The 72,089-nt window shown below is 36.7% G+C and overlaps 3 protein-coding genes and 1 non-coding gene across 4 annotated transcripts; 2 read left to right on the forward strand and 2 right to left on the reverse strand.

Moving 5' to 3' along the window:
• Positions 1–16,275: 16,275 nt before the first annotated feature.
• On the forward strand, positions 16,276–16,348 carry Trnaa-agc. The gene has a single exon. It is a non-coding gene; the product is annotated as a tRNA-Ala (tRNA).
• Positions 16,349–20,709: 4,361 nt separating this feature from the next.
• On the forward strand, positions 20,710–34,556 carry LOC108669167 (ATP-dependent RNA helicase HAS1). The gene is made up of 10 exons (XM_018156466.2): positions 20,710–21,307; positions 28,493–28,714; positions 28,967–29,116; positions 29,330–29,503; positions 29,932–30,129; positions 30,314–30,474; positions 31,019–31,170; positions 32,679–32,856; positions 33,413–33,544; positions 34,011–34,556. Exons 1-10 carry the CDS (start codon positions 21,076–21,078, stop codon positions 34,530–34,532), a joined length of 2,121 nt encoding a protein of 706 aa, XP_018011955.1. The 5' UTR covers positions 20,710–21,075; the 3' UTR covers positions 34,533–34,556.
• A 512-nt stretch (positions 34,557–35,068) lies between these two features.
• On the reverse strand, positions 35,069–39,052 carry LOC108669162. The gene is made up of 2 exons (XM_018156461.2): positions 37,741–39,052; positions 35,069–37,335 (listed from the first exon to the last, which is right to left on the reverse strand). Exons 1-2 carry the CDS (start codon positions 38,657–38,659, stop codon positions 35,108–35,110), a joined length of 3,147 nt encoding a protein of 1,048 aa, XP_018011950.1. The 5' UTR covers positions 38,660–39,052; the 3' UTR covers positions 35,069–35,107.
• Positions 39,053–40,547: 1,495 nt separating this feature from the next.
• On the reverse strand, positions 40,548–48,338 carry LOC108669164 (histone acetyltransferase type B catalytic subunit). Its single transcript, XM_018156462.2, has 9 exons — positions 48,236–48,338; positions 47,305–47,377; positions 46,668–46,791; positions 46,236–46,383; positions 45,697–45,847; positions 44,016–44,230; positions 42,674–42,828; positions 41,902–42,018; positions 40,548–41,213 (listed from the first exon to the last, which is right to left on the reverse strand). Exons 1-9 carry the CDS (start codon positions 48,318–48,320, stop codon positions 41,013–41,015), a joined length of 1,269 nt encoding a protein of 422 aa, XP_018011951.1. The 5' UTR covers positions 48,321–48,338; the 3' UTR covers positions 40,548–41,012.
• Between the last annotated feature and the right edge of the window lie 23,751 nt (positions 48,339–72,089).

Below are 72,089 nucleotides of genomic sequence, written 5' to 3' on the forward strand. Positions count from 1 at the left end.
TCTTGGTCTGCGTTATGAACTGAACGGACCTGATTGAAGCTCGGAATCTTCTTTGATGAGAGCAAACTTGCCATAGACGAACTATCTAAGAGAAATAAAACTACTTCAAAGAGACCGCATATGTGATATGTGTTGATATATTATATGTATGATTATTTTTCTGATATTGCTCACAAGTTTTTGACTGAATATGCCTCTATGCTCATTTCCAAACATGATATTTGAAAAATTAATTCGAAGCAACGTCTAATATCATTATATTCTCAAATAATGATGCTAACAAATCAATACCTGTGCAGGCATATTTTGGATGTTGTTAAATCGAATTTTCTTCAACTATTTCATTAATGTGCAAATCCTTCAGACGGCCACAATAAAGAGTTACTGAAATGTTTGGAGTACGTCCCGTGGAGTTACATAATGGTTGTGGTGGTGGTGGGAGTAAAAACCCATAGATCAACAACGCTCTTTGCATTAATTTAGTGTTTCGAGAGAATTAAAGATTTTAGTTACAGGCATTATAGATTACAAAAAATAAATTTCGTTATTGCTGTCAGAAATGGATCTTAATATTCCCCAACAAAGTGCATAGTTTCTGGCGCTAAAGCAAAAAAAAATCTGGATTTCTGGTGAAATTTGGAGTAGAAATTATTTAAAGTTTCATAAAAACTGCGGAATGGAACGCTCAGCTGGTATTCGCTCGGGCACTTCAAACGAGGGCTCGTCTTTGAATTCATATCTTTTTTTATTTGCATGATTTCAGAATTCCTACCTCGGTCTATAGGACTTCGTTCATTAGAACAGCAGAGCTGGAGTGTTTAGTGTTAATTAAACGCTGAAATATGTGCTTTTCAGTGCACTTGATTTTTCAGCTGAAAATGCAGCTATTCAAATGCACTCGATTTAAGCTGTGGTTGCATTTTCAGCATAGACATGCGAATCTCTTCAGAGAAAAGACAAACCAACATATCGGATTTGATGTTTAGTTTGATCGATGTTCGAAATAAACTGAAGTCATTAGAGCCATTCTAAAGCTTAGTTTAAATGGCGCTCTCGCTTATGGACCAAAACAAATTCTTTCTGCCCCTTCAGGCAGCTTGATTTGTTATGATTAATTACCACACGTTACCTAAAGTTTTCGATGACATTTCTGACCATTTTTGAACACGAGTAGTGGTAAGATGAGCATGATTAGTAATGAAATGATCTATACGTAGATGAAATGAGCAGGATGTAAGGTAGAGCAGGTTATAAGGTAAAATTAGTAGTTTTACGGTAAAATGATCCGGTTGTAAGGTAGAATGAGCAGGTTATAAGGTAAAATTAGTAGTTTTAAGGTAGAATGAGCAGGTTATAAGGTAAAATTAGTAGTTTTACGGTAAAATGATCCGGTTGTAAGGTAGAATGAGCAGGTTATAAGGTAAAATGAGTAGTTTTAAGGTAGAATGAGCAAGTTATAAGGTAAAATGAGTAGTTTTAAGGTAGAATGAGCAGGTTATAAGGTAAAATTAGTAGTTTTACGGTAAAATGATCCGGTTGTAAGGTAGAATGAGCAGTTTTAAGGTAGAATGAGCAGGTTTCAAGGCCAAATGAGTAGGTTTTATGGTAAAATGAGCACGTGTAGAGATAAAATGGGCTAAATCAGGGTAAAATAAACATAGGAAGTGTTACATAGGCAGAATTAATTTATGAGCAGAGATAGTGTTGAATAGAGCACATTTACTCGTTATATGAACTAAGGAACATAGGAAGTTGTAAATGAGCACAATTACTGGAAAATAAACATGATTGGTGGTATATCGAGCATTTGTGGAGATAATATATCATTCGACGATGTCACAAATGCAAATATTATATACTGAATTTTTCGAAAGGAAACTCGTCACTTTCGGTCAAACACTTGTAGCTATAATATTTCCGAATTAAGAGGCTTTTTAACATTTAATTAGTGAAGTGTGATCTCTCTGAAGCATCTACAAATCTATTTACGCCGAGACGTTGGCTAGCAAATCAATTATGTATCTTCTTAATGAAATGACGTGAACTATCGATAAGTCAGAAGTCTCGACAGGTAGCCCTGAGTGACATATTCTTACAGTTCGTGCAGCTATTTCCGAGTCCATACGATTCGTTTAGTTGTCTACAATTCTACACCGTTCATATAACTATAAAAAATTCCAACAACATGAATAATTGCTTTCGGAAGAAATCTGACAACTTCTGTAGAGGAGACGAAAACTGTTTTTTCCAGACGTAATGAACATCAAGCTAGTAACTCCAATAAACTTCTTGGGCTGATCAGACGCTCTTGCTAGTTCCTAGATGCAGAAACGGTGAAGCAGTTGTTTGTCGCTGTCGTGCGCCCGAACACAGAGTTTGGAAACACCGTGTGTTCAATGAGATTAGAAAAAAAAATTTAGTGGACCACGCATAAGAATTTATCAAGTCAGAATTAGATTCCACTTGATAATTCCAACCCCCCTGCTTAACTAATTAATGAGCCACATTTAGTAATAGACCTCATCATACCTTCTCTTTACTTCATTTGTTACTTCATCTCGTGAAGCAAGCATATTCATTAATAAGGAGTTTTTTAAATAAAAAGTTGTTCATTAAAAAACCCTCGTTATGGCCGGCGATTGCGGCGCTTTTAAAGAACCGAAAGAATTGCCTTCATCACAAACTTAGAGGCTTCATAAAAATGTCAAAACTCTTTCTCGGAACTTCCCCAGAAGAATAATGTCGAGTTTTCCGGAAGCCGTTTTTCTGAAGTTCAAAACCTGCTTTCATAAAAGCTTTCAAAACAGAATAATATTGATGTAATTCTGACTTTGACCGAATATAATGTAAATTTTGCAATTGATTTATAAATTAAATGTAGAACCGTTAAATAAAATTAAAAGAGTTTACACGTCGACAATTTCTCATAGCAAGAATATTTTATAATCTATTTTTTCGATTTCGCATAACAAGAATTAAAATTAAAAATGCTTAAATTGTAGAATAATAAATAATAATAATGTCAAATTTAAATTTCAAATTTAAGAAATTCAAAGAAATGAAAGTTTCAAAATAGTGCTTATAATTAATATATTTCTATTGATCAGCGGCTCTTTTCATTAATGATAAAAGTATGAATAAAAATGCAACATTCAACTGTAAAAATGTTTCGGCCATTATACAATTCACATTCAAGTGTCAATGAAATATTATTAGCATAGTTTCCTGACATGGACGGCAACGAATAATTAATTAACTTTATATAAAAAGTTCCTATTTAAGTATTTATTTATTATCAAAAACACGCAAGTGAGGAAGGAGGAACATTGAACAAAATTAAAACGGAAAAGATTCCGGTAACACTGATTTTCAAAGCGAATATTCTTTATTTGTTTCTGAAATCAAGTGTGCTTTATTTCAATGGATTAATCGAAAATGCAAGCCGTTTCAGCAACGATAAAGAAACAAGAAACTGATGAACGAAATCCAAATTATCAAACGAGCAAAAATTTGTAAGTAATAGTACGAAGATGATTGAATATAAAATGTTATCATGTAAGCCTCATCTAGGAAAGAATAATTTGTAAAATAATGCACTGAAATGTTCAAGTAGTGCAAATGAGCAGACCTCAGATGAAAATAAGAATAAGAAAATTACAAATCCATCTGGGAGTGGGAGGCAAAACTTTAATCAACTTTGCACTCTCACTTGATAATACAGAGCAAGTAATGCTCGCCCTGAAGATCCTTTCATTCCAAAATATCTTTTTTTTTCACTTCTTGCAAGTCTATCGTGTCTCTGAAAACAATTATGTAGAGTGAGCTGAGGAGGTAGGTGTTCAGTTCAACCCTAGGGATCTAACCTCATCCCTCTAACACCTTCAAGGGACCAATGTGAGTGCCAGGCTATAACTTCTGCCGCACACACACCGCTGTGAGAGAAACCGTGCGACGATCGCTGTGCATTTGCCATTATTGCGGGAGAAAAATTAAAGTATTAAATGAGCCGTCGGTGCGTCGTTACTAGGTATTTCAACAGGAATGCCTCGTCAGCTTGTCGCTAATGGAAATTAGAACTAGAAAGCGAATACTTTTCTAATGTCGATGCATCATTAGTGTGCAACTCAAGAGAAACTTCCCCTTAGTAGTCTTTAATATAAATTATAAAATAATTAAACTGAAGGTAATGAGTCACCACTGCTCAGCTAAACTTGAATGCACCGTCATTAGATCAAATCATAAATGAAACTAGAAACCAAAACTGTAATTTTTGCAATTCTAATGAATACAATGCGGTAAAACTGAACGAGAGTTCACCACATTGAATCCAGGGAGTGGCATTCAATAAACTTATTTACTCGTGATTAACGAATGTAATATTTCATATTTATTATTTAGCTTCATAAATCATGCCGAAACGGAAGACGCATTGTTAGAGGACGCGGTGCAATTGTGTTTTATTACGGTTAGGTATTCTGATTTTTGGTTTTAAGTCACCTAGGACGTGACCTCGTCCAGATAAACACTGAAAATTATTCATTGCTGTGTGATCCACCACGAAGGTACGCGCTACTTCATCATTTGATCTGGTTATTATTTTGACAATTTTATGTTTCAATTCAGTGGTGGTGTTTATAGGGGTTCATGATTATGATTTTCAGTCTATTATTGATTTATCTTGTTTACGTTCTATTCTGCTTTTGTTGCTCAAATATTGCTAGTTCTAAATTCTTGTTTATTTCTTAATTTCGGAAAGGCTCCGAATCTTGAGTCCAAAGTATGAACTAAAGCAAAGAGCAAAGAGAAGACAGGATTAAATTCTTGACTTTATTTGTATTTGCCTATTGTTTATTATAGTTTTCATTTAACATTTTTATTCATCCTTTGTTTACCACTATACCCACGACATTATTGCTGCGCACCGCTCTACAAATACAGTGAGCGGATAACCACACATTGTTATGTATAAAAAATTACACAGATGGACCAAAAAGCGATTGGGTAGCACAAACGAAAAATTGATATGGTAAAAATGTTTGTTGAAGCTCTGAGCGATACAAAGGAATGTGAAAGAAAAAATGTGAAATCGGCGGAAAGACCGAAAAGGCAATTAAGTAATGGGAACCTGCCACAAAACTACTCGCTACCGTTAACAAATCAAATTCACCCAGATGAAAATTTTCAAGCGGAGACTTTTCTGCACAGAAAAAATAAAATCGATAGAAGAATGATGAAGCAAAATCTTGATCAGACGATGTCGCTTAAAATTGTAGGTCGTAGCACCTGTGTCCACCTCAACGTTCAATTGAATTTACTATCAATGGAATCAAGAAAGAATCACAAGGTCTTTCCTTAAATATTAGTCATACAATTTTACTATAGTTTTATTGCATTCTTACTGGCATTAGTAGTTTTAAAATTGTTTCTAATTATCCCGCTGGTAGTCTTTTTTTCGTTGATTGTTAGACACAGTATGATTGTTAGACTCAACATAAGTATGATATTTTGTTAAACACCAAACGCTTAGAATGCGTTACATATATAGTGCAAACAATATTTCAAACACCATGTGAACAAACTACACCCACTCCCCCCACCGTCAAACCAAAGGAAACCATTACATTATATTTCCAGAATCTATTGAGTAAATGAGTAAAAGCAACTCAGGGCGTTTGTATTCATATTCAATCCATTATATATCCGGCATTCATTGAGTAAATGAGTAATAGCGTCTCATGGAGTTTGTATTCATATTCAATCCATTATATATCCGGCATCCATTGAGTAAATAAATCAAGCAACTCATGGCGTTTGTATTCATATTCAATCCATTATATATCCGGCATCTATTGAGTAAATAAGTCAGAGCAACTCATGGCGTTTGTATTCATATTCAATCCATTATATATCCTGCATCCATTGAGTAAATGGACGCGAAATGAGCGCTTCCTTCATCTTCATCAGCAGGAGAGGCTCGCGCTGGTGCCAGCTGAGCGCTGCACCAAAACAATCCTTGAATCTTCCAAATGACTGAACAGTTTGTCGTTACCATCAGGCGGAGTTATGGCTACTGATGAAACTAAATGTGTTGCCTGAAGAAAACATGTCTTTTTCTCAACATTTATTGCAAAATTCATCACCAAAATGCATGTAATGATTACTTTACTCATGAGGGAGTCGCAAGGACGTATGTGCTGGAGGATATCAACACAAGACAGGAGCTGAGCACGGCCAAAAGTCCTACCGTCAGAAATTGGCAAAATTGGCCAACAGGAAATTTTTCATCTTCATTCCTGAGATGCGTATGACTCACTTGAACCTGGTCGCATGCAGCAAATTGCGAGTGAATTCTAAGTGAATAAGGCGGACTCCATCTGTCGGATCAAAGACTGTTCATTTGCAGGAAAAAGGCTGATCCCAACTGCCGGATCAAAGACTGTTTATTTGCAGGAAAAAGGCTGATCCCAACTGTCGGTTCAATGATGTGTTCAACAGATAGGAATAATGCTGACCGAAACTGTTGGATCAAAAACGTGTTCAACAATATCCCCAAGTATATTAAGGAGGAAATCAGCACCAAATTTCGTCGTAGCCGTCATTGACGCCTACGTCAATCTTCCATTATACAGTTACGCGCATATTTATTGGCAACACGCTTAAAAATATTTAATTTGAGAAATAACATAATTTGAAGCATTTATTGCAATTTCTGCATTTATTTTCAGTTAAATTGTTCAAAGAACATTTAATTACTGTGCATAACGGATAGTAAAACGTTAGATCTTTGTTGTATTTATAGTATTAGAAAAACACCAGAAGCAAAAGTAATGGCAGCATTTTGAAAAAAAAGCATATAAATTGTTGGCAACTCTGAATTAATACTTTGTGTGACCTCCCTTGTCAGCAATGATAGTAGACAGACGTTTCCTGTATGTTTCTACGAGGTGGTGGCATGTTTTAGTAGGAATCTTGCGCCACTCTTCCATGGCAAAAGTCTTCAATTCTTCGATGTTGCTGGGTCTTCTTTTATGAACACGCCTCGTGAGTTCCCTCCATACATTTCCAATTGGATTTAAATCTGGGCTTTGGAAGGCCATTCCAACACTCTCAGTTTCTGTGCAGCAAAATATTTCTGTGTAGATTTGCTTGTGTGCTTAAGGTCGTTATCCTGTTGAAAGACAAATGCCTGTCCAAGATGCAGTTTTCTAGCCGATTGCTTAACGTTATCAGTTAAAATATCTTGATATCCTTCAGAATTCATGATGCCCTCTATCACAGAAATATTCCCAGTACCTGCAGCAGCAAAGCATCCCCACAACATGATGGACCCACCACCATGCTTCACAGTAGGTAGAGTGTTCTTTTCCTGCAGAGCATCACCAGATTTCCTCCATACAAAGCGGTTGTCATTCACACCAAAAAGTTCAAGCTTTGTCTCGTCCGACCACAATATATTATTGAGCTCTGCTTGAGTAGCATCGATGTGCTTCCTAGCGAACTCCAAACGCTTCTCCTTGTGAATTGGCTTCAACAGTGGCTTCATCCTTGGTACACGCCCGTGAAGGCCCTCACGGTTCAGGTAGCGTCGCACTGTTGACACATCCACAGTTTTTCCAGTACTAGCCAGATGTGATTGCAATTCCTTGGAAGTGATCTTTGGGTCTTTATTTACTATTTTCATGCAGGAACGCACATCTCTTTCAGTTAATTTTCGATTAAGACCGGTTCGTGCTCGATTAGCAGTGGTCCCATCTTTCCTGAACTTGACAATAATAATCCTTACGGATGAAATTGGAACATTCAGAGTTGATGATATTTTTCGATATCCATTTCCTTTGTTGTGTAGTTCAACTACACACTTCCTTATGTCCTGTGAGTATTCAGAAGTCTACGCCATAATTGAATTCAGAAAATCTTGGAGATGTGTTTATGCGACAGCTTCCAACGACTAAATGAGCAAGCGCAAACTTAGCGTATCGGTTTATAGTATAGGCACATAGTGTTTTGCAAGGTTATGATATGTTGTAGAGTCATCCTCAGATCAACCTAGAATTTTCTTGATCAACAATGATGAGTTATGTAAAGGTCGCCATTAATTTTGCACGAGGAAAATAATAATCGATTTACAAAATAAGATATACTTGAATATATTAAATGAATAATATATTTTTAAGGTAATAAATTAGTTTACACGACCACAAGCTAGCATTTTAATACAAACACACTAATATTTCATCAGTATCTTGGACATACGTAGGTGCAATATTTAAATTTAGAGTTGAAAGTTGCCAATAAATATGCGCGTAACTGTATATAATATAATTATCTCCTATTATATGTAATATAATTATCTTCCATTATATATATATATATAATATAATGAAAGATCAGAAGCGCACAAAAATAGTTAAGATCTAATTTTATCCAATACAACCTAAACTAATATTAGATATTTAAACGCATGTGAAGAGAATGAGCTCCAATTTATGTATTTTACATAGGGTTTAATTTTTTATACGACGAAACTTTCACATCAGCGAACGTATTCTTACCAAATTCAAACCGTCCGTATTCAATGCACGCTTCTAAATGGAAAATCAACCAAACTCCAAATCGATTTTCAACATGCAAGAAACAGAAAAATTTGAAATTTATAAAGTAAATTATTATCATCATCATTATTATCTTTTTAATGATAATCATTATCATCTTTTTTATGTTAATTTTAAATTCAATCTTAATTAACAATATTATTCAATTGTGTCAGGATATCATACATTTTTGGCAGCCGAATAACTCATCTTATTTTTATTCAAAGTTTTTCATACCACCCCTTCATTTCTTAAAAAATTTACTCTGTGAGTCAAATTTTAAACGATTCTCCCCAAATCTTTATCACCTCACTAAAAATCCCGACATTCTCATCCTATTTCCTGTGGACCGGAGGAGAGTCGTGAGAAGCCTTCTCAGGTCCGGCGTTCCGGAGCAGATCAGACGGTATAAATTCCTGCGGTCTGCGGGCTAGGAATTTCTGCGGCCTGCGGGCAAAGGAATCCACCTATACTTTGATTTGATGGCAGACAATTCAAGGATTTAACTTTACCTTTGACTTATAGACCCGCGATGCATAGGCGAGCAAGGTGAGGATTTACGCAGCGTCTAATTTACGTCGAACAGGGAACAATATAAATATTTGTTCCTGCTTATTAAGTGAATAATATGAAGCAATTTGAAAACTAAAATATACATCACTTTCACATTATAAATAACTTTTTAATTATGACACTTTTTGGACACTCTTTTTAGCGCATTTTCTCATTTATGGAAAAAATGCACTATTGTGCTCGCCATGTCCGTCTGTCTGTCCGTCTGTCCGTCCGTGACTTCACGTTTTCGTCGACGAGAAAATGCGCTCTCTGTCACTACCTGCTGTGAGTACTGAGTTATATTTTTTTGTTGTGGCTTTAGAACTGCCACAAGCATTCAGAGAATATAATGATATAGCCTGAAATTTATCATCTATTATAGAACGGTAATTAAAACTTAAAATAATACGTGAGAGCTGTTATTTTGTGAGCAAACGTTCAAACTTTAATACTTTTACAAGCTTCTCATCTGAGGAAGTGACCGCGTTTTAAACTTTGCGGATAACTTAGCCAGGTGACGGTGACACCAAACTTTGGTCGAAGTTTAGCGAGAGCGTCTCAGGCTGAACGGACCAGCTTTTCACTCAAGAATTGAGAATAGATTAGTTTTTACACGCACGAGGATGATATGTCAAAAAACTTACGAAGACACTAAAAATATCATCCCTACGAAAGTGTTCATTCAACATTCATTCAACATTATTTAATGTGCAATCACGAAACATTTCTACTGCCAATGAAAATATATGTCTCTATACAAAACAATGTGTCTCTGTTTATCTTTATCTTTCTGACCATCCATTTTCTAGGCGTTGTCACTTTCTGATTCCATGGGGCAATCAAAAAAGATTTTCTCCCTGAATCAATCCCAAGCTCGGGATCAAACACTCAACGGACAGGATTGTTGGAGATATGGAGGACGAAAAAGTGTGAGTGGAGCGACATATTAAATCTCTAGTGGCTTTGCCACGATGCCATTCAACGTTTATAAAATAATTCTGACGATCACGACGTGCGGGATGAGTGATGCGAGATTATTTTTACTGAAGATATAGCTTAACGTAGGATATAGCAATTCAAGGCAAATGAAAGCATCCTGCTGATTGCAAGGCTAAGGTTTTAAGTGGTACGAAATAATGTTTTTTTTTTGTTTTCCAGTGATGGAATTGAAACTGTACGAACCCTTTATGAGAGCAAGTTATTAGTGTAATTGGTATGCATTATAAACAGTTTATTTAAGCTGATTTTACCGCGTCATTAGTGTATAAGTAAATTATTTAGCTGCTCTAAGGTACTAAAATAATAATTAATATGATTATAATTTACAAATGAAACCATATATGTTGAATTTTTGTACATATAATTTCTGAACAAATATATTTCTAAATCAACAAATGACTAACAATGGATCTTGACGCTTCAATTTCAATCTCAGAATTTTCAGTGGATAAGATTACAGTTCGCCATTTGTATTAATCATTCTAAGTTTTTTATTTGCTGTGCAGAAATTCATATATACTTTAAGATTACATTTAAATTTTTCTACGTTATTTTGCTCATCGTGTGAGCATGGTAAGTCGAGCCTTATATATCATTTAATACGTGGTGAATTATACCATTATGCGTTAAAATGCTTTAATTAAATAAAATTCTATATTAGTCTATAAATAAATAGATAATATCAGTCATTTTTGGGCCTAATGTAGGAACATATGATTTAGATAGTCAGAAATATTAATAATAAAAATATTTTTACCAGTCCCAAAAATATTTTTGGCATTACAAAGCTTCAATCTAACTTTTAATATCAAAGCAGTTCTGTAAAATATTGAAACGCGGCATCAACAGACATGATCAGCAATGCAGCAGCTGCATTAAATTGGGTAACATGGAATTTAAATGTAAAGAATAGAAGGAATAAGAAATTAAATATGCGATTTATTAGATTGAGCGATCTTAGTGACTGTTTAACCTTCTTTTTTAGCCCTGAATATAAATTAATTATTAAACGCCGTCACCATTAAGGGCAGTGGCAGTGATCTCAGAACCTTCATGAGCAACACTGCAATAGTTCGAGAACATTTTGCCCTCTCATGAGAACCTGTCGAGATCGAACAGACTCCATGGCGTTCGCGCATCTTCACGAATTAAAATGCTTGTTTTAAACTACTATCTCAATCGTCTTTCTATACAATGTCTTTCTTTCTAAATGATTCCAATATCATTTTTACCAGAATATTTTGTTTTAAGTCTACCCAACTACTTGCATAATGTTACTTCCCATTGTATGGAATTGAACGCAGCTAATTATTCGTGGAATAAGTTACAGGGGACAAGGTCTGCTCTAGAAAAAATTCACTGTTCCAGAGAAAAGCTATGGTCTGAAAAACTTTCACTTTTCCAAAGAACACTTATGGTCTAGAAAAATTTGCTGTTCCAGAGAACACTTATGGTTTAGAAAACATTCACTGTTCCAGAGAACACTCATGGTCCAGACAACACTAAATGTTCCAGAGAACATTTATGGTCTAAAAAAAACTTGCTATTCCAGAGAACACTCGTGGTACAGGGCACACTCAATGTTCCAGAGAACATTTATGGCCTAGAAAACACTTGCTGTTCCAGAGAACACTCGTGGTACAGAGCACACTCACTGTACCAGAGAACATTTATGGTCTTGAAAAAACTTGCTGTTCCAGAGAACACTCGTGGTACAGGGCACACTTAATGTTCCAGAGAACATTTATGGTCTAGAAAAAACTTGCTGTTCCAGAGAACACTCGTGGTACAAGCACACTCTATGTTCCAGAGAACATTTATGGCCTAGAAAACACTTGCTATTCCAGAGAACACTCATGGTCCAGAGTACACTCACTGTACCAGAGAACATCCAACTCCTAATAGTACTCATTGATCCAGAAAGCACTCGTGTTCCGAGCCGAGAAGCGGCCGTTGTGTTCATCAAGAAGTTCTGCTCGAGATCTCTGCCTCAGGTCGACTTAATTCATAACTGAAGAGCTTCATTGAGTAAGAGATGTTTTAAGAGCCTTTGAAACTGAAGAACAGAAGATGTTCTCGGTGCCAGGGATGCTATGTAGAACTGGAGACGTTCTTCACGGCAGGATTCTTTGGTAAAATATTCACTGTTCCTTGTACAACTAGCGACTGGTTAAACTTTTTAAAAACCTGATACACTTACCACTCGTAAAACAACTTGACTTAGTTTCGCATATGTGATTCAGATGAAATTTCAAACAATGTATATCTTCTCTCTAAAAAGTTATGATGACAAAAATGTCTGCCAATGATGTTATTCAGAAACATTTGAGTTTCCGTTGAGTTACTCACAGTTTGGGAATATTATATTCATTGTAATAAAGAAAAAAAATTAGTTTTAGATAGAATAATTTGAGGAATCAAAGTTATAAAATGTTTAACAGAGCAGCGCTGATCTTGGGACTCGAAGCTTCATAAAAAATAAACATTGAAAATTTCTCATTTAATTAAATCATGTTTCAAAAAAAGTGCCTTCCTTCTCTAGAAATGGATCGCATTCAACGCTCACTAATGAGTTACTTTCGTAAATACACTTCTCTTTACCGGTCGGGCTCGTGGTACCAACAAACAACAAAACTTTTACAGACTGCTTTCTCTTCACTTCGTAAGAAAGTTTGCACAAAGAAGCTTTGAGGCCTTAGATTCGAAAGAAATAACTTTCCTTTTACTACTTTCTATTGAAGTTCAAAGCCGCTTCAGGTAATGACAGAATTTGGTCACGCGGATATCTATTCGGAAATCCATTCGGCAATCGCTCTCATCGAATGTTTTATATTAACATTGTGTGAGATTTTCATGTTGCTATTAGACACTAACTTTGGCCTTTACTGTTTAGATAAACAGTCATTATATTTTTTGCCCATTTTCATTGCACATTTACCTGTTTGTTATCATTATAGCTCGGGTAAATAACTTGAGTCTTTTGTAAGCAAAGTTATTTCATGTAAATCAGTAAATACTAAATTTTCTTGTCTAACTACGAAACAGTTACACTGTTGAATGAAATGATATTTTGAAGTTAATTAAGTACTTATTGACGAACTACCATCTATCCTCCATAAATCACAAAAGAAAATTTTAGAACAACATGAAAAATTTCTCTGAATCATTTAGCTATATTTTAGATAACTTTATAAATATGTTATACTATTTTATCAAACTACACCACAGTATTTACCTGGAACACCAAAAATTAGAGCAAACAATGAATTATCTTAAGCTTGCATGATTCAACTCAAAATTTAAAAATTATTCATAAGTTTTATAAGCAAATACCTTTACCTAAATTCTATTTTAATTGAATTTTGGTGAATTATACACATTTAATTAACTTTTTACTTGATTAAAACATCCTAATCACGATTATGTATATGTTTAAAAAATCAAAACTTCCAACTTAGAATAAATGTTAATCTTTTTAAGATCAATGACAAACTCAGCCCTTAAAAGAAAACTTTAAGACTACGAAATCTTTTTAAAATAATTCACAGAATAATTATCTTTTATCTTATTATATATTAATATAATAAGATATATTATTATATTATATATTAATATAATAAGAATAATTATAATAATTATAATTATAAGAATAATTATCTTTTATCTTAATAATTATCACAGAAATCTTTTAGAATAATTCACAGAATTATTAGAATAATTTTCACAGATAAATATCAACAAATCTGTAATATACAGTCAAATAATGCAACATTTTTATTGGTAGAAACAGACCAAATAAATAAATTTAACCTTCATGATAAATTGTATGGTATATAAATCACAAAGCCAACATATATATATCAAGTATTACAACAATACAGCACGTGCAACGCCAGTCTAAGCAGGGAGACACGGCATATATAGTACGCGGAATTTTATACTTTTATATATAGCCAATAATACCTTATTGAATAAATCCAATAATACCTTATTGAATAAATCCCTCTCTAAAGAATACAGTAAAGTTTTGCCCGGCAAAATGTTGTCGTAGTTGGCCAGTCTTCTGAAGCCCGCAAATTGCACAGCCTAATCAGAAGCTGAGGTCCTATAACTTGTAAGGATACCCTTACTAAATAACAAGACCTTTCAGTACATGAATAAAAATTGTTCGAAAAAACTTACTTCTAGGATGTGCACCGAAAAAAATTTCGAAATGCTTAAAAAATATTTAATGAAGCACTATTGCTCTTTGTAATGTAGCCACCATGAAGAACTTCGATCTCATCAAACTTTTCTTCTGTGAAACAATTAGGCTACTTATATTATGAAAATTTCAGGCCAATAGATAAAATATTCACACACAATGGCTGTTAAGAAACTTAAAATTCTTTAAAATATTGTCTCCTCGCAACAACAGAAATAAGATCACGATCAACTTTCCTGCAGCAAAATCCCTGTCAAGCATCACACGTGCAATTCAAAAGTGTAACATTCTTTAACTTCCAAGTTCCTTAAATAAATGTTTTGAAATCGCAATTTAAAACAGCACTCACAGAACCTTTTTTCCAATGGGTCGTGAATTTCACAGAAACTGGCGTAAATAGACTCAAAAATAACTTATTAAAAGTTTTGAACCTAAGAAGTGCAGTTGTTGCTAATAATTGCAGTAATTAAGGTATATATTGAAATATATTTAATCAATAATCGAGCGGAATTATTAAGAATAAATTAATCACACAGTATTAATCAACATTAAGTCCTCGCAGAATATTAGTTTAAACTACAGTATTGCTGCAGTTTATTTATACGATACAATGAATAATATAGAATTAATATCAAGAGTAGTCCACATTCATCGAAACATCCACAACATTTTTCATCGCAACCTTCATTGATGCATCAAAGTATCTAACATCCTTCATCAAAATTTATTTTTTCAAGAACATGAACAAATATTCTAAAATCTACACCAAACGACAAGCCTCTTACATCAAGGCCTGAAGCCGCCGTAATAAAATCTACCTAATGAGATCAGCATTTTTTACCCCGCTTCATAAAACTGTCTTCAAAACGCAGCCGGAATGTTTCGAGAGCCTGACGTCTTTATAACCTGTTGTGTACAGAAACATTAACCGTCTTCAATGCTATTCGTACCCAGTGACCTGGTAATAGCAGTTACGGTCAGGTTAAGAACACATTATAAGCTGGTCATTAATGAGGTATTAGGCTGCTCACTCCAGGGCTTTTGATGCACAGAAAGATCAAGAGTTGCGCCACCGCGCATCTAATGAGAAGAGAGGCAGGAGTGGTGGCTAGTCCTGCGGATCTGTGAGCTCTATAACAGAGAAATAAAGCAAAACCTCACTCAGAGAATGGACTGGGACTTTGTCTCAATAGCAGTGCACGTTTTGCCCAGCACTTTCGCCACAAGACGCACCTATATGTGTGAGGGGACGTTCACAGTATACATGTAGGAGAGACGGAACGTAACTGTAATGGTGACATCAGCACTCTAATAACTAATTAATATGTGATTATCAATGTATTTAGTCATATTTTTGTCGATAATTGAAGCCTATATCGATTATGGCTATTAAAGACTATATATGGCGCATATATATTTAAAGCTTGTATATTTGTCCTCTTTCGATCTTCATGCATTGCTCAGTGATTTACTGACAATCAAAAAGAATTTAGTTCTAAGGTCATTGTGAATGAAAGATTCTACTTTAAACGGCTATACTTATTTGCGTCAATTTTGTTAGTTATTCTCATATCATTGATGTACATTTTATATCTCCTGTTCAGCTGCTTTTGGCATTGTAGGAGTGACGAACACAATAAATAACTCCTCTTAAATCTATTACGTCTTCATTTCTACTTGTATTGTTTGAGTTAGATAAAAGATTAATTCGAAGATTATTATTAGATACGACTATACATTATCGTTTTTAAATCACATTGTACTTGATATTTTCTGTGAAAATGAATCAAATTTCTAGGATAAAAATTCCGGTGATCAGCTCGGCTAATTATTTGAGTAAAAGCAATATACTAAACATGTCCATTAAAACTAATCACGCCACAATTAACTTTTTCATATAAAATATCGAATTACATATCAATAGATGGGGCTGTAGCTCAAATGGTAGAGCGCTCGCTTAGCATGCGAGAAGTACGGGGATCGATACCCCGCAGCTCCAGTCGAAAGTTTTTCTTACAATAAAATTTCGCTTCGTGTGCGCGAGAGAGGCATTTATTATGTAAACGCTTGCAGAAACTGTGAGGAAATTGTTGCGCATCAATATATAATAAGGCTGCCTTGCTACTATACACACACATTGAGCATTCTTTTCGATTATCTTGAGTGTCAGACGATTAAAGTAACCTTCAATTGAATGTTAGCGCGAAATATTACAGGATCATCAATCGAGGCACCATACTGAGAGGTCTAGTACTAGAGCTATCATTAGAGCTATTTAGTATTAGAGAGCTATCATAAGAGCTATTTAGTATTAAAGAGCTATCATTAGAGCTATTTTTTAGTATCATTAGAGCTATTGTTGATACTAAACATACTGCTGCTCTTTAGTGTGCAATACTCTGGTATGGGTACAAAAAATTCAAGGATCTCTTCACTGTTCTAGTACTAAGAGATTATTTATATCCAAATATTAATCTTCACTAATTCATAGGAACTCATTTCCGCACAAAGCAACGGTGTATTCGACGGGATGACATCTCGCAATTGCCCTACATATACGTAATAGCTGAGCATAAGGCAAAAGTTAGTTATTATCACACTGGCAATCCACTCGCCCACCCACCTCATTCAAACGTTCTTAGCCTCGCCAGACACTGCGAGGTATACGTAACCGATAAATTTTTTAGCTTATCTCACACTTGTGGGAGATTCTACTAAATTTTAATTAACTAAATTTCACAATAGTGGTGGCCCAGTGGTTAAAGTTCAGAGTACCAAGATTGGAGCAGAGAGGCGCGGGTTCGATCCCAGCTCTGTGCGCCAGTGTCTGGTCAGAATCGGCGAGGAGGCCGGGCGGTTAAGCACAGCAGAATTGGAGCAGTGAGTTGCGAGTTCGAAACCACAAAATGCTGTGAATGTTCTGCGATGTTAAGAATCGGCGACAGGCCTACGGCCTAATAACGCTGAAACCGCTATTATTATTATTATTATTAATAGAAATTATCTAGATGTCGAATTTTATTTAATGTAAAGATATCCTCCAACAATGGATGTAACCAACTCACATTGGAATAAATAAAATTAGGCCTTTATATAGATCATATTTCGCGTAAAATCTTCAATAGATTAGTTCGTAATTATTTAATTCAGTTCATCGAATTTTTTCCGTTCATGAAAATTTTAATGCCTTTCTGGTCAATTTTGCTTCTGAATTGCTCCTACCCGTGATTCTGAACTGCATACGTAAAGTGCTTTAGAAAGGTTTCTAATATATAGGCCTTAAGCGGAAATTTGTCGGTCATCTTGTGAGCTGCTAATACTTACCTATTTCTTCAATTGAATACTCAAAAACATAAACTCGACTGAAATTCGATGCTGTAACTGAAGAAATGAATGGATCATATTGTCCAAACAGCGGCACATTCACTGAACGTACCACTGATCTGAGCTAAAAAATGTATCGGTTACGTATACCTCGCAGTGTCTGGCGAGACTATGAACGTCTGAATGAGGTGGGTGGGCGAGTGGATTGTCAGTGTGCTAATAACTAACTTCTCTTACCGGGCGAAATTGGGTCAATATGATCTAATCAACGGCAAAAAGTGCACAGATCACAGAAACGACACTTAGGACAAAGTCTCACACATCTCCCTGAGTATTATAGTCGTGACTGAAGCAATGACTCCAGCCCCCCCCTCCCGTGGCACTATACCTTAAAGGTGTTTTGAGCCCTGGAGGGCTCATGATTTCCCTGGGGCATCTCAGTCTGACGTTCATCCACACCGCCGCTTGGAGCCCAAGCTCGTTCAGAAATTGCGTTCAGTTTCCTTTGAAACGACACGCTGGTGTGGGATAGAGATATTCGAGTCAACTTGTACAAATACTCGAAAATTAGACCGCAATTTTCCCTCGTAATGATTACTATTACTAAGTTAGCACGTGTAAGCGACATTGTTTTGCAGCCTTCGAACGTGGCGTTCAATCTCTTCTGAGCGCATAACTCCTCACCTTTACTTATTTGACTTATTTTTAAGTTTCTTATTTAGAATTCTAAATTAAACTGTTTTCTGTCAAGACAAATTAAATACCGCGTATTTAGCGAATGGCTGAAACTTTTGCGACTTTTTCCTTTGCCAAAATTACTGTTAGAACGAAAAACAATTTTCAGGGTTGAGTCACAAGAGGATTTATAGGATAAGCTAGATCAATGCGATAAATTTTTTGCTTTTTTTTTATTTGGCTCGGCGGAGTCCACCTAGCTCAAGATTCCGAAAACATCAGCTACTTCCCTCAGTATAACACTAATTCAGTAGAATGATTTCTATTTAAAATTGACTCCGAAATTTGAATACAAATCATATTTTATTAATCAAAGTCGCAGCTGTTCCATTTTTCGGGGAAAACTTTTACTCGCGAAAGTTCGGAAGTCTTTCGGTTCCATGAAATTGAAATTCGCAATTTAGTCGTACAACTACTAAACCATCATATTTTAACAAAATTGTTAAAATATGACATCTGAAAATCAAATAAGTGCAGTGAATTAAAACGAATACTGTTTATTTTTGTTTTATTAATAAAGTTATTGAATCACCATTGAGTCGTAGTGTGAAGTTAACATGCGGTCACTTGCAGATTCATTACAATAGTGTAGATGCAGGCAATAATGATAAATCTTGTACAGAATTTCAACAATTTGAAATTGAATAATGACGGGGCATATATTAAAAACTATCTTATCATGCCAAATTGCGTGTTACTGTAGTTGAAGAGAATGACTGTTCGGAGCCACGCCGTGACGACTATGATAAATACCACAAATGCCTGATAAAAATAAAGACTTAGGAGCAGAAATGAAGACGGGAAAATAACTAAAAAATATGGGATCTCAAATTTAGCTCCTATTTGGACCTTTATTGAACTGGGGGATAAAATGGTAAATAGATGATTAGAGAATTACTGCAAAATTGATGAACAAATATGCATTCATACAGAATAGAATCTTTCACTTAATTAACCGTACAACTAAATTGTTATGCCAAGATGGTAAATATGATCTTTAAAATCATATTGATCTTACAATAATCTTTGATGATGATAACTGATGCTCCTATTCGATCAAAAGGGTGGCCCAGTGGTTCTCTGCTACTCTCGGAGTTCAGCAGAGTAGCAAGATTGGCGCAGAGAGGTGCGGGTTGATCCCAGCTCTGTGCGACAGTTTCTGGTCAGAATCGGCGAGGAGGCCGGGCGGTTAAGCATAGCAGAATTGTAGCAGTGAGTTGTGAGTTCGAGACCGCAAAATGCAGTGAATGTTCTGCGACGTTAAGAATCGGCGACAGGCCTACTGCCTACTAAACGCTGAAACCGGCCGAACCGCTATTATTATTAAAAGTAAATCATATAGGCTATGATATGATTCGTTCGTGTCTCATGCCAACTCGCAAACGAAAGCGGAATCAAAGAATGGTCACGACCTAACCATTACTGTTAGATCCAACTGAAGTCATGTTTCATCAAGCTGCGTTCATTAGTTTGAAAGTTATCTTAGGCTCATTGAACCTTAGAGACCAGCAGGAAAACCGGCCGCAAGTCCGGCCGGAGAAGTGTCCGATATGTGTATCAAATAATAAATCGGAATAAAAAGTAGAGCAAAAATTCATTATATACGTAACTTCTATGAAACGTTTTTATTTCTTAGAAATCAAGTTTTAGCGGTATTAATTTAATATTTAAATTTCAGCATGCGGGTCTGAGATTTAGGAAATCTGCCCGTAGATAAGCGTGCATGCGCTTGGTGGGTGTTTTTGAGCGTTTGTGTAGAGTTGAAACACTCAAATAGACGAGAGAAGCTTGAACCGTTGTCGAAAGAGGGCGTTCCTGCAAACCTCTCTGTTTCCCTATTAAATTGTGATTTGTGAAAGTGACTAACGATACCTCAATGATTAATTCATCTGAGGGTCAAGATCTCATTGATCCTGGTGCTTCACCAAACGCATCAGAGTTGACAATGACCGATTCGCAACTCAGACATTTCTGTGAAAATGANTCATCGCTACACATCATGAGAAACCAACGACAACGTGGAGAGCATGCACCAATGGAAAGAGGAATTAAATTGAAAATGAAAGATGAAGAAATGTTTTAAATAATCATTGCTGAGTCCAGGTGTTACAAGCGGTCGACGCATGACTTCTTCTTCACCTCCAAACCGGCATCAATCAATCAAATTTCAGCATGCTTTGGTTTTTTGATTAACTTTTCACCGCAACAAAATCATTCTAATGGATTCAAATTTGGACTGTAACTGTCATGTTTTTTATTTATTTTACTTTATCTTGTGCTCATTTGATAAAATTGCGGATAGAGCATAGTTTATAGGTTTGAACTACGTAAAACACGTGTTAAGGATTCAAATTGTTTACATGTACCAGCAGGCTACCAGCTTCTAGAGCTCCTATTAGTCCTAACTCCTAACGTGCTAAAAGCTATAAAAATAAACGACGAACAATTCAAGTTGTTTCATATTTCGCCAGCTGAATCGAAACCCCAACATTAATCAAAGTCAAACTTACAAGTTACAACTAAAATTAATTTGTGCCGCATGAAAATTGTTCCTATCAGGCTATTGTGATTTGTGAAGTGAGCGCTCAGTCGTTTAATTCGTTATTAGCCTACATCTTAATTGTCTAAATTGTTATTCTAACCGCACCGCTCAAGATTGAAAACAACATGCCTGAACCCCAAGTTGAATGCAAAAAGAAAATTTCTAATCTGAATTTAAATAAAATCAGTAACATCACTAACATGAAGTTGAAAAAGCTCAAAAATAGTCTGAAAGCTAAAAATGAAACAAAAAATACTGCAAAAACCAAGTTGAAAACGTCCAGTAATAATCCTCAAAAAGAAAATGTAGCTAAATCCAGAAAGGATACTTCAATCAGTTCACTGGATTCTTTACAAGGTGGGTAGCCTACTGGGTCTTGTTAGTTAGCTTAATAGTTATATATCAACTTATTATCAAGGAACCTTTATTCATTGCAATGCAAAAGTGCCAAAAGACAATACCTACATCTTGACACTAACCACAGTCATAGTGGCAAAGCAGAGAGTTTTTTAGACTTTTCCTCAAGTTCATTTTTCACTCCTATAAGTAGACTAGTAAAGTATCTTGGATACCAGAATTAGCATACATAAGAAATCTGTTAAAATCTTGAGTAAATGAGGAAATTAAAAATGAACTGATTCTTAAAAATCACTGGTTTGCCACTATGACCACAGTTTTAGCCTATGTTTTACCTTATTATAACGTAAAATTGTAATTTGTACCATTGTATTATTTGTAGCTATTTGTACAAACGAGTGACTTTTTGTTGACTCTCTATTGTTCTATTATATATAATAGTATATACTCTCATCAGAAATTCAGGCATGGAATATATCTACTTGGTGAGCCGCAACTGGATTTTTTGAGACAATTTAAGATTTTAAGTCAAACAATTTAAGTGAATCACAGTGAAAATGTAAAGTCTTTGCCATATGAAATGATTTTTTGTACGTTTAGGGTAAATGCGGTATATTCCGACACATTAAGGACGCATTGAGAAATGAAAAACTATAAAAAAAACTGTATGCGTTACGTAAGTTCTGTTGCCTTCACGTTCACGTGACTCTCAAAACACTTCACTACGCGTCAGCAACGATGAAACGTCACAAAATGTTGCCATATTTATTAAAAAGCCTTTAGAATGGAAACCTACCAAAACCCTATATTCCGTCACTGTGTGTGGCAATATTCGACACGTGGTGAGTCGTATTGCGTCAGCGCTTCAAATTTAACTGATACATAATGCCGACATCAACGTATTCAAATTCCGTTTGCTGTGTGAGCTGTATTGGGATACAACACGGCTTTGAATTAGAACACTAACGAATATTGAACACTACCGTAAAATGGGGTTACTTTGACCGGCGGGGTAACTTTGACCACTTTTCGTTTTTTTAACAAAAACTCCCAAAACTCAAAAACGATTCGACATAGAAAAATTTTGTCAATGGCCATCAAAGGCCTAATACTGAGGCTACGTAACACAATAGAAAGATTTAAAAAGTTTGCATATCTAATAGGTTAAAAAATTAAAAATGTGACCCACGAAAAAGAGCTATTATTTAACGCCTGTGGGAGTACCCCCTCCAATTTTTTTATTTTTTGGTAAAATAACTCAAGGTTTTGATGCATTATAGTAGAACTCTTCTAGTTACATATGCAAAAGACAAATTTTAGAAAAGTGTCATACAGTATGGAATTCTGTATAGATAATATATTATCATGTTAATATAATAAAATGTATCGAAAACTTACCACCTTACACCTTCCACCAAAGTGACAATTGATACTCATTACACTGAGCTCGTCAGATCAGAAACTGCGGACACCCGGACAGCCGCGCTTCCTTTATCTCGCTTGCGTGTGGTTCAAAAACCGATAAAAAGTTGGCGACTCTTCCCAAATGCAAACACTAGTCGTGTATGCGTATCGAGAAATTTTTTGTAAAGAATATGTTCCAAAATAAAATAAAAATTACGTCATCTTTCGCAGAAAGTTCTCACGATTTCATCGATACCCACAAAGTTCTCGAATCCACACGAAATGATGGGATAAACTGCTAAACTTTCACGGCGTATGGCAACATTGTGTTGACCCTGTCTCTTATACACATCTAGATGTGTATAAGAGACAGGTATAGACCTGTATTTTGCATGTTTCAATTTAAGTTTAACTTATCTAGTAAAAAAATGGCATCATTTTGAAAAAAAAAGTGGTCAAAGTTACCCCAGTTTACGGTAGCATAAAGCAAATTAATAAATCATTAATAAATCATACATTTGCTAAATTTCCTGAAAAAGTGTTTAGGGGAAATTTTGGAAAAGAACCTCTGGTAAGGTCTGTAGAAAAAAATATGTATTTGCCGTATTAAAAATTTTACTTGCATAAAAGTTGCACACATGTGCTGGCTTAAAAACGTGATTGGCAGAATTTGCTTATCTCATTAAAAAAATGGCAGCCATTTCCGCATGACAGGGCAATAAGGAACAACCCCTAGCATAATAAGGGACACCCCTAAAAATGCAAAAAATGCACCCCTAAAGCAAAGGCTCCAGTTAACTAAAAAATCAATTACCAGACAACCAGTGACGCGGTGACACTGAGAGGTGTCAACAAACCACGCTTCGCAAGGCTTCATCGCTTATCCCATTTCTAGGCTTCATCTCAAGGCATTAACGCTGCGCTACCGGCTACAATCCATGGCTCAACTTGTAACCACTATCCACGATAATTTGGTACGGCATGACCTTATTCCTTTTATGATGTCACGCCAATTTTTTAGTGATGAAATTTGTTCAAGAAATACAGGAAGCAATTTCTTCTGCTTTGACTTCTCTTACACACACAGGCTTGCAGAAGGTATGTGAAACAAACCTATCGTATTTCTCTTTATAAAAATTTAATATTCATCTTACAATATTTAATTGATATTGACAGGGTTGGCAATGATTAAATCAAAATGATTAAATCATGTGATTAAATCACTTGATTTTTTTATAAAAAATCATGATTTTTTTTATTTTTTCGATTTTTTCATATATTTATAAGCAGTCTTTAATTGATATTGAGGTATTGTTATTCATGGTTTAGTATAAATGTACTATGAATGACAAATTGGTATATAAACTTGTTGCCTTTAGTGTGTATTAGGTTCCAATAAATTGAATGTTTTTGGTACAGAGGCATCAAGAGTGCAATACATTGTATGTAGCTAGCAGCTTAGCTAATTCTTATAATGCTATAAGTAGTCTAACTATTTGACTATTTGTTATATATTGATTACAATATACAATTTAAATGTGTTAGCTAGCTTATACAGGGTGGGGCAGAACTGATTGAACAGTTTTGAGGCAAAATAAGAGTATGTAATGGAGGTACATAAAGAAGAAAGTTTATTTTCCTCATGATTAGCATAACATACCATTTAAAATGCTTATGTTTTGAGAACAATATCAGGAAAATGGGGTTTGTTAGCTGCATCACACTGCTGGAGTTGTTCTTGGAAGTTTCCTACAGCACGTTCACACATATGGTGAGGTATGGCCATAACCTCTGCTGCAATAATCTGTTCCCTTAGCTGTGGTAGGGTGCGAGGGCAACTTCTGAACCCCTTTCTTTTAGATGTAAACAAAGAAAGAAATCGCAAATGCTCAAATCAGGTGACCTCGCAGGTCACTGTAAATCACCCCTCAGAGACACCAGACCTACGGGAAACATGCGTTTCAAAACATTGAGTGATATTCGAGCTGTGTAAGCTGTAGCCCCATCCTGCTGGAACCACACATCTCTCAATGCTTCATTTTCAACAATGTTTTCCATCCTGGGCTGCAAGAAATTTTGCAACATTGCAGCATAGCAATCAGAATTCACTGTCATGGTTACTCCCTTCTCCGAGAACGACTCCAAAAGTGTGTTGCAGCAAACAGCCCCCATCTTCCAGATATTGTTTTCAAAACATAAGTACCGGTATTCTAAATGGTATGTTATGCTAACCTCTAGAAAAATAAACTTTCTTCTTGATGTACCTCTATTACTCTTTTATTTTACCTCAAAACTGCTTAATCGGTTCTGCTCCACCCTGTATATTGAGAGGTTGAGATTGTATTGACCTTTTAGGCAATTAGAAAGATTGTCCACCTTAATACGAGTATTCTAATTAAAATATTTAATTTCAATCTGTAAATATGTGAATTTAAAACTAGAAACAAAACCATTACAATTATAAGATTAAATATAAAATAATTAAATGCAGTGAATGGATATAAAATATTTGAATTGTGCACATGTTTATTTCAAACAGTGTTAGCTTTTCTCATAACTTCAGTCTCGTTTCAAGTCGTATGAGGTTTGTTTGGTTATCGTTCAGTTTATGTTTATTATTGGTTTATTGGTCTGAATTAAATAGGAACAGTGCAGTCAGTCACTACTAGTCGGTGTGTATAGAAGGTAGAGTCTGGTAGATTTACAGGACATAAAACTAGTAGATCTATTGATAGTGCTGTGCACTGTGCTATCAGCTACCTATCTGTTATGTGACTCTTCCATGGTGCCAATCCATAGGTTATTCAAAAGAACCTGTTCTTATGTCATTTTGAACTGATCAACGCTTCTTTACGGATCGATCGTAAAACACACCTTCACCGGCAAAAGCTTTCACACTTCTGAAGAAAGGTGAGCTGACAGCTACACTGGCCACGGGGCGTGGGTGGACCTAATTTGAATTTGAATGCATGCATTGATTTGAAATCCTATCGACTATAATAGACATAGTATACAAGTCATAGAGCCTAAATTTTTAATATCTATAAAAAAATGTACGTTTCTGCATGTATTATAGGTAATGCTGTTAACATTAGCAAGCTTTGAATTATCTCTGATGCAAGAAATACTTGCTTAAATCATTTTATTTTCAATATAAGCGACTGGATGCAACAATCGGTTCGCAAGAACCAACATAGCCCTGACAGCAGTAATTTCGAATTTTCAATTGACGTTAATTTCTAAATTAAAATGTATTTAGCCAGTATTTCTTGCATCAGAGATACTGTCAAGTATTTCAATGCTAACAGCATCAAAATCCACACAGAAACGTAAAATTTTAATAGGCTTTACACTGAAATTTACGCTCCTACTGCAAAGAACTGAGACCAATTTCAAATCAAATTCGACTAAATTGAATCCATCGCGCTTTCTGGCATCTTCTCTCGCAGCTGATTGCAGTTACAGTGCATTTTTTTTAGCTTAAGTTGGCAATACGTATTTAATGTAGACATAGTCTTCCGTTGGTACAAAACTTACAAAATAACCTTGAATTATTGATTGCTAATTTCTTGTATTACGTAAATGTTTATGATTCAAATTAATCATAGAAGATTAGAAGTTGCATCTCCATAATTCCATGTTGAATTAAAATTATTCATAGAAGGTTCACTTACTGATGCCAGCGCTAGCAGCGGCGGGCAAATGAACTACTTTATTATTTAGTATCTTGACTAATTATATAATAATATCGTATTCTGTTTAGGCACAGTCTCTTAAAGTGTTCCAGCAACATATTTTCCATTATTAATTATTTAAATATATTAACTTGTGGTGCAGTAAGATATCAAATTGTTTGAATTCTAAACAAACATGGTATTTCTAAAGGGAGTTGTGATGAGACCATGGGAGTCGAACCGTTGAGTTTAGACCATTGCAACTTGCAACAGGGGCCCAAGGGCCAAGGGCATGGGGCCTTGCGAAGGGTTAAGACCGCGGACCGCCGCACGGCGGTGGACCGACATAAGTACCTCTCTTCATAGACTTCCACTATGGACTCTTCAATGTTTAGGGGGTCTGCATTCCTGAAGTGTTTTTGTATCTTGAAGCCAGTTAAATAGTCAATATTTAGCTCATTACCTTGCTCCATACAAACTTTACAAAGCTAATGAATAGACTTGTCAATAATTGTTTACCTAAAAATCCCTTAGTGGTAAACACCACCTTGGCCTGTTGGCAATTATTGAAGGCAATAACTTAATAAGTGCCCTTTTTAGCCATACATTATGATCCATATACTATTATTGTTAGTAGGCTAATTGCAACATAAAAAATTACACCTCAAAAAGACGTGTAATTTTTTATGTGAAAAAATATGAAAAAATAAAAAAAGTCATTGATTTTTGATTTAAAAAAAATCACCAACCCTGGATATTGATAGAGAATACGCATTACATCTATCACATATGCATGAAAATTCAAGAACAACCAGTAGTTAAAACTATTGAGAAAAATATTGCCCTATACCGGTACATAAATACCGGTAGTAAAAATGTTGAACTTAATGCCACTATTTTAGGTTAGGTTTGCAATATTTTGATTAGTTTAGCTGCTACAACATTTCTACAAAATGTAGGATGACTGTCCCGTTTTACCCCGCCCGTCCCTTATTATGTATCCCGTTTGACGGTATATCCAAGACATTTTCACAAGCTTGTTTTGCAATTTTAATTATATCAAAAGAAAGGCAACCTAAAACAATACATAAATAATAAACATATATAAATGAATTCAAGGTATATATATTTTATATTGGTATTATTTGGCCAAAGCCTTTTTTTTAAGCCTGTTCTGGTCTGGTCTTCAATTAATCAAAGTTACTTGCATAAAATTTGACATAATATATTTATAAATGCAAGCATGAATAAAAATTATCTTATATTATTAGTCTGCTAAAGCTGTAAGTTCACCAAAGACCTAAAAGCATAAAAAACAGCAGGTAAGCCCATTTATGATTAATTTTTTCATGTTCTTCTTGTTTCAAACTTTTATGATTAAATGGGAAATGATTTATCCAGCAGAAAGCTTGTGCCCAATAATTTTAGGAGAGCTCCATCCATGGCTAGAAAAATAAATACTATCCACAACTGTTTGGAATGTCTAGTATTTCTTCTAAAAAATTTTCATTTTAAACTATAATTTGATCTAACAGTGATTCATAGAGTAATGTAAATAAAAATATCCAGCTGGGTTACTTGTTCAATCCAAAAATATTGATGAAGTTGTCTGGGAGACCCAGTTTTTGGTCTTGCAATCCAATGAGTATAATGGGTGACTTTGTAGAATTCAAAATGGAAGTTATATGAACTTATTCATGTTTTAAGAGAATTCTCATATTTATATACCTATAGGTAATGTGTTCATGGTCAAAGTTTCACCTATTTTTAGTGCATTTTATCATTTATGCAAAAAATACACTGTTGTGCTCACCATGTCCATCTGTCTGTCTGTCTGTCTGTCCTTGACTTCACGTTTTTGTCTACCAGAAAATGCGCTACCTGTCACTCACTGCAGTGAATACTGAGTTATATTTTTTTTATCAATGGCATTGAATTTGGTGTACTTGTCTTTTTATGGTTTGATAATAAAAATATCAGCCAAGTCTATTGACACTTGGCAGTTATGACAGTCAATGCATATTTGCAACATGTGTTCAAAATTTCCCTTTATTCCTTGTGCTTAATTATATTCCTTGTGCTTAATTATCCCTTGATTTTGTTTCAGTTCCTGATGTTGGTGACACCTTTGAGTCCTTAAGGCCTCATGTCTCCCTCAAAACAATGGAAGGCATTGAAAGCTTTGGTTTCAAGACCATGACAAATGTTCAGAAGGAGAGCATCCCATATCTTTTGGCCAAGCAAGATGTATGGGGCACAGCAAGAGCAGGATCTGGCAAGACTCTTGCTTTCCTTATTCCTTCAGTTGAAATGGTTAAAGACTGCAAAGGTTTGTCCATGTAATATGCCTTAATGTCTGTTGTAGGTTTGCAAGATCTCTGTAGACTAAGTCAGCCCTACCAATTCATTATATTGTCTTAAATCATCTCTTTCTTTTGATATATGAAGCATAATCTTCTAGTTTAGCCACTTCATTATTTGCTGAGGTGTGGCCTTTTAATAAAATGAAGAGGCAAGCCATGAACAGGGTTTTCATTTAATATAATTGCACATTTGTGAATAATTAATAATTATTTTGTAGGTATAAGCTGTGTTATCTTATCACCAACTCGTGAGCTGATCATGCAAACAAGCTCGGTGCTAGAGAAGCTTGCCGCACCTCACGGCTTGAAACAAACTGCCTTCATTGGTGGTGTCAAAATTAGCACAGAGCGTGAAACATTAAAATCTGGTGAGAATGAACTGATTTTGTTGCAGTATAAATAATTTTCACAAAGTGAAGGTTGAAAATATGACTTTATACATAATTAACCATCTTTTACTGTATATTGCATTAATTTGATATCGATTGTGTTTATTAATAGTCCCGCTTATTTCCTATGCACCTTATCTGACAACATAATTATTTCTGTTATAAGTTCAATTTAAATGAATTTATTGCCAGGCGTAAACATAGTGCTTGCTACTCCGGGTCGGCTGGTTGATCACATCAAGCACACGAGCGACTTCTTGCTGTCATCTGTCAAAGTTCTTGTCATTGATGAAGCAGACAGAATGATGGACATCAGGTTTGAGGAGGACATGAAGACCATCATGCATCACATCAAGGGGAAAAGAAGTTTGTGCTCTTATACGTTTTACTTACTTTTTTGACAGATCATATTGATTTTTATTTTTCTTTAATGTAAAAAAATGTTTGCCTTCATTTATTCTTCATGGCCCAAGGTATATATATTCCTACTCAAGTAGGACACTGTATCGAAAATTTTTATTACAAATTGAAGTTTTTCAATTTGCTAGTAGGTAATGAGTTATACTGTGAAAGTAATACTGGCAATGCGTGATATTATCATTTTTTTGTTCAGAAATCATCAGCTCATGTTTTTAATGGGTTTTTAATTGTACAAATTTGACAAGTTTGATTGCAAATTTTGGCTTCAATTTAATTGGATACAGTTTACATGGACTAATATATTCTGTTAGGAATATCTTTATGTTAGGTAACAGTTACACATGCAAAGCTAATTTGTCAATTTTTTGTTTCAGAAACCCCTTATGTGACCATGTTGTTTTCGGCAACCAAATCTAAGAAACTGGAAGATCTGTCATCAAAAATTCTGCGAGAAAACTTCAAGATTGTTGACCTGAGCATGCAATCAAAGACGGGAGCATCTACTGGAGATAAGTCTACTTTGAAACTAGCAGCAGAAGATCACAAAACAGCGGCTGATAAGTTAACACACAGTTAGTATTTAATTAATTATTGCACTTGATATCAATTCATACTCAAGTGGTTCACTAGTTTTGATATTAACTTCTTGCTATCAATAATCATTGCATATCTATATTATTCATTCGCATTGAATCTCACACAACTCAGTTATCTCATTGGAAGAAAAACTATTTCTAACAATGTATTTATTTTCAGCTTACCTGGAATGCTGTATTTTCCAGCGCTTCATTGTTCTCTACAAACTCCTCTCAGAGAACACTGACAAGAAAACAATGGTTTTTATTAATACGTGTGATGGAGTCAATTTTTATAAACGACTTCTTGGTCTTCTGGGCATAACTGTTCTAGCCATCCAGGTATTGTTCTGATCATTTGAGTCGCATGAACATTTCTCTGTGTGTTCCTTTCATAACTTTTTCATTGTACAAATCGGATATATAGCTGCATATTTAAAATTATGGGTAGCTGCATAAATTATAATTAATATATTATTAAAATGAAATAAACTTTCTCATTTTTTCTTGGGCTCGAACATTCACTTTGCACTGATCTAAATCATAAGCTTCAAATGTACATGCAGCCTTATTATAGCCAATCATTTTTGCAGGGCACAGGCCTTGAATGTAGGTTTCAAATGTTCAACCATTATTACTACTACAGTCACACATTTCTAACGTAGTACCAGATTCTTTACCTTCAAAAGGGTAAACAATCTGGCTATTGCCTCTACATTGCCAGATCCACATTTTTTTGGAGCAACAATTTTTAAATGAACCACCAATTACGCGGCTGAAGCATAGATTCATATTCATTCAATAATCATTATCATAGTCACAATATTTTACAGATCCATATCTTCATATCCACAATAATTATTATCATAGCCACACATTTGTACAGGGCCGACAGGGGCAGCAGATCAGGTACCAGAACTACCAGGAGTTCGTGGCGGCGTCGTGCGGTGCACTGCTGTGCACGGACGTCGCGGCGCGAGGCTGGGATATTCCCGCCGTAGACTTAATTGTCCAGTTCGACCCTCCTCAGAGCATACAGTCAGTTTATTTATTTTATCTTGATGCCGTTCGACCACTTTAAACGCCAATCAGCTGAATAGTTAAGAGCAAATACTTGGCTATGAAAATTCATCCTAATTCAATCGAGACCCCTCAGGGGGGACTTCTGGCGCGTGTCTGCTCGTCAGAAGTCCTATGGGATCTCGCGCTCTTTGGGGGATTGTTCCTGAGTGCCCCACCGCTGAGCTCGCGGTGTCTGACTGCAGGTCTCACTTGTGGGGTTAAGTTAATATGTAGGTAGGATTCCTTATTAGCTCATTTTCTCATTTATGGAAAAAATGCACTATTGTGCTCGCCATGTCTGTCCGTCCATCTGTCTGTCTGTCTGTCCGTCCGTCTGTCCGTGACCTCGAGTTTTCGTCGACGAGAAAATGCGCTCTCTGTCACTCACTGCAGTAAGTACTGAGTTATATTTCATTAAGTTATTACGTAGGTAGGATTCCTCACATTAAGTTATTATGTAGGTAGGATTCCTTACATTTCCCTTCTCTGTCTCTCTCGTGCGGGCGGCCGACATCCCGTGTAAGCGACCTCTTGTTCGAGTGTCTTCGTTTCTGTTGCTTTTCACCTGTCCCTCCTTGTCACTTCGTCTCTTTGAGATGCTAACGCTGCTTCCTTCGAGCCAGCTTCAGCGGCTGGACATCTGAGAAATTCCACCCCTTCCGCCGATAGCTGAAGCGCTAGCAAACCATTATATTACTACTACTAGTTCAATCGAGAATTTTTAAAGTGAAAATGTGATTATTTTTCTTTGCATTTTCTTTGATTTTTAATAGTAAGTTTGTGTACTCAGTGGGTCATTCATACGATTTCTTTTTTTATCTTGACCTTTTGCTAACATTGCATGTCATTTATTATTAAGCAAAGTTACCCACATGTTGACCGAAATAATTACGGTGGCTAATGTCTCCCCATTCCCCAATGGTGTTGAAGTTCACACCTACTTCGTCTGAAGTAGGTGTGATTTGATGAAGTTTTTCATTAATTTGATGAAGTTTTTCAATGTGTTGATAATACTTTTTACTAATTGCACCGTAACGAGGCACGCTATGCTGGATTGTTTTTGGCGTTTATCCAATTAGGTTGTGCCACTCATTGAATTTAAATAAGTAAAATTTCACATATTAATCATTCGACTACTGAAAGCAAATTCTCTATCAGGAATTTAGATGCAGATAACATTGGAAACTGCAAATGTATCCGTAGACGAAAAGTCAGATGTTTTTAATACACTTTCAATTTCTCGTAACCACAAGGCAGCATCACTGTTGGAACTGCGATTCTATCTGTAGATGCCAGCAGAATTTAACACAAATAATGTACCCATGAACGAAAGATTAAAACAATGACTTGTCAGGGACGGAAGTGCTTGGTTTTGTCAGTGACAGCGATATGCACATTGCACATCCTACCATTAGATCCGAATGTTATTTACGACGACTAATGCATCCACAGACGATCAAGACATTAAAACGTTGACTTCTCAGGGAATACATCCACCGTGTGGGTCGTGCTGCCCGCCGTGTGGGGGAGAGAGGAGAGGCGGTGCTGTTCGTGAGGAGGGAGGAGCTCGGTATCCTTCAGGAGCTCAAGAAGGAAGGCATCGACGTCCATCAGTTCCAGGGCGTCGACATGTACGACCTCGACTACGATGTGCAGACCAAAGTCAGTTTGAAAACATGGAAGAGGGTTGGTTTATTTAGTAACCGAAATTTTAATCAGTCTTCAAGGCCTTTTTGGCGTATTTTCTCATTTATGGAAAAAAAAATGCACTATTGTGCTCGCCATGTCCGTCTGTCTGTCCGTCCGTCCGTCCGTCCGTGACCTCAAGTTTTCGTCGACCAGAAAATGCGCTCTCTGTCACTCACTGCAGTGAGTACTGAGTTATATTTTTTCATGTACCGGGTAGTTGATGTCTCTATTCCAGCAATTGTACATCATTAAGAGATTTATCATAGGGGCATAATTTCCGACTCTTAAAAATACTGTATCATAAGCTCATTCTAATATTATTATAGCTCGTCCCACTCAATAATAATGTTTCCAACAGGACTCTTGTATTCCATAGGCCTATCAAGAGCGTCATTATAGGCACAAAATTACCTTCTCTCAGTATAGCCTGTACTATATTACAAGCTCATTCGAATATTATTATTATGTATCCTACGACTCTATAATAATGTCTCCAATACGATGATTATATATCATTGGTCTGGCGCAGGTGGAAGGAATCGTGGCCGAGGACAAGGCCCTGCAGACGATGGGCACGGCCGCCTACAGGAATTACCTCACCTCCTACGTGGTCCTCAAGCCCCAGTACATATACGACCGGCACACAATTGATCTCAAGGAGGTATGTTACTTGCATCAAAATGATTTTTGCGAGTTGTACTGTAGGAATTAATCCCATCACTTAACATGCAATTAATTACCTCATATTTAATTCCGTTCATAACACAATTCCCTAACCTGAATCAGTAAATATATATTGGCACACAATTGATCTCAAGGAGGTATTTTAGTTGTGTCAAAATAATTTCTTCGAGTTCTGCTGTATGAATTATTTTTACGCTACCTTTATTGAGTAATTAATTTCAATTGCAGCGAAGTTAAAATTGACGACAAAACAGATCAGGTTAAGCAGTCTGTAAGTTGAAAGAGTAGGAGAAAGTATTGATTGTCATCCCTATATTATTTAATGAAGTTCTCTTGTTACATTTATTGCATATTCAGTGCCAAATTTTTATTGAATTGCTTAACTTCTCTGAAATAAAGGTAGGTACACGGAAGCATAGATTTAATTGACGTTTCATTTCCAGTTATCGAAGAACTTTGGCCTGAAGTTCCCCCCAGCGTTCAATTTCTCGCGAACGCCTCTTAGTGCTCCCGTGAAGGGCATCTTTCACAAACCCAGGAAGGAAAGAACTGGTCTTCTTGAGTCCGTCAAGTACGCCGGCGGTGGAAACATATTTTCTATCGCCCCAGGGAAGGACCTCACGGAGAAGATTCTAGCATCGGAACAGAAGAGAGTCGGAAAAAAGAAAACAAACAAGAACAAGAAAGCTAAGACCACGGAAACTGGAACAAAAATGATGGAAGTAAAGGACCGAGCCCGCAAGAATGAAATGACTGGAGCAAAAGCAGGTAAGTTGGAGAAACAAACTCCAAAGAAGGAAGGATCTGGAGGAGAAACGAGTAAATTGGAGAAACAACCATTCAAGAATGGAGTTAAAAAAGAGAGGTCATCCGAAAACGATACCAAAAAGAGGAAATCTGAGGAACAGAAGAGCGCACCTCCGAAGAAAAAATTCAAGAAAAATAAAGTTGTAACCGAACCTTAGTAAACGGTAGTTCTTCGCACGAAACTTAGTAATTTATTTTCCTTATGGATTCATCAATTTTTTTGAACGGCTTTTTCACCCATAATTTCTCAACACTTAGTAGCAGAAATAGACTGACGAACTCAATCGAAAGAAAAAGTAAAAAATGTAGAACTATTAACGTTTGTAAGGTTGTTATCCGCACCACTGCTGGCCATTTGACCTTTCGTAAGACCTAGCCTGTCAAGTTGGAGCTCTTTGTTTCTCTTGTCCCTGCAATGCTGACTGAGCTATTTGGCTGCCGTGCGCTATTCCCTGTTACAAGTGCAGTTTCGTAAGGTGTCGTTTAAATGGATTATTGTAATACGGATTTATTTTGAGGTCTTAATCATTTCGATTTCTGTCTGATCGTGTTATTTGTTTATCTCTTGGTGCAGTCTCTACGATCCTCTCGTCTGGCTCTAGCCTGGACGACAGTAATACGGCGGTTTTCCAACAGAGAAATTAAATTTTGCTTGGGGTATTTCTCTATAAAACTAAATAAATAAATTTTTTAACGAACCAAAGACAACATCATTACAAGGTTGTACAGTTTATTAATCGCATATATATTCAAGAACGGTCTTGATTTTCCTGCGAACTCTGGTTAGATGCTCCCGTAAACTCGAGGCACTTTTGAACAGCTTAGTGCAATGGTCACATTCAACGGGAGACGCTGGCCCATGTTTACGATTTTTATGTGACTTCAGGCAGTCTTTCTTGACCGATGCGTGGCACACTTCACATTGAACTCTCTGTTGCTCATGCACGCGTTCAATGTGTCTTCGAACATTAGTGACGTAAGTGTCACAAATAGAGCATTGGCCTGCACGTTGTAGAGAACCAACTTTTGGAACAGACTCGTGGTCTAGAATAGCTGAACGTTTCAGATAATGTCCCTTCTTGCACGAGATGCACACTTTATGATGACCAAGATCATGCTTGCTGATAGTTCTCAGTACCTCTGATGATAGTTGGTGGCCGCAATAGCTGCACTCAACATTGAAGACCCGAGAAATGCGTGTTGTGTTTCTGCGAACATCGATTTTATTAGCTCTTCTTTTGCCCGCAATCTTAGAGTTATTACCTGTAGTTTTCATAGGCTCTTCAATATACGTTGAAGGCAACTCAGACTTGCTGCTTGCTTCTTCAGAGCTACACCAAAGCTTGGTTTTCTTGAGCTGGATTTTTCCGTCATCTGAGCGCACCAAAACTATAGATTTAGTTTCACGATGTGAATCTTCTTTAAACAAAACTGACTTGGAAATTTCGCCGTTTCTTCCATTAGAATTAAAATCCCATTGAGCACAATCAGATTTCGAATTATCTACAGTAGAATAAATGAAATCGGAACATCCGGCTGCTTTGACCCGTCTACCAGATCGTGTTCTTGAGCAAGGCCACGGTGTTTTTTCCAACACTATGTGCGATGAGAATACTTTCCGTTTCTCCTTGCGAACGCGTGAACCTTTTGAAAAGCTATTAACAGGCATAGTAAACGATGAGTTTTTGATTCCGCAACGATTTTCTGAGATGTTTTTTTGCTCAGGAGGTATAAAACTAAGGTTCGTTTCATTACTTGCATTTTGCTTAGGAGTTGTAAAACCAAGGTTCGTTTCATTACTTGCATTTTGCTCAGGGGTTATAAAATCAAGTGTCGTATCATTACTTGCAGTCAAGTTATCCACAAGAGGAGACGAGTAAGATGGGAGACGCGGTAGCACCTCCTTCGTAGTTGGAGCGCACGTGGTAATTAAGTTTCTATCAAGTCTGAAAATCGTTTTCCCTCCGAAAAAACTTACAGTATTTTGAGCCGCTTTCACCGAGCTTTCACGTATTAAGGTGACATTTCTGTTCTCGTGAGAACTTTTTGATTTACATGCACCAAATTCACATACATTACTTTCATTTACGACTGCAAACGGAGATTCAGATTTATTATTTGAAATTTCGATATTTGTTACTTGGTAGTAGCTCTCAATGTTTCTGCACGTATTGCAGGTAACAATGGATTTTGAAAGCAACGCCTCTCCAAAAATAGTTCGATTCGCTTTTGAGCATCCACTGATATCGCTGCTATCTACGGAAACATTTTTGCCGTTAGGATGCGAAACGTAATTTGAAGATTTTTCGTGATTATGGACACAAATTGTTGGCGTTGGATGACAGGCTGATGATGGAAGAATTTTTTTAAATTCCAGTAAAGGATGTTCTTCGCTGGATGCTGGCAAGGAAACACTTTCACTGGATCCTGGAATAGGAATACCTTCTTCGCTGGAAGCTGACAAGAGAACACCTTCTTCATTGGATGCTGGAAGAGAAGCAATTTTTTCACTGGATGCCAGTAAGGGTGCTTCTTCTTCGCTGGATGCTGGAAAGGTAGCATTTTCTTCAATAGATGCTGGAAGAGAAACAATTTCTTCGCTGGATGCTGGCAAGTGAACACCTTTTTCACCGGATGCTGGAAGAGAAACAATTTTATAATTGGATGCTGGCAAAGGAACACCTTCTTTGCTGGATGCTGGCAGATGAACACATTTTTCACTAGACGCTGGAAGAGAAACGATTTCTTCTATGGATGCTGGCAAGAGAACAATTTCTTTGCTAGATGCTGGGACGTTAACACATTTTACACTGGATGCTGGAGGAGCAACACTTTCTCCCCTGGGTTCTAGTTTCCTCGGAACCTCGGGAGCTTCCTCCGCGTTTCGTACCGTCAAAGCTCCCGACTCTTCAAGCGTGGAAAGTTCGATCACAAAGTCGTCCAGGAGGCTTGGGAACAAGTCTGGAAATGAAACGAGTAGAAAATTAAAGATGAAAAATACCATTCGCAATGCGACGTTTATCAAAAATTAGGATACGAAACAACCCATGAAAATCATATGCCATGCTATCGAAGTTGAGCCGAAAGTTTGGCGATTAAAAATGAATACTCAGAGCGTTTTGAATACCGATAATTATGAAAGCAAGTAACAGATATTGCTGTCACACGTGTAGCGCCTCAAGAAACCGTTTCAGGAAAAGCCCAGGGACATCATAAATTACATGGAACGTAATATCTGATGGCTAGCGAAATCATTATTTATCGTTATTTCGATAGTGGCATAGGGGCAAGAAATTTCCGGTGTACTGAAGTAGAGAGTAATATACGTATCAGAATGAATAATACAAATAACAAGGAATAACTCACCCAAACTGCTGAGTAAATGCTCATCATCAATGAGTGTAATATCATCACCGAGCTCTGGCCACTCGTCTTCATCACTCAAGCCACTCATCATTTGACTCATGATTGTCTGAGGCGCAGGTAGACGGGTTGTTCTTGGAGACTCTGATCCATTCTGTTTGCCAGCTGATTCTTGTGTCCAGTAACTGATCACATTCGTATGGTTTACGTTTTCTTCTCCGCATGAATGCTCAGATACTTGGCGCTTCATTTCAAAAGTTTCAATAGAATTTTCGTTGTAAGAATTACATTTTCTATGAAAATTTTCCGGCTTAGATTTCATCTGGCAAAGTTCTGGGGACATCGATCCAAAACCATGAGCCTTACCGTTAACTTCGGTGAAGACAGAACCAGAGTTCGGATCAGTGTCATCACAGTTCATCAGTTCTTCATGGCTGTTACTCGAAGAGTTATTTTCTTCTAAGATCGATCTCAAGTCTTTTCCGGCAAGTATTGGAGATTCTTGAAATGTAAAAATGTTTTCACTCGTGAAGGTTTTGGTCCCAGTTAGAATTTTCTTTCCGATGCTGAGGTCGATTGGAAACAGTTGCTCAAAAGTTTCATTGGTGCTACACTGCGGCACTGCTGATGAGTTTTGACATACCTCCGTATCATCCTCTACAATTTTAACACGTTTTATGAGAACATTCTGCTCGTCTGAGTCATACATAGAACTCTTTCGTTTGATACCGGCATGTTGCCAGCCATTGCACGATTCAGAATTGATTGTGGACTTATTGTGGACATGTACCGGAGACTCGAGAAGAAGTCTAGACAATTCTTCAACGGTGTGACAAGCGATGTGATGACGATGTAACATTTCTCGGGATGTAAAGCAAACATCACATAATATGCACAAATCACGACTGCTTAAATTTTCCATGTTTTTGATCACGCTGAATAAAGATGATATAATATTAAATGAGCTATAATAAATTTAATGGTGCATACGTTAGGTAATCGTGAGAACTGACGCAGAAAGAAAAGAACAAAATTATTCTTTTTTACAATGAATTTAACAATTGATTAAACTTTTCCATGATTTAACCTATTCCTCGAACTAAACATTGCACAAATGTACGAAGAATACGAGCATTATGATGAATCCGTTCAGCACTCAAATGCTATCGAGCAATCAAGTCGCCCGTATCCTTGGGATTGAGTACAACATATTAAGGCAGAAAGATTGCCAGAAAAAAACTTGAATGGAATGACTATGATAAGGAAAACTTTCAAACATGCCAATAAACTTGATTTTTAATTGTAAAAAGTCAAAAACCTAAAGACCATTAATATAAAAATTTTTGTTTTGAGCAATACAAACGGTCTTAGCCCAATGCTTGACCAGAGACAGAATTTCAAAATAGTTAAAGAGTTGAACTTTCGAAAAAGTGACTGGCGAACCAATTTTGGAATCTATAAAAGCTACTCTATTTCAGAGCAGACGAAGAGAATTTCTGCAGCAAATAGCAGGGCAAGTTATGGGAAAATGATAATTTCATGCGATAAACTCAGAGCACCGGAGGGTATCCCACTTCCCCTGCAGCGACCATACTTCTCACCAGCGCAGCTGACACGACATTTCAGGTTACTTGCGATGCACCAGTTTTCTTGCTCATGCACGACACACAGATGAAGTAGACGTTGTCAGCCTTTGTCTACCGATACATCAGCCGTTGTCAACCTTTGTCTACCGATACATCAGCCGTTGTCAACCTTTGTCTACCGATACATCAGCCGTTGTCAGCCTTTGTCTACCGATACATCAGCCGTTGTCAGCCTTTGTCTACCGATACATCAGCCGTTGTCAACATCCGTCAAGATGACAATTGATAGACAGAAACGTTTTCATGTTCCCTAGCTTTAAATTGTTAAGCAATTTGATTCTATAAGAATAAAGGCAGTGAATTAAATTTCCGAGTAATCAGATTGGACATTAATCATGCTATGTGCGCTTTTTTCAGTTTTTTTATGAAATCGCAAGTTGAATGCAAAAATATATATTAGACTGTGCACATAACTTCTGCCCAAAGTATAGCACGCAAAACTACGCATCATATAAAGCGTCAAGCTTAAATTTTAAGTTAAGGAACCCAGAGGTGTTTTGTTCCAATACTTTCAAGCTATAAAACATAATGGACATAAAGCAAAAATAAATAAATAAATTTTAAACTCTCTTTGTGTAACAAATTCTTTTGAAAGGTCAATACGGTTTATATTATTAGAATTGTAAGTTTATCCCATAATGTTCAAGTGAAGTGATAAGCCCATTCTGTAACCACCTTAGATTCCCATCATTTTTAATTCAATATTAATTTATGGCAACAAATGTCTAGCTAAGCTGCGAGAAGTGTTGGTCGCTGCGCTCTGCGGTCTACAATATCTCACAACGACATACACATTTTTTTCCAAGTTATCAAAAACAAAAATTTCTAACAAACTTACTCAAACAGGTCATTAAAATCTACTGCATCGCGGGTTCAATAGCTTCATGGATTTCTAGATTTCAAAATTTCTTCAGTTGTTTAGATGTTTGTCTACAACAGAACTGGCGTATTTATGGGACACGGATCTAAATATGAATCCAGTAGTAACCTTCAATAATAACCCACTAATGATAAGCAAATGAGACTGAAATAAAAATCATTAATCATTCGAGGATGATAGACCCTGACTGAAAAACGCAAGCTACGACACAATGTCCGGCGCGACAGTTGATAGACAATCCATGGGTAATACTGGCGCCTGGTGACACAAAAAATACTACATGGTATTGATAGTGCTATTTATTCATGAAAACCATGCACTTAATGCTTAGGTACAATACAATTTCCGATCAATAATCTTCATTTTCATAGCCAGAAGTGTAAAAAGTCTCATGCTGAACTCAAACATATTCTGAAGCATGTCACCCCATGACTTACATAGCAATAAATAGCATGCAAAAAAATACCTCACATTTGGAACTAGAAATGTTCCCCATTTTTCTTTCATTCCTTAAAATATAATCAACACAAAAAAGTGGGAAAATAATTTCTTGTCGTGCAGTTTCATTTTCAGGCATTAAGTGGAGTAAAGTTGCGTTTGAACTAAAGTGCGTTTGAACATTGCTTAATCATATTCAATAATAATTTTTATGAAGCATTAGGCCTTCACATTCGGTAAGCTCAAGTTGAAGGCATTTAGTCACAGGGAACGAGCCTTTTGAAGGAAAATTAATTCAAATTAAATTTCCTTCACCGACCGAGGAGCTTTCGTTCTTCATCAGAAAGTGGAGGCAACTTCTCGACAATCATTGAGAGTTTGGATTCCAAGTCAAGGTACTCCTGGTGGATGATGTCAGGTCTTTTGTCCTTAGGAACAAAGGCCAGAGTTTCGCTGATCTCTTCTTTGGATAGATTGTATTTTTCCAGTTTTGCTAGCTCTCTGTCTTGACGCTGCACAGAAGCATTTTGATTTACCTTTCAATAATTTTTTAAATCATTAATTAAATGATACGTCGTCACTCCTCATGCATTACAATCATCAATTTTTTTACAGGGGGGGATAGAACAGCTTCCTCTCATTCGAAGTTCATCGAAAATGTATATCACGATCGCTTTGTTTAGAATATTATATCTTAGACAAAGGCATAGTTTGCCATTGGGAAAAGCACACAATATAAATTCAATGCAATTTTCTTCAATGTGCTTCAATTTCAAAGTAATTTAAATGAATGCATCCAGCATTAAAAGAAGTAAGCGCCCTCTATCTTGCTAATCACAAACTTTATTTTTCCGTACCTGAATACTATAGAAAAGCATTGAATTCAGTCAAAAACTACTCTTTAGCGCATTTTCTCATTTATGAAAAAATGCACTATTGTGCTCGCCATGTCCGTCTGTCCTTCCGTGACTTCATGTTTTCGTCGACAAGAAAATGCGCTCTCTGTCACTCACTGCAGTGAGTACCGAGCTTTTTTTTTTTTGTATATGTAGTTGGCAGCAAGTTAATTCCCTAAAAACTGAGGACAGATTTAGCCATAATATTGAAAAAAGCTGCAATGAGAAAAAGTCTAATTTATGTGGTTCCTCTTTTAAGTCGGTTCAACACAGAAATCAAATGGTCCACAGGAGCTTAACTTACTCTGAAAGGCGCGTACAGTTGATTCTTGATGAAGAGGCGGAAGTTTTTGTAGTCTTCCTTATTGTTGCGGTCAGTGGCACGGAACAGCAACACGTTGAAGACGCGCAGCGTGTTGTCCTGAAATGGTAGTTATGGTCTGAGCAAGGAAATGGTAGTTATGGTCTGAGCAAGGAAATGGTAGTTATGGTCTGAGCAAGAAAATGGTAGATGTGGTCTGAGCAAGGAAATGGTAGTTGTGGTCTGAGCAAGGAAATGGTAGTTATGGTCTGAGCAAGGAAATGGTAGTTATGGTCTGAGCAAGGAAATGGTAGTTGTGGTCTGAGCAAGGAAATGGTAGTTATGAACTGAAGAAGGAAATGAAAGAAAGTTCTCACACCATTGTCTCTTTGTCGGAAAGTCTTTTAAAGTGATCTTAAATTTCACATAAAAAAAAAACATCTTTGAAGGATATCAGAGTGAGTTTAGACTGCATTGCTGGTAGCATCAGCAACTTACAGCAAAATGTCATAAAATGTTTCACTAGGACCCAAATGGCCAATTACCCCGCGATCTACCACTGCAACATGTCACTACATATTTTATTTATTTAGGGTTAGTAAAGCTACTAACCTAAAGTGCATAAAATAGTCAGTTAACATTTACTAATTGTTGATATGGCAAACATGAAGCCTTCAGTGTGTCACAACACATCGCTATAGGCTTGATACAGCCAATACCTTAACGACCATTCAAGAAGACAAGTTTCTCTAGTCATTATATGGTAAAAACTTACTCTATTAAGCTTTAGTTTAGTCTTTGCTTCATCGTAATGCTCTTTGGTGATGCCCTTTTTGAGCTTCTCCACAGAGAAGACCTTGAGACGTGTTAGGGCATTGAGGCAGTCAACCCGCAGTCGCATGCTTCCAAATATTGCTGAAGGATCCTCAACTGTGAAGGAAGGAAGTAAATAATTTTTTCAGAAACAAGTGACAATTATGTAGTTACTCAAGGCTCACCACTCAAGATTAGATTAGAAGTATTTCATGACAAACCCCCCCCCCCCTCCCCCCCAAAAAAACACAACATCAAACAAATGCAGATGTGTCTTGTGATACCTACAGAGGTAAGAATTTCTCTTTTAAGGGCAAGATTGATCTTTTTAGCGCATTTTCTCATTTAAGGAAAAAATGCCCTATTGTGATTGTCATTTCCGTCCGTCCGTCCGTGTGTGTGTGTCTCTCCGTTTGTCCGTGACTTCATGTTTTCGTCGACGAGAAAATGCGCGGTCACTCACTGCAGTTAGTACTGAGCTATATTTTTGATCACTCATACAGAACTACACTACGTTACTTGATAATTTAAAGCATTTGGCGCTTGGTACAGATGACACTTGAATAGGCAGTCAGGAAATTAGATTGTGCGCTGTGCACCATTTACTCCATGAAAAAGAGTGGCTGAAAATAAATGTACGTACCTTGTAATTCAAGTTTATCTCTTACATATACCTGTAATTTCCGAGACAATTGCTCCTTTTCTTGAATATTAAATTTGCTTGAACCAAATTTATTAATTACCAGATAAATTCGGGCCAAAAAGCATCTATATACCTACACCATACACCTTGGCAAATGGTTTCTTGCCCGCCGGTGCCTACGGAGAGGACAAGCGGTCCCTCCGCAGGGAGATCGCCTCCCGCGTTGCGACGACTGACGCCGTCCTCGCTGCCCCTCCACCGCCGATTGCATCGGCTGAGGCCTCACTCTCGCGCCCCTACCGTTCGGCGCTATCCCAGCTCCGCTCGGGATACTGCAGCTCCCAGGCGTCCTACTCCGCTAGGATCGAACGCTCCCCTATCTCCGCCTACCTGGAGTGTGGGGATCCCCTCCAATCGGTCCAGCACCTCTTCGCCTGCCCCGTCTTCCCCATGTCCCTCAGCGTCTCCTCATTGTGGGACAGCCCCATGGAGGCAGCAGCATTACTAGCCACCCTCCTGGTCCCTGCCTTTGCCCATCTCCCACCTCTTCTGGTGCCTGCCTCCCGGCCACCACCTGAGCCTCCCCCCCGGCGAGCATGACGAACGCAATAAACAACAACAACACCTGACACATTGAAACCTCTAAGGGATGATACTGCACCTGACACAGTGAGCACTTTGGGGTCATCGATGTACTTGTTGTAGATCGCTTGCAGCATCCCTGAAGCAATTCCCTTCTTCTGGAAGGGAGGAAGGACGAGCATTTGCGAGATGCGTGGCCGCACGTGCTCGGGGTAACCATAGAATTCGTACACGGTCGTGAAGCCCACGAAAGCGTACATAGGGTTACCATCAGAGCTCTGATATTGTTCGTAACTGAAAACAAAGTAAATATTACATAACTTCATTACAACAGGATAGAGAAATAGTGATTCAATTGTGATTCAAAGCTCTGAAAATGTTGAAAACTGCAGAAGATTTAAATACAGACATTGAACAAGATCAATTATTATTATTATTACAAATTTCTGAAGCAAAAAGAAATTGTGCTATAATGACATTGATAATGAATTTTTATGGTTTGGGTCATTTTTTTAGTGATAAAATTATTCAGGATTTTAAAAGCTACCTACCGTAAAATGGGGTAACTTAGACCACTTTTTTTTATAAATGATGCCATTTTTTTACTAGCTAAATTAAACTTGAATTGAAACATGCAAAATACAAGTCTATACTATAGCTTTACTCACCATAAATTGCTGGCTCCTGCCTCTCATAGTCTTTATGTAATTTTAAAAAAAGTGATGGTCTTTGTTACCCCAGCTCTTGGGGTAACTTAGACCGGGTGGTAAAATCAATTATATTTTTTTGGTAAAATAACTCCAAATAACTCCAGGTTTTGGTGCATTGTAGTAGAACTCTTCTAGTTACATATGCAAATGACAAACTTGAGGAAAGTGTCATAGTTTGCAAATGGGGGGTGCCGCCCCATAATGGGGGAAATGTGACTACCTAATGGCAGCCCTGATGGGGTAATATTGACTGGCTTGGAAATTAAGTTAAAATTACCATATATAAGACTCTGTAGAGTCTGAAACATAAAGAAAAAACATATATAGGCTGTCAAACATAAAATATGTTATATATGGTAATTTTATATTAACTTCCAAGCCGGTCTATGTTACCCCGTCAGGGCTGACATTAGGTGGTCTAAGTTACCCCATTTGGGGGCGGGGCCCCCCATTTGCAAACTATGACACTTTCCTGAAATTCGTCATTTGCATATGTAACTTGAAGAGTTCTACTACAATGCATCAAAACCTGGAGTTATTTTACCAAAAAATAAAAAAAATTGGAGGGGGTACTCTGACAGGCTTTATATAATAGCTTTTTTTCATGGGTCACATTTTTAATTTTTTAACCTATTAGATATGCAAACTTTTCAAATCTTTCTATCGTGTCATGTAGCCTCAGTATTAGGCCTTTAATGCCCATTGACAAAATTTTTCTACGTCAAATAGTTTCTGAGTTGTGGGGGTTTTTGTTAAAAAAACGAAAAGTGGTCTAAGTTACCCCGCCGGTCTAAGTTACCCCATTTTACGGTACCTATTTGAAATTTCAGTATTAACAGCAGTAATAATAATAAAAGAGGAACAGTTCTCAACAACATAGTTGCACTGATAGTAGAGAAATTTTCTGACAAGTAAATTCTCATGTATCAAGCATCATCCGTTTTCATTTTACATATCAGTAAAAAATTGTATCAAATGCAATACAAATCAGTAACATACAAGTGATAACCTACAAAAAAATTTTGTAAGCCTCATCTAAAAATTACTTACGCTATGAAATAGTTCCACTTATGATCAGAAGTGTCAATGTATGAGGCAGCATCAACATAGAACATGGTAAACATTTGGAGGCGTTCGAAGTATTCAAGGAATCCTGGAGTGTCTGCATTGCAGCTGTAGACCTCAAACCTCTGATTGGCATCTGGAAGGTACAAGAAGCATACAACACATTTTTCTACACAATAGAACGTTTCATAAATTGAAACGAATCTGAGACAGAAGGTGTGATAGGTAAACCCAGATAGGCTGGAATGCTTGAACCTGGGACACAAGCACTCCAGCCTACAAACAAAAACAGTAGTCGCAGTTACATTATTATTGGAAACTACGGCAGCCAAAAGTACAACACCCAGGAAAAACATAACAAGTTGCTTCAATCAAATTCTTCAAGTTTATTGAAATTCACAGTTGAATCGCAATAGTTCTTGGGACTACTGGAATCATTTACAAAAAGCATTCTAGCAGCCAGTAGAAATGAAGTGGTCACAATAAGGATATTGCTAGAAGCTGTGGTCATAATGCCTTCATACCATTATTATGTGGGGTTATTACACTGATCAGCTCCCCATACGGCTTGAAGGTTGACTCTTTCTTGAGCAGAGCCAAGAATGTGTCTTGGTTGTCCAGGATGCAGTTGGTGGGGACCAGTTTTGTTAGGGGGCCAACAATATCGTCAGGCTGCACAGGGAAATACAATTTATTAAGTCAGAGAAGGTATGATGGGAGTATGTATTTCACGGCTAAGATATGAAATAAAATAATTTTTGTGCCTACAATTCACAGAGATCAGTAATGCTTACAAGACCAGATTAAATAATGAGCTTTTTTGATGAAAACGACCTATTATCACTGAGTTATAGATACTAGTTCCTTGAATTCATGCAACAAGCTGATTTCCAAGCATAAAAATAATTCTTTAAATTCATGCATCAAGAGGACCAAAGCAACAGGATTTCACAGACCTCCAGAGCAACAGACTTGCTCTTCTTCACAATGCTGCTGTACTCAACATCGCAGTACATGTTCAGTCGTCCGGCTGTGATGTACAGCCGCACCTCCAGGTCCTTGTACCCAAATATCTGCTCACTGCACATCAAGGACGCTCCTTAATACTACTGCAACATCACATTAACATTCATTACTCTGAGGAAAATAATACATGAAGATAGAGATAAGCTAAATATTCAGGTACAATAACTTTCTGTACATTCACAACAACAGAGGATAACTAAGCAAACAACAAATAATTTAAGAAAATTACAACCCAATATTGTTGCTCTATAACAATTTATTGTTGCTCAAACTATAGAGCCAGAAAAAGATGCAAGACAACACAGGAAAATAAGACTCAGCAAGACTCTGCAATATTATGTGACTTACAAGAAGCAATTACAAAGTTAACTATAAGATAACACAATATCAAGTTAATCAAATTCAGGAAAACTATTTGCATTGCATTTTCCATTGCTTAAGTAAGGCAGAGAAAGCATAGATTTAGTGTATGAGCTCTACTTTTCTAACAAATTCTCATTTCTTGATTCTCAAGTGTGGTAGATTGATCTTTTAAATAAAAAATCTAAATAAAAACAAATTTCTCACCCATCTCCATATACTTGATGTGTCATCTCTGGACTGAAAAACTCCCCATCTTCCATGTCTTGAGGAGTCCGAACTGGAAAAAAAACTTTGTGCTAACAATTGAATTCTAAATTTATTAAAATTAATCACAGAAGTTAAGAGATTAAAAGGAGTATATCAAATTTCTATTCATTTATAATGAATGTTACTAGGATTCCAGCACAAAGTAAGTTTATAATAATATGACAAATATAAATTAAACAAGTATATATTAGTTAAAATTTAAAGGCAGCTTCACAAAAAATTATACAGATCTTAGTTATGAAAAGAAAATATAAACAAAAGTGAACTTCTATAAACAAAGGCTTCCGTGTGGTGTGTTAGAGGCCATGACTGTTGAATAGCATAAATTTGCAACATGTTGATGCTATCATTCAATCAGCCAAAGACATTACATACTGGACAACCAATAATTGGCTTGGAATACAATGACACTTGCACAATAGCTTTGTGAAAAGTTTCAGTAACACTCACAAATGGAGCCAAGTTATAAAAATGCCTACAGCTTACTATATAATTTTTCCATAAAATATCTTTAATTTGCAATGATGAAGAATCAAAATAATTTATTTGAATACAACATCATAAAATGTTTTGCATGTTTTTAAAAAATCAGTATAAATCACAGAATTACATTAGCTCATAATTGCATTAGCACTGAGAGTGAGAAAGCAAAACAACCTAATAAGAGAGTAACAAAAAAAACTGGTGCATCACATGGGGCTGTCTTTACTTTTCCCTGAATAATAAGGGCACTCCTACAAAAAAACTCACCATATTCTACTTCTCTGGGCTTTCAATGTCGTTATAATTATAAAAATCATGCTTTTAAAATATAACTGCCATAGAATTGTAGAAAATTGTTAAAGATTTGAAGCAATACCAAACTTACCTAAATTGAAAGAAAGGGCTTCATTAGCATCAGCAAGGTAATCCTGAGTTAAATCATTTGCTATTCTATCCTGCATGACAGCCATTTTATAGGCATATATAAAACCTGTGAGATAAAGAAAGTTCATGAGATTCACATGCACATCAACAATTGCTGATTTCAGAATTATCTAATAGTCTAATACTTTTATGCTCTTACTTTTGTAACAAGTTTATATTCAGTAGCAAGTTTGAATGAGACCCGTTTTTTTATTATTGAAACCTGCAACTTGAAAATTATTTACTTTATACAAATGTTAAATCTCCCAGCTCTGTTGTGCACTACAATTGATGTGACTTGCCACTTGGCAGCTGCTGCACTGGCCTCACCGCTAATTAATGAAAACCATATTAACCTAAAGAGAAGTACAACTTTTAGGGTTCAATAACCACTAACCACAAAACTGTTTTGATTGCACTTAATGCACTACAAAGATGTGGTTCACTTTTGTTTATGAAATTGTTTACATTGAAGACTATTGGCATTGATGGTCAGAATGCAGGTAGTGGGCTACATATAAAGATCTTTGACTTTGGAGACACATCAGCATAAAAATCTATGTCATCAGAAGATCTTACAAACACATATCTTGAATAATCTTGTTAAATACTTATTTACATGCTAGATTGGAATTTGCCTACTAAAAATTAAATCTTGCAGTTCTGAAGTGACCAATATTTGATACATTTGTAATGTCATGGCTCAATTGTACAGTTTCATTAACAATTAGAAGGACTGAAGGAGGATATAATCCATTTAGAGGTAATCTAGCAGCTAATAAATTGGTTGGATAGATTTACCAACTGCATGTTGATCTCCATGAATCATGATAACATTCTCAATGTTCTTTACTAGGTAGCCTAGTTGCTTTTCTTTAATTGAACAATTTTTACAATGAATATCTTCTCAAATAAAAAAATAAATTATGACAACTATTACAGAAAAGTCTCACAATTTCAATAATAGGCCTACCAAGTACCAAGTTGCCAACAAAGTTTTTGGTACAACACAAAATTTTTAGATAATCTCCATTCTCCGATCACTTCTTGGCATGGGGCACAGTGGCACATCAACATCATTAACCCTTTCATCATGGGAACTTGGGAGTTGGGAAGCATTGAAACTTGAAAGATCCAGAAATTAAAATTACAGAAACCAGTTCCAGAAAGTAAGAAGTCCTAGTACCTATTACACAAAACTTTTATTTGTATGCATTTTAAAAAATTTGGCATATTGAAGGTTTAAATTGCCCTTGAACAGTTTTTTAAATGCAGTCACTATAGTCTACCTACTACAAATTTTTACATGGTGGTTTTTCAGCAAATCCTTGGGCATTTAGAGCCAGCACTCCGCAGGCACTGTGGCGCTCCGAAGCAGAAAAAACCTAGATCTAGGTTTTTTGCTTCCCACTAGGTTTCTAGGTTTTTCAGTAACAAACTGATCCTAATCTAATTTTTTTCAGAATGGTGCACTGAAAGTAGAAATCAGTCAACAGTTATAGCCAAGAAAGGGAGAACTGCTACGAGACTTACGCGATGGAGCCATTTACAGGAGATATGAAAGTAGATTACTGGATGCAACTATGTGGCTCCTCCTGCACTCCATGGGCTGAGTAATGCTGCTGAAGAAGTCATTTTCCCCATCCTTGTCATTGCTGGTGGTGCTGCTGCCCTCCTCAAGGGTCTCCCTCAGGGCTGTCTCCACGGCGGTCTCCATGGCCTTCTGTACCCTGCTGAGATGGCTGTGATTATGCTTTTCCAGCCAGGACAGGCGAAACTTAGGGTGGAAGGCCGCTGCCAGCTTGCACTCCTTGTCTTCTAGGAGGGACCCAAACCTTTTCGTGATGCCTGCCAGCATTGCGTCCACCAAAGGACTGCAGTATAGGTGTGGGCGTGGTACATGGCTTACGATACTTAGCATTAAATCAGAGATTTTAAACATTTTTAGCGGACTTCCAGTTAGCGGAACTAAATTTAGCGGAAGCTAATTGGTCCGCTAAAGGTTTTCAAAGTTAGCTGAACAGCTAATCCGATAAGGAAAAAGTTAGCTTTGCTAATTAGCGGTTAGCGGATTAGCGGAACTGTGCCCACCACTGCCCAGGGGTAATTCAGGAGGCTTTTATATTGCCTCTGGGCACGGTCTGGCACCCTACAAATAGCATATGGAATTTTTTTGGAGATGCCATAAGATAGCCCTCATAAAGAGCTTTAAAATAAGCCTAAAATTGTTATTGAAATGTTTCATGGTAAGAAGTTATCAACAAAAATCGCTCAAAACTGTCCCTTATTATCCTGTTTGAGAGTATTAAACAAATAGGGTAAACGCAGTATATTCCGACATCGTAGGTAATTCCGTCACTTCTCTAGTTTTTCCTTTATATTAAGCTTTGTTTTAGTTCCATGCATTCATTGATGGTTGAAATGGTGACGTCATACATTTGCTTGTTGAAATACTGCAAAAACACTAGGTCTTGGCCATCTAGTGCAGTGTGGAATTCTGTATAGGTAATATATTCTCATGTCAATATAAGAAAACGTATCGAAAAACCAACCCTACTACCACGTTACAGTTTCACCACCTTCCACTGCAATGAAAATTGGTAAACTGAGCTCATTAGGAACTTCTGCGCTTCCGAAATCGTGCGTGGTTCGACATCCAATCCTGTGTTGGCAACGCCTCAATCAAGTCAACTAGTCGTCTATCTGTAGGGTAGTAGACAAATTTTTGCAATGCATACGTTCTAAAATAAAAAAAACACATCCAGAAGCGTAAAAAATTCTCACGATTGGACAATACCAACAAAGTTTTCGATATCACACAAAAGTATGAGATAAACTTCAACTTTACCAAGGCGTACATTCACATCGTGTTTCCACGATCATATCTGACATGGCGGCGTCACAGGCATAGCTTTTGGTCATGTCAAGTTCGATTTCACAATAATTAGACTTGATCCACATTCCATACTGACATTTAAATGATGGAAATTTGTTTCAAATTATAAATACCAATTGATACGCGTCCAGACATACATTTTTTCATGTTTTTTGCCTATTTTATCGATATTGTCTGTATAATTAACTTCGCCTCAGATTCTAAATGATTTCGTCTCCCATCAAGAGTTTTTGAACGTCTCGTGTCTTTTAGAAAACGTTCGTTGTTGAAGCGGAAATTATTGCAATATATTATCATTCAGAGCTTAGACATGTACCATAAGCTGTATTGAATAATAAAAGTTATTTTAATAAAATTTGATTTCTAATTTGAATTTTCGAATCAAGTTTCTAACTAAACATTTTTTTAATATAATTTAAATCAACAGCATGTACCATTTCATTTATTAAAGAATTACATTTAATTCAATAAATTTTAGCTTCGAATTATTTGTATTTTGTTTTAATTTAATTCTACAGCTTCAATTGGTAAAAATGAGCATCATAGGAATGAAAGTAAAACTGTCATTCATACATCACAAATTGAATGGCATTGGATGGATTTGATAGGTATTTTATTAATCCTGTTTATATATAAGAATGGAAATCACTCTTCTAACCCTTAACGCACTGAATTATGTTTCAAAAGTTAAAAAAATCTGAACTGCTTACTCCAATCATGCGGTCTTTGTGTTTGTACTGGCAGTAACGACGCGCCTAGTCGATCGAACGTCGTTCAAACGAATTCACAACAAGTGACGCTAACCGTCACACTTGCGGCCTAGACTCTAAACATGTAATTACTCTCGGTAGAAGCTTTTATTTTCTGTGCGACGAATTCGTCACACCATGTTTTCGATGTAAAAGAATGTTTTTCAATTAAAAGAAATGCAATACTTGATTTTTGGAAATACGATGCTAAAATTAATGATCCGTATTAGAATTCAATAGACGTTACGATTTCTGAATTATTTTCAAAAGTTTGTTTTCGTTTGTTTGATCAGAAGTTTTCGTTCGTTAGATCAGAAAGAGAAAAAGGTTTCGTTCATTTGATTAGAAACAACATAATTATTCATTCTCTTGCACTAAGTATACGAGTGATTAGTTTGACTCTGTTATGAGTGATTGTTCGACTCTGGATGATCAATGTTAGTTCATTGATCATCCCGCTAGATTGAATACCTAGCGGGAATCATCCCGCTAGGTATTCAATTCAGTAGCACGATAGCTCACACGTGATGTAGTTCTGATCGTCTGAACTCTGAATTGCGTGTTTAGTGTCGCATGATGGAAAACCCTGCCTAATGATTACATAATGAAGTTTAGTTCATTGCGGTCAACTTAAGAGACAAATTTTTAACTAACTAATACTTTATATAAGTTTAATTGTTGAGTGAAAGGTGCAGGCATAAAACTTCCAAGTGGTTAGGTACTTTATAGAAACTGAGCAAGTTAGCCTATGTATTTTATGGCTTTAAGAAGTTCATTTTTTGCCTCAAAGGCTCAAATAACGATGTTGGATAGAAGAAGTGGTCTTGGTGGATCGAAATAATATATGAACCTCCGAAATTAGAATTCCATCCTGATCTAGCGGGAAAATATTGAGATCCAAAGAGAAACAATGCATGCCACGTGGTGAGATCATCGAAAAATATGTCAAATTTGACAGTTGACATGGCTCTACCAAATAGTGAATAACTGTTTTTATAGGAAGAATATTATGGTTTGAGACTTTTAAATACGTCTGTGAATATATTAGGAATCCTTTAAGTATACTTGTATTCGCTGATTTCAAGTCGTAAATAAATTAATAGATGATTAAGTTGAGATGTTGGATTTCGACACATGAAAACTAATTCCGACACAACTTGAATTGGACACACACAGATCGTTCAAAGCTTTGTACAAAAATTGAAATTTGCTTAATTAAAAGCCTAATAGCTGTTAATTAAAACATAATTAAGTAGTGTTCAATATTCGTTAGTGTTCTAATTCAAAGCCGTGTTGTATCCCAATAACAGCTCACACAGCAAACAGAATTAGAACACGTGGATGTCGGCAATATGTATCAGTTAAATTTGAAGCGCTGACGCAATACGACTCACCACGTGTCGGATGTTGCCACACAAAGTGACGGAATATAGGGATTTGGTAGGTTTCCATTCTAAAGGCTTTTTAATAAATATGGCAACATTTTGTGACGTTTCATCGTTGCTGACGCGTAGTGATGTGTTTTGAGAGTCATGTGAAGGCAACAGAACTTACGTAACCCATACGGTTTTTTTTTATAGTTTTTCATTTCTCGATGCGTCCTTAAAGTGTCGGAATATACCGTGTTTACCCTAATGACATTAAATTAAGTGATGAAAAGTTATTATGACATTTAACCATCTCTATTTACTTTTCCAGGTCTAAAAATTTTTATTTGCATATTTTAGGTAATATTGTCTTCACAACTAAACTTCAGATAATACCGTACTGAAAACAAAAGAGGGCACATAGTGCCATGATAGTGGCAAACCAAAGCTTTTTTAGAATCAGTTCATTTATAATTTCCTCATTTACTCAAGATTTAAACCAATTTCTTATGTATGATAACACTGGTATCCAGGATACTTTACTGGTCTACTTATATGACTCAAAAATGAACTTGAGGGAGCGTCTAAAAAACTCTCTGCTTTGCCACTATGAGAGGGCATATGGATAATTTTGTCTCCCATTGTGAGTTTTTGAATGTGTCATTTCCTTTAGAAAATGTTCATTGTTGAAGCGGAAATTATTGCAATATATTATCATTCAGAGCTTAGACATGTACCATAAGTTGGATTGAATAATAAAAGTTCATACCTACTGAAATTATATGATATTAGAGCCGCGATATTTCAGACAAAAATAGGACTTTTCCAGACTAGATCATTTATTGGTATGAATTACTTACATCAATCAGGGAGGCAGGATTTTCAGAACTTAGCATGTGTCATATAGTGAGTATTAAATAGTGTTATTAAAGTTATCCAGCCATGATGCAAATTTAATTTAAAAACTGATAGAAGTATTTAGAATTTATTAGTTGATAGATAAACAAGATTCATAGGTAAGTTTCATAAATGCAATGCAAAAATGAATTATCAGTTATGAATATCAGAAATCTTGCAATAAAGGTTTAACAATTTGAAAGAACAGCATGTAAATAAGTAAAGATAACAATATTATTGCAATTGCAAACAATTTTATTCTTAATAATACTTGTAATAAATATAAAAATTCATGGCTATAAAACTCCTAAATTCAGGTTGAAATCATAAATAATCATCATGAAAAGAATGTTAATTTTAACCTAACACAGTCACACTGATCACTGAAAACACAGAGTTATAAAATTTCAAAGTTGCCACTTGCATATCATATCAAATGATGTCAAACTTGTAAATGTAAGAACTACTGTCTCTCATAGATATAATAATATACCGGTTCAAATAATATTAATAAAACATACAATCTACAAAATCATACTGAAACAATATTTCGTCTACGACATTAATTGAGAAAGGATAACACAATTATACGGATACAAAATCCATCACAATTCACACGAAGATTTGTTTACATTCTTCATGTCTAATCCGGTTCCGCAGGCGCAGAGCATATTTCATGCCATCACACCTCCGTTTCTATTTTTTTTCGTATCCACGAAACAACGAAAATTTGTCGGTGTTATCGTCAAAACATAGCAATCAGTTGTCTTAAAGTTGATTGGAAAAGTATGAATTCTTCACAACTACCAACACGTGCATACCGAGGTTGGCAAGAATGGCAGCCAAACTGGCACTAATAACCAACAAATAATAAATAATGTAACTAGGTATGTACTCACTGCAGTGATTGACAGAGAGCGCATTTTCTCGTCCACTAAATCGTGAAGTCACGGACGGACAGACAGACAGACGGACATGGCGAACAAAATAGCACCTTTTTTCCATAAATTAGGAAATGCGCTAAAAATAATAATAACTGTAATAACACTAATTTAATTTGACACAAATGATTAATTTATGACCTGAGAGATGCCAATATCTAAAATATACCTTGAAACTACTGTGCAATAAACAGGACATAGCATTAATAGACCAAATATATTTATTCATAAACTTCTTTTATTGTTTTTATCCTACTCTTAACGCGAAATTTCCCATCTTTCTAGCTTTTGCTATAACATTGTCAATCTAACCTCATTTTCTCCTTCTCCAACTAACAAAAACGACTATGTGGCGACTGGCAGCTAGCCGATATAAAACCATGACTCGAGTGGCCATGATATGAAATACCATCACTCGAGTGGCCAGGTAGCCGATATAAAACCATGAGCGAGTGGCTGCTAGCCGATGTTAAACCAAAAGTCCTTTCCAGGGTCACCACGCCACAAATCCAAATCCCCCTAATTTCAGGCACTGGCAGAGGTTTGGAACTTGATCGTCTTAGCATGATTATGTTCCACTTTTTTAATTTTGATGATTATTCAAATTATTATTGCCTGATTTCAATCGGGTTTAGTACAGTGCCGGAAATGGCTATACGACCACCCAGTTTTCTGCAAATATTTTTTCTTGCACAGAAAAATATGAGATTCTAATTACACGAGGTTAAATTACGTTTAAAAACGGTTCCAACGCTATGCGAAAAAAATAATGTTCTCAAAATATATGAGAAGAAATTATGAAAATTAGAAAAACCTAGGTAGAAATGGTTATAAGACCAAGATATGTTTTTCCGTTTGTGGATCACATACACTCATTTTAATAGGCAATCTCACCTCCTTTCGCCATAATTACCTCAATGCATCTTCTCCCCACGCTATTTACTATATAATCCAGTGTCTTTTGTTATATTGTTGTACTTTTTAAAGTGAAAATTTATTACAGAAAGATACCAAAATGGAGAAAAACCTATCCTGGTCTTATAACCATTTCCACCTAGGTTTTTCTAATTTTCATAATTTCTTCTCATATATTTTGAGTAAATTATTTTTTTCGTATTGCGTTGGAACCGTTTTTAAACGTATTTTAACCTCGTATAATTAGAATCCCATAATTTTTTGTGCGAGAAAAAATATTTGGAGAAAACAGGGTGGTCGTATAGCCATTTCCGGCACTGTAGTGAAGAGCTGGCTGGAAGCGGCGTCAAGAAGAGCGGCGCGTATTATATTGTTCACTTGCCCTGTCATTGAAGACGGAAGTTAATCATGTCTGAAAAAGAAAAAAACTTTGTGAAATAATGAAAGCTAACTGTACATAGTTTTGCTGTATGTAAATATTGATTAAGAACAATCAGCCAGTAAGAAAGCAGGTACTAAATTAGGATGCAACTTTTACTTAATAGCGGTTTCAGCGTTTATTAGGCCGTATGACTGTCACCGATTCTCAACATCGCATCCGGTACCAGGGTAGCCTCTGATGATGGTGTAGTCTGTTTGATGATGGTGCAGTCATCACAAACATCACTTGTATGTGATGTAGGAAATCAGCGATTTGACGTGCCAATGCATCAAAATCTGACGGCAGAGGGAGAAACTCGAATGAATTTGAAAGTACGGTACGTATAATGGAAAGAGAATGAATTTAAATTGTAAGTATGAAATGTATTTTGATGAGGAAATGAAATACAAATAATTTAAATATCACGATCAAATAAATGAATACGTATTTGCAGGATGAATGTGAAGATAAATTGATTTATCTCTCTGTGTGAGAGGAAATGTATTATGGGGGAATGGACGAACTAGTGTCATGGCTGTTATTAGAGGAAATAATGAACACCTGTATCTAGAATGTCATGCTTGTGAGAGAGAGAAATTTGGAAGTTATTATGAATGTGCTAAATCACATTGATAATATGACATGAGTACGGTTAGCATATGAGTGTATTGCAACCAATATTAACTTTAAAAAAAAAAGTAATTGTATAATTGAAGGCATACAGGTGTATTTGAATAACTTAAAGAGCAAACGGCTTGCGAGACAATATATCTGTAATTAAAAAAACAGGGCGCTGAGAGTTCAGTGCCATCGAAATACAAAAAGCATTATCATTTATGTGGCAGATCACAGAACACAGACAATCGTTACTAACATGAATGAAGTATATCAAACAGATCGCGCATCGTTAATACTTGTATTTCACCAACAACCTATAACATTAGATATCATATTAGTGATATTACTAACCCTTTCTTGCGACTTCAAATCTCTGTCATTCTGTCTTGAGCTTATAAACGGCATTTATTTGTGAATGAAGGAGCACCAAGCAGATGTTTAGCTTGGAAAACAAGCAGCATGCACATTCAGTGCTTTACAGAATACGTTCACAAATAATCCCAAAACTGTGCATTTTAGCTTAACAACGAGCGCCGCTATTTTACAACACTTCTCTTTAGCTTCAATTGTTGTTGTTTGTTTGTTTGTTTGTCTGTCTGTCTGTCTGCTACAAATCTTATAATCGATACTTAACACACTTTTACCAGTCCAATTAATCTAAAATTTTGCACACTTGCGCAAAGCTGGAGACAATGCGCGAATGAATTGACAGAATAAATAATTTTAAAAATTATTTTTTTTTCACTGTTAAAAAATGTAAAAATAATTTGTCTGCTATAAATCTTTTAATCGATATTTGACACATTTCGATCTGTCCAATCGATCTGAAATTTTGCACACATGCGTAAAGTTGGAGACAATGGATGAATCAATTGGCCGAATAAATAATTTTAAACATTAAAGTTTGTTTCAATATTCAAAAAAATTTAAAAATAATTTTGTCTGCTACAAAGTACAAATCTTATAATCCATATTTGACACACTTCTGCCTAAATTTTGCACACTTGCATAAAGCTAGAGACAATGCACGAATCAGTTGACAGAATAAATAATTTTGAAAATTAAAAAAATTGCCAAATATTAAAAAAATTGAAATGATTTTTTTAATATATAAAAATAATATTAGAAATTCATTGTACATGTGTAACATCAAGGACACTCTTTACACTCATTCTTTACACTCATTCTTTGCTCTCAAGGACACTCATTCTTTAGAAGTGTTGTCTTTAAGAAGTAATTTTTAAACGCATATTAATAATGATAAGGATTTAGTATCTAGATACTAGGTCTAATTTAGTATCCGGGATACGATCCTGCAACCATCATCTGATGAATTCGGAGATGAAAGAGGGATTCATGAAAGTAAGGGATTAGTGAAAGGAAACTCATGAAAGTGGAAAGTGAGGGGTATGGAAGTGTAGTTAAAAGAGGATTCATGAAAATTATGCCACGAGAGTGACGAGGAGCTTTTGCCTACAACGTACGAAGGAATGTGACCAAATAATTAGAAATATTAGAAGTGAGCTAATTCAACAACATCACAAGAGCAGTGCACGATCATATTAACATGCTTGTACAGAGTGTTAATTCATGGAGTTAATTGCAGCGTCGAGGGAGGCCAGTGGAGCTCGCCAGTTCTGGCTGGCGTTGCTAGGTTTGATTTATGAAGAACATAACTCATGCGCTGCAACGCCCGCCCGAGACAGGCTGGATTGTTCTGCAGTCGTGTCTAATCGCGCACAGCTTACCCTAAGCTCCTTCCTTAGTTACAGCAATGGTATGGTAAAACAATTGATAAATATTTTGATATTCTGTTACCTCCTTGTTATTATCCACTATTGCTTATCCATGTCGATGTATTTGTCGTCCACAACCGCACTATTTTCATTTCGTAGCACACTTCCTGAGTCTAATCAACTGCTATAAATATTTTTGTAAATTTCCTGCTACTATTTTTTTAATACGGAACAATAAATGTGATAAAATAACTCCGTTTCACATCATTTGCCATCTGTCACGATATTCATGCAGCCAGAAGCGGGCGCATATGCCACGATTAGCGAGGCTCTGCAAAGCGACTGGATTGAAGGTCTCGCGAGGCTGACATTCAACCAAGGTATATAATATATATATACCTTGATTTGAATGTCAAGAAATATATATGTATATACTGTATAAGAATTTAAAACAAAAAAAATGCATAGTAAATTACTACGTATTGGTGAATATTTTTCACTATGCCATGAAAAACACTACGTTTTCTTTGCGTTTATATTCCTGGTGAACTTGCGAATTAAGCAGACTAATGATATGGGTAATAGTAACTAAGGTAATGACGCAACCACCGTGGGAGGCGAATAGTTTGCAGAGCTGATTTGTGTCACTGAGACGCGACAGGGGAGGCCGGATCTTGCTAGCCCAGCAGTCAACTGATGTTGAAACAAGTTGATTTGACGTTCTTCCAACGAAAATAACTTGATATAAAGGTTGTTTTGATGTTAAAACAAAGTTGATTTGGCGTTAATAGAACAAAATCAACTTGTAATCAAGGTTATTTCAAAGCCATTTACCTGGTGGGAAGGTAAGTTCGAGGAACGGGATTTACTGTCGGCAACGAAATGGTACATAGTGGACGAGGAGCATGTGCGCGAAAAACACATTCATGTACCAGCGTTCAAAGTTATGTTGTATGAAATGCCCAAAATATATCACGTTGATGTCTCTGAGAATATTCATCGACGAAGGCAAGGCGATACAACAATGAGAAACGGAGATGTCTCCAAGGGTATTGCTCCCACGGAAAAACTTTTTCGTTCATTTTCAAACAAATCGTCAATGAGAGAAAACTGTCTGACTTATGATTTTTGGGTTACTTTTGAAATGAAACAATGCTGTCTCATAGTATCATTCAAATAAAATTATTTAAAACAAGTGAATAAATGCCGTACAAACTACTAAAATCCAATTAATTATAAATTACCGCGATATAAAAAATATTGAGTAAGTTGTTTATGAGAGTTATTGCCTGGTCTACAATTAAAGTTGTATTAAGAACTACTTGTGCCTGACATTACGAATAAATGTAATAATTATGAAAAATTACGTAACTAAGTATATAATTTCCCGAATGACAGCAAGACAACAATCCAACACACACATATTCTAGCACTTCCTTATATTTCCTGCACTCAAAATCCCGTACTACTCGTTGATTTTGACTAGAACTTTTTTGTCAAGTTGCCACTATATGTGACCTGCTTATGATTATTCTCGCCATATCCGTACGTACTGGTAGAAGCGGGTTTTCTTGGGACTGCTTGTTCACGGTCTCGTTCAGCCATCCTCATGAAACCTAATTCTATGTTATTCAAAGAAAATAGTATGAGTTTTTCTCCAGGTCACCGAACGCATTTCTACACATCAAACTCTATTATATTATATTATATTATATTATATTATATTATATTATATTATATATATTCAACGCTCAAAAATCCTACACTATTCCTAGTTTCATAAAGGATGAATGTATTTACACAATATCTTATGATTATTTGTTCGCGCAACATTCACTTTATGAATGCTTAAACAATAATGAAACTGAATGATTGCTCCAATAATAATCCGATTGTAAGGCCCAATAAATTACCACTGAACATGTTATATAGAACGGCACGTGAGGACATTATTCCGTTTTGTTCAGACGCTGCGCTAAATAAAAGTGATGCAGACATAAGGACAAAAGCAGATAATGATAGAAAATTTATAATGGGAACGCCATAACAAAAAAAGGAGACGCAAGAGAAAAAAGAAAGACGTTCATATAAATCAATTGCGGAGAGTGAGCATCTATTTGCATGCTAGTGTGAGGCTGCTCACTGAACACGAGCATGCTAGTGTGAAGCTGCTCACTGAACACGAGCATGCTAGTGTGAGGCTGCTCACTGAACACGAGCATGCTAGTGTGAGGCTGCTCACTGAACACGAGCATGCTAGTGTGAAGCTGCTCACTGAACACGAGCATGCTAGTGTGAGGCTGCTCTCTGAACACGAGCATGCTAGTGTGAAGCTGCTCTCTGAACACGAGCATGCTAGTGTGAGGCTGCTCACTGAACACGAGCATGCTAGTGTGAGGCTGCTCACTGAGCATGATCGCGCTAGAGTGTGACCAGTGTGAGCTCAGTACCATGCAGATGCAGTCGTGTGTTAATCTTCTTACAATCTGATGATCCCACAGAAGCGTGCACGAACTATAATTAAAAGAAAATCGATTTATTAATTCTTTGTTTTACTGCACGATTCACTCTTAAAGTCTGAAATAATTGTGGTGACTAATGCGCTAAAAAGTTATTGCATTGAGCCTGGCTTCAGGGCTGCATGTTTATCACTAGTTTTCTAGCTAGAACTGGTAACTACACGCAACATTCACTCATGTAGGGAATGAGTTTTAATTAGTCACATAAATTATTCTGCCGAAATATCTGTTTTGATTTATTTTTGAATTTTCAGTTGAATTATTACATCAGAGCTCATAGCTTAGGTGCAAACAATCTTTGAAAGAAAGTTGAGAGAAGAGCTGTAACCAAACAAACTAAAGAGCTGATGGAAGCATCCAGAAAATAAAATTGAGAAGAAAGCTGAACATAAATTTGAAAACTAATCTTTTAAGCCGTGTTTTTTTCTCTTGGGTGTGAAGTTTATAAGTTGTGCAGATATCTGAGTATTTTCCATCCACTGATGGTTTTTGTGGTGGAATCATGCGGGAAATTTTGGTCGTTCCCGCCAAATGCTGATAATTGAAGCTTCGCTACACATTAATTCTGTTGCGAGACTTAAGCGCCAATTCAGGAAATTAAAGCTTCCTGTTACTTGATTAATTAGTTATCGACTCCTATAATTTCTTGGGAAATTGAATTGTTATTGGTTGTGGGTTAGCTGTGATCATATTAACAAGTTCAATAATCATTGCAGGTATAGTGAGGTAGTTACATGTACAAGAACATATAAATCGTTTGAAGTAAGTCATTTTAATCTCGTCAAACAAGTGAAGTTAACTAAATGTAAGTTTCAATTTCCGTGGAGTTTTTCATTTAATTTCTCTTCTGATCGCGCCACGTTAAAAAAAAACATAATTTTTACAAGAAGTAAGATGTTTGATACCAGTGAAAAAATTCATAAAGTTTTAATTGTGTGAATAAGCATTTTGTATGGAGTTTGGCTCAGTGCGGCTGAGACCGTCACGCAGTGAGGTGGTGTGCTGGTCGCGGGCACGTGGATGTGACACTGCAGGGGAGATAAGATTGCCAAAAGTGAGATGGTATTTTCTTGTCTAATAGTAATACCAGGAACAAATAAATGAATAAATATTTCAACATTTATAAATCAATTAAAATGAATATCGTATATTTGATCGGTAAGAGCAGAATAGTCATTTATGAATAAGAAACATGAAGCTCAGTTCGGGTTCCCGCTCACGAACGTGAGTATTTGTAAAACTAAGTTTATTAGTGCTTAAAAATAATAGAATATAAGTAACAAAACTGAAAATATTTCGAACCTTATTTTCTCTACGTACGAGAAAACAATGACCTCAAAACAAACAGTATTTTTGCGAATTAATCGTGACTTTTTACCATTAATTTCTGTCAGCATTAATTGAGCAAAATGCTGCAATCGTTTCGTAAAATGCTCTGCGCTGTCGTTTGGTCTATGAAATCAATTCAGCATAGGATTTACTGTCGAGAAATTACCTTCATAGATCCTCAAAGTGATCATTCCCGAACAATGACTGAGTGTATCCTCCATGTTCTCCGAATATACTTTTTTTAGCTGCTATAGGTGAAATTTTTAACAAGCTTGATATGAATGAAGTTTTGAGTCACAACTTTGCAATTAAATTGACAATTCGAATAAAGTTAATTTAAAATAATGCTAAATTGCTTGCCTGTTAAATTATTCTTCGCCTTGTTATGATTTTAACAAGCAGCTGAAATAAAACAATAGATTGCACGTACACGAGCGGGTTTTATTAAAAGTCCTGAGGTGATTTGTAACTTTTTTAGGGAAGAAATACATGCAGAAAATTTGTTGGCTGGATTTCAAGCATGATTTCTATAATAGCATAGTAAATTAGTTAAATAATTATTAACAAAGGATTTTTTCGATCGAATTTCTGCCAGTCATGCGAGGGTATTGTAGAGTTTTTATTAGAGTATAAATTATAATAACAAAAGTTCCGTAATACTTAGCAATCATGTTAGCAAATTTCTAGTCGTTCTTAATCGAAACCGCAATAGAGAAGAAATTCTAGTCGTCGAAACCGCAATAGAGATTGAATGGTCAACAAACGATTAAGTAGCATTGAATTACTTCACCTTAACGAAATATTCATCTGATGAGTAATCAAAGAATTAACTTAGTATGTTATTAATGCTAAACCCTATCGTTAAGGATGAATATCTGAAATTAATTCGCCTGCAGAATTGCTTATTGTCGCGACATTTCTGTTGTAGTGGTTGTGTGTACATAGTATTCCGTACCTTAGTACTTGTCCATACGTTACTTTGAACAGCAAGTATTTCCTATAGGCAGAACTGGCTCGCCTCTTGAACGTTTAAGACCTAACACTACTGTTCTCATTGTAAGTATTCAGCAATTAGTTTATGTGTAATATTTTTTACATATGAGTGTGGTCCTTTGTTATTGTTATATTGATTTTATAGTAGTGCTATTTTGTCTCAGGATGTTGAGTTCTTGTTGAATAAAGCTCGAAACGAGTCACGTCGGCTTTCGCTTACGACACTTGCATCAAATGAGTCACTCATCAGATGACTTCTGCACAGTGAGTCCAAGAATCGGTCATACTTCAACTTTGCCTATGAACTTTCTTCGTAACATGGAACCGAAGTGAATGAGCATTGAGGAACTTACGATCATCTTGAGAACTCACAAGAAACATGATAGAGCGGTAAAAATAGCCTCCAATAATCGTGGGTGTGATAACCGTTGAACATTTGCGATGCATGAAAGTTTAATCTTCAAGCATCGCTAGTTCCGTCATTACACTAAGTGTCGGGGGCCAACACATCCCGCGAGCTCAGCGCTATACTCAGTAAAATGAGCGAAACTGTCCAAATCACGATTGACTTTTTTGCCTTGAGTGAGTCTTCCCTAACAAACTTGACCAGGAAAAAGGGAGTATCAGTGATACGTGGAAGAAGTTTGTCACTATTGTGCTAATATAACTCATGTATTTATGTGAGTGTTTGTATTCTTCGGCTGCTACGAGACGCGACGGCGGGCTGGTGCCGGCGCGACGCCTGCGGCCCAGCGCCGCGGCATTGATTGTGGCTTCCATGCTGCCGTCAAGGCCGGCCACGCCTTGCTGCACTGCAGCATTTCCTAGTGCAGCGTGCTAAAACTATATATTTTTGCACCACTGCGTGCTGCACGCTTATATTTTTTGTACCACGGCGTGTTGCACGCTTATATATTTTGCACTACGACATGCTGCATGCTCATATTTTTGCACCGCAACGTGCTTCACGCTCAAATTTTCTACAGCACAGCGTGTTGCACGAGTCTAATACACACTGCGACGTGATGCTAGTCTTCTTTCTACACTATTTCTCAGCAACGTTTGAGTGAGATGCTGCACTTTTAAAATATTTCACTCTGTGATGCACACTGAAATATTTAGTCAGCCGAGGACAAGTTATATCGAGGATGAGTGTCGTATCCAAAGATCGATTGAATGGACTAATCTTTATTGCTATTTTGAAATATTAACTTAATTTTCTTTAATTTGTTACAACTTCAGGAAAAAGACGCGTGTTTAACGGTCATATTTCTGCGTGCAATACGAAAAACTTTTTCATAAAAACGCAACAATTTTTTCTTAATCGTTGATAAGTTAATTAATTATGATCTAGATTCAAAAAATGTAGGAAAATCGTGAGATTAAACATTATTCGAGCATTATTTGATTTCCGAAAAAGAAGTTTTGGAAAATGTTCGCGTCGTCTAGCCCCACAGGACAGGCAGGTGCACTGTCGGCAAGCCGATGCTAATATCGCCTCTGCAGTTGGCCGATACTGCCACTTGTTATCTGGAAATGCATTCACAAAATTCGTACGACGATCGTTAGCCCGTTCTGGAGATTTGTAGCAGGAGGAATGTTAGCTCTAGAGTTCTGATGATGATCGCACAATATAACCTCGATCATAAATATATAACTTGGTACGATAATCATCATTACCAGCAGCCTGACGCTTAATAAAAAATAAGTACACCTAGCTTCCAATAATCCATGTCGCAAATGTAGTAGAATACGCTGAAGTTAAACAAAAAGTATTTTTTTGCCGTATAATTTTGACCAGATTAAAAGCTAAATAATCTTGCCAGCGGCTGGAATTCGACGCCATGCTTAGGTTGTTGACGCTTGAAAATTATCGAAGAGGTTAGGGCTGGCGTCGGGGAGGCGTGAGTCATGTGAGGTTGGAGCCGTGCCAGACAGCGGCTCGAGGATGGAGGCTGCGGAACACAAGAGTTGCGTGCGTGGCTTGAGGTACAAAAGATTGGTTTCTCAGGTTCAAGTATTCATACTTATAAGTTGTATACTTTCAAAATGTTTATGGAAGGCGATGAATAATTTCTAAATTGTGATTTAGCTTCCAAATCGTACATCACCCTATATTCTGGTCATCGTAATTTTGCATCCCTGGGAGTCGACTACGGAAGTCTCAGTGAAATTATAGAGAAGACAAAGCTACTTTCAACGCTTAGCGTACTCTATATTTTTAGAGCATTGTTGGGATGAACTTTAATTCGAACTCAACAGTCACGTGGCTCTCAAAGATTAGAAGCACATGTCACCATTTCCGTGGTAAGAGATAAAACCACAAGAGAAGTAACGGTATCTGCCCACAAAAAAAAACTCAGCTCGATTGTAATGCCGACATGTGGTCTTATCTTTTGTAGGGATGATTTAAACTCTGAAGTTGATTGATTTACAATCTTGCCACATTTTTAGTACTTTCCTGTGCTTTATACACAGGGCTGTCTTCTAAATATGCTCACATGGCAATGTTTTTAGAATTGTTATCGAAGATCATCCGTAACTAGAGAATTTATCTCAATATTTATAAGCTAAACCTGCATTTGTAAATCTTGTAGCCTCGTCTCTCATCAGTCAAGATTCATAGACACGCAGGCTCGTATAGATCCCACGTCTTCAAAATATCCGATATTGGGCATGACATTTCTCAGTATGCCTTGAACTCGGCAGTTAAAAAAGTTATGAATCTTTTCGATTAAAGTTCAACGCTTCCATTACAAGCCTTGATTACATAGTCATTTTTCATGGAAGTTAAATTTACTAGCGGATTGCGCAAATTGCTGTTTCGTTGAATAGAATTTGCTCAGATTTTTAACAGTCCTTACAAGAAACCTTCAAGATTTAAACGATTATATTCTATTGAAATCGAACCAAAAAAGGTGTTCCGAATTTTGATCGGAAATCGGATCTACAATTTGGAGCTTTTCTTTACCTTGCCGAAGAAATCTCATTTTCCTAGTCTGCTTTAACACTCGCGATCATTTGAAACTTCATTCAAAGGATCCTCACATGTTGCCGAATGGACGAGGATTTTAAATTAATTCGCACATGTCAGGAGTTTCATCAACTCGGAATAGAACTAAACATATCAGGGAATTTTCTTCAAGACAAGGGTTTCTCATATGAATAAAAAATCTTATATCGTATTTATTTACTCTACCTAAATGTATCAAACGGAAAATTTAAGTATTAAATGTTTAGTTCGTAGTTCAACAATGGCATGCTCAGCCCGCGAATTGTGCATTCAAGTTAATTTCCCACGAGTAGCAAGCGGCAAATATCTGCCAATGCGTCATATTTTCAGTTTTTTTAGACGTTAGCACGTCAGTTTATGTGTCCGCATTTTATGAATATTTAGCAGGAATTATGAAACTCATCATTCCGGCGGCTGAAAGTTCAGGGCTGAACGTTCAGGTTCATCAGGGTTCATCATGGACGTTGCGGTGGGTGAAAGTTCAGTACTCGGCAATTCCAAAACGTACCTAAAGTTATAACCGATTCGGAGAATAATTTGCATTATTCCATAAGCCTTATGAGTGACCGCAAGTTGTCAAGGAGCATATGTGACGGACATCGTTGTTTGCTCATCAAAGTAGCTACCCTCGGTCACACTGACTGTGTAACCTGTAACTTATACATTATCTATAGATCAAGCATCGTTTTAAAATTTCAATAATGCCTTAAAACGGGTTGATTTTTTTACAAAATAAACTTCTGCGGCAGCGGCAGACTGTGTGTCTCGATCGGTAATCGTTACGTCTGGCGCCACAGGCACTGCTAAAATACTCATGCAACTTACAGGAGGACCAGATATGGCCGCCGATTTTCTATATGCCATACGGCGCTGATTTTAACTACGAGTGCTTCGCTTTGGGGAGCAAAAAATGTTTTTCGTTAAACAAATTACCACCTTCAGCGCTAAAACAATGGCACGTTAAACTTCTGTCTACGAACATGCGTGAAACGGCTGTCGACGATTGCACGTGAAACGGCTACGTGCAATTAAAGGCACGTAATATTACTGCAGTGAAACGGTTTCCAATTAAGGAGGCACGTGAAACGGCAGCGGACGACGACAAGCGAAACTGATGCCCAGGGTGGCCTATGATCAAGACAACATCAGCCTTTTTCGATCAAATTCCAACTGAACCCACAAACATTCAGAAAAATGAATTAGGTATATTATCTCATTAGTGATACGCTTTACGCACGTATTGCATAGATACTTCTATGTTGCCCACACCAGGACAAAAATAGAATTGTTTTTTTTTACAAAGTCTCTTAATTTTGAGTGTAGAGCAGAAGAGCTGGGCCTATACTTTAAAAAAAGTTGAGAGATCGTAAGTTCATCAGCCAATCATTGGCGGCTTTTCGAGCAAAATCCACCAATCATAGACAAGAAATTAGAGCGTAAATACTTACGTTCACTTAGCGAGTTTTCAAAGTAAGGCCCCTGGAATTCGCAACCTTCCCTAAAGAGTGAAGCTCCAGGCAAGTTGCTGCCAATTCCCTAACTTATGTCGTGCTCGGAACTTTGTATTTTACTCGCGCGATAAGATTAAAAAGGAAACTTGTCGTTCTAATTTTATGGACATGCATTTTCAAAGATAATTTCAGCGTTGTAAGCGTACAACGACTCTGTCGCCAATCAGGGACAAAATTTCTTAGTTTAAGATCACCTCTCAATTTATGACAAACGTAAAAATGTCCAATAATAGCGCGGCATGATGTTCATTGGCTCTTAAACAGAATTAATTAAAGTAACGATCAAAACCAATGCTAATGATACAAAATTTAATGCCAATAACTGGGATTTGCTGAGCCGAAAGAAGTTTTGCAAAATGAATGTAATAAATAAAACAAGTGATCTATATTCTCCAGGTAATACAGAGCAATCACTAACAAGTGGGAGGATATTTCACAAAATCCAGCGATTTCAATGACATATTTGTGGACTAGAAATTGTATGAAATTAAAACATTTTCTCAACGCAGTCCTTTAGGCAAGCAATTCTTTTAGTGACGCAAGTTACATCGATTTATCTGTTGCAAGTGAGCCACAGTCTGCAAGGCACTTCATTGGCGTGATATTTCATCGATCAAGGCATTCATTTGTTTGATTTAATGCAGTTGCCCACCTCGTATTGACCGAGACCTTCAGTTGTTTGATTTAATGCAGTTGCCCACCTCGTATTGACCGAGACCTTCAGTTGTTTGATTTAATGCAGTTGCCCACTTCGTGTTGACGGATGCGTTTGAATATTCCGAAAACAGCGTAGAATTTCACTCCTATATATACGTTTTTTATTCTCTAAAGGAAGCCCTGCTATAATAAGTTCTCAAAGCCAAGTATTGATTTGCAACGTCTAGGTGCTGCATGAAGGTCTAGTGTATGACACATTTTCTGCACATTTTCTGAGAAGTGCATCACCGTTATGATAAATGTTCCCATATTTCTTCGAGTGTACTTATAAGAATTGAGCGAACTTGAGTGCAATAGAATGTTCTTAAATGACATTTTCTTATGGGCTCACAATTGAGTGATTGCAAGCTTTTGTTAGAAATAACAAAAATAAATATATTTTTACATAGCCTTATCTTCAATGTGAAGTAAAGAACTTTAAAATATCTTGCCAAAAGTAGTAATTAAAAAGCCGATATATGAAATACAATGGATGCGCTGTTAGTCCAAGAACATTTAAGAGGCAAAACAGGAAATCAAATGGACGAGTTAGAACTTCGCCTCCCATGATAAACCATCGCAAGAAAATTCATTTTGAAGCGAAGGAAAAATTTTAGCGCAGGGGTACAGGGGAAATTCTCGCGAGCAGCTGGTCGCTCATTAGGCCTCACGAGGCAGAATTTCCCCGCCAGGTCAGGAATGTTTTCCCCAGCGCCTCCCCCTGGGGCCGCGAGTCGCTGTCGTCCGCAGGAATTTAGTCATGAAATATTGCGGCAGAATGGCTGTAAGAACAGGAATAACAGAAGCAATAACAACTTCAGTAATTATCACGGTTGTAATAACAACAGGAGCAGTAACAATCTAATAATTCAGTAATGACTGTCAGGAATAAATACAGCAGTAATAAAAGTATCAGCAATAACAAATCAACAATAAGAACAGAAGTAATAACAGTCTCAGAAATATTTAATTAACAATATAAACAGCAGTAATAACAGTATCAGCAATAGGAACAACAGTAATAAAAGTATCAGCAAAAACAAATCAACCGCACGTGCAGCAGTACTAAATCAGAAATAACAAATAGAGCAATAAAAGTAATTACAGCATTTCGACGTGTCCCTGAAAAGCTTTCTTGAGAATCAGCATTCATTTATTGAAAAGAAAAATATGAATTTAATTCCAATTTCATAATAACTGAATGCTAGGCAAAACTTTAAAATATTATTTTGCACCGAGTGGCATTTGAAATTGCAGGAAATGCCCCAACATTCAATAATACATTTTGATTACGTTGCCGTCAAGTTCTAGAAAAATGGGGATTTGTAAAGAAAACGCTTAATCTTTAAAAATGCTCAGTCAATATTTCATATTAGATATTTTGTTGCTGTAAGTCAGTTTTTTCAATAAATGGCTTAATGAATCCCTTTAATTAGATAGTGTGGACATGCGAAGAAACTAATGGCATTTATTTCATGGAACCAACGAAAACTTCTGTTTAAAATTTCAGCCATTTTATCTCATAGTAATTCATGGAATTCACAATGAATTCAGTAGCAAAAAAATTATCTTAAGGAAACTTCATGATTTTTTGCAAAGATCAAGGATATGCCAAGGCTAGGGAAATATTTTCTATAATGTATAAACTTGCTGGTATTTATGTTACAACAACACACGCGTTGGGCTGAAAAGCTTGCCTGAAGAGGTCGTAAAACCTAATGGTGCTGCGCTCGTGCTACGTAAGCTCATTATTTGAGCGGTGTTCATTCTCGTAGCTTGATCGTAGCGGTGTTCATTCTCGTAGCTTGATCGTAGCCGTGTTCATTCTCGTAGCTTGATCGTAGCGGTGTTCATTCACGTAGCTTGATCGTAGCGGTGTTCATTCTCGTAGCTTGATCGTAGCGGTGTTCATTGTCCGCGCGACGTACGTGTCCATGCGAGGTACGTGTCCGTGCGAGGTACATGTCCGTGAGAGGTACATGTCCGTGCGAGGTACATGTCCGTGAGAGGTACGTGTCCGTGAGAGGTACGTGTCCGTGAGAGGTACATGTCCGTGCGAGGCACGTGTCCGTGAGAGGTACGTGTCCGTGAGAGTTACGTGTCCGTGAGAGTTACGTGTCCGTGAGAGGTACGTGTCCGTGCGAGGTACGTGTCCGTGCGAGGTACGTGTCCATGCGAGGTACGTGTCCTTGCGAGGTACGTGTCCGTGCGAGGCACGTGTCCGTGAGAGGTACGTGTCCATGCGAGGTACGTGTCCGTGACAGGTACGTGTCCGTGCGAGGTACGTGTCCGTGAGAGGTACGTGTCCGTGAGAGGTACGTGTCCGTGCGAGGTACGTGTCCGTGAGAGGTACGTGTCCGTGCGAGGTACGTGTCCGTGCGAGGTACGTGTCCGTGCGAGGTACGTGTCCGTGCGAGGTACGTGTCCGTGCGAGGTACGTGTCCGTGCGAGGTACGTGTCCGTGCGAGGTACGTGTCCGTGCGAGGCACGTGTCCGTGAGAGGTACGTGTCCGTGAGAGGTACGTGTCCGTGAGAGGTACGTGTCCGAGAGAGGTACGGGTCCATGCGAGGTACGTGTCCGAGAGAGGTACGGGTCCGTGCGTGGTACGTGTCCGAGAGAGGTACGTAATGAGAAAGCATAAATGTCATCTGATGTTATTTACTAAATGAGCAGGGATTAATATTTTATTGCATAAATTTTCAAATCACAATCTTTTTTATAAATTTAATCAATAACGATTTACATCAGAATGACACGAAACACGCATGACAGCGAATAATTGATCATGGATGAGGTAGCACAAAAGATCGTAAATTATTGATAGAAATTAAAGTCAATCTTGACATAAAATATTCTATAGCTCATGTGACATTATTAGCAAGCAACTGAAGAAGGCACCACACGCCATATCATATATTCATGTATATCTAATTAAAATTCCCAATACTAACTATCGTGCACTTTCTTCACTTTTTAAATGAATACTAACAAATAACATTCGATTGGATGCATGCGTTTTCGAGTGGTGAGCCCATAAATTCATGAGGTATTTTGATTCCCATTCTGCATTGAATTAAAGCAAGTCATGAAACACGAATGTTGTGTAAATGTGGATGTGTACTCTGATCAACATTCATGTCGATAATAACGTATTAAATATAATGGCCCATCCAGTATTCTACATGAAAAAAAAAATTCAAAAATCCTGAGCCTG

This window comes from Hyalella azteca, unplaced genomic scaffold (genome assembly GCF_000764305.2).
Source record: "Hyalella azteca isolate HAZT.00-mixed unplaced genomic scaffold, Hazt_2.0.2 contig9713, whole genome shotgun sequence".
Lineage (NCBI taxonomy): Eukaryota > Metazoa > Arthropoda > Malacostraca > Amphipoda > Hyalellidae > Hyalella > Hyalella azteca.

Coding starts and splice junctions, on each gene's coding strand:
- LOC108669167 (XM_018156466.2), top strand. CDS start 21,076: ATGCCTGAACCCCAAGTTGAATGCAAAAAGAAAATTTCTAATCTGAAT. Junction 30,130..30,313: donor GGCTGATAAGTTAACACACA/GTTAGTATTTAA, acceptor ATTTATTTTCAG/CTTACCTGGAATGCTGTATT. Junction 32,857..33,412: donor ACTACGATGTGCAGACCAAA/GTCAGTTTGAAA, acceptor GGTCTGGCGCAG/GTGGAAGGAATCGTGGCCGA.
- LOC108669162 (XM_018156461.2), bottom strand. CDS start 38,659: ATGGAAAATTTAAGCAGTCGTGATTTGTGCATATTATGTGATGTTTGC. Junction 37,336..37,740: donor GCATTTACTCAGCAGTTTGG/GTGAGTTATTCC, acceptor TTTCATTTCCAG/ACTTGTTCCCAAGCCTCCTG.
- LOC108669164 (XM_018156462.2), bottom strand. CDS start 48,320: ATGGCTGTCATGCAGGATAGAATAGCAAATGATTTAACTCAGGATTAC. Junction 46,792..47,304: donor CATCAAGTATATGGAGATGG/GTGAGAAATTTG, acceptor CTTGATGTGCAG/TGAGCAGATATTTGGGTACA. Junction 41,214..41,901: donor AACTGTACGCGCCTTTCAGA/GTAAGTTAAGCT, acceptor GCTTCTGTGCAG/CGTCAAGACAGAGAGCTAGC.